Source organism: Equus asinus, chromosome 23 (genome assembly GCF_041296235.1).
Source record: "Equus asinus isolate D_3611 breed Donkey chromosome 23, EquAss-T2T_v2, whole genome shotgun sequence".
Taxonomy (NCBI): domain Eukaryota; kingdom Metazoa; phylum Chordata; class Mammalia; order Perissodactyla; family Equidae; genus Equus; species Equus asinus.
The window spans coordinates 45220784-45292872 of NC_091812.1; the positions used below are offsets into that span (position 1 = coordinate 45220784).

General features: G+C 35.5%; 1 long non-coding RNA gene across 1 annotated transcript; it reads right to left on the reverse strand.

The window, feature by feature from the left end:
• Positions 1-23608: 23608 nt before the first annotated feature.
• Positions 23609-45084, reverse strand: LOC123280260 (uncharacterized). The gene is made up of 3 exons (XR_006519039.2): positions 44960-45084; positions 44468-44559; positions 23609-23686 (listed from the first exon to the last, which is right to left on the reverse strand). It is a non-coding gene; the product is annotated as an uncharacterized lncRNA (long non-coding RNA).
• Positions 45085-72089: the final 27005 nt, after the last annotated feature.

Consider the following 72089-nt stretch of genomic DNA (forward strand, 5'->3'; position numbering starts at 1 on the left):
TTTGGTTTCACTTCACTTATATCTGAAAAGCACATTATAAAAACCTACTTCTCTCTGAGGTGTGAGGTTCTAATGAATGTAAAGACAATATTTTGTAACCACAAATTAGTGTACATTTCCTAGTTATTGGAGTTAACGTTTTCTTGCTTTCGTTCCTAACAAATTGACATTTTTAGGTCTTTCGACGTCTTTCTGTGCACCAAAGTGAGAATGTTAATGCTCGCTTTATGCGTATAAGACATGGATAAAAGTCAAATAATATTTAAATAGTTTCTTCTTCCTTATTCCCTTATGCACCCTCTCACCCCCTTCTACCCCCACCCCCTTGCCACATGCATTGCTTATTGTGGACAATGAAGTGTCCCTGTCACATGAATGACATGTGGAGAAAATATGACAAACACTGCAAATTCTTCACGTGTATTTTAAGGCATTTATATGATTTTCCTGTAATACTGTAGAAGAATGCAACTATTTTTGAAATTTTTTTTTAAAACTTCAACAGACTATGAGCATGATGGCAATCATGAAATAGCACACATCTTTGACTCTCCATGTAACAATATTTACCTATTACCTAATGCTCACTTAAGATTCATTTTAAATGGTATTTTTTGAGCAGTTACAATATGTCTATAAGTCTAACTATGGAATTTTTGTTTTGCAGTTTCTTGACTACTCTCATTTATCTTCTACATGATCTCAATATTTGCATTATCCTCAAGTTTTGACTTAAAAAGACTCAATCTTTCTGAGAGATAAATCTAAATTAAATGTAATAAAATGTATTTCCTGAACTAATCGCTGTAAATAGTTATCATATCTCATTTTTGGCTATAATAAGACTCAGAAAAAGTAAGATAGCTATTTTAATATATCTAATTAATTTCTCACATCCATGTACTTCAATTTTATGTAGTGAATACAGAAAGTCTGCTATGGCAAGAAATTATATTTTATTGGATTAATTTTATATATATAGAAAATACATGTATAAATGAAAATGTAATTTAGGTTTCCTTATTAAAAATCTAAAATTGGAGTTTTATAAGATATTATACTCTATTATGAGTGATACTTTATGTCTAATGTAAGAAAAGTTTCTAAACCTCTACCTTGTTCCCTAAATTAGATGGCTACCATAGAAAGAAGGCAAAGTGGAGAGAGAAAGAATTATCCATCTGGAAATTTTCTTTACAGATATCAATAAACTTGAATCGCAAAGATATGTGAGCAGACATAGAGCTTGTCAATGATGATATAGGAGACAAACCAGACAGCAAACATTTAGATACTTAATTTCAAAAAGAATAACAAGAAAATACTATACAAAATAATTCAAGGTTGAATTTTGTAAAAGGTCAACCAAAACAACGTAACACAAATTAATGAATGCCAAAACATCTTTTCATTAAGATACTGAACTTCAAGCACACAAAAAAGAAATTCTATGAGCATCTAAGAAGAAGATTCAAATTACCTAAATAGAAAAAAGAAATAATAGGTTCATGATAGACTTCTCCTGCTCAATATTTGAGGCAAAAATCACCAAAGCATCACAGATTCTGAAGGCGGATGGTGAAAAACTGTAATCCAAGTTTTGTGATGCCTCAACATGTTGTTCATGAGCAACAGAAAAATCTCAGATGTACTTGGCTCAGTTAACAAACGCATACAAGAACAAAACCCTAATCCTGACTTCACTGATGATCTCAAACCTCAATCCTGTGTCAAAAGGATCACAATGAAGCAGAGTGAAATATAATATTGGGAAGTGAAACAATGGGTAAAGATATAGCAGGAAAATATTCAGAAGGCAGAGAATAGGTAAATTTAGTAATATCGAATACTGTTAAACACAGAGAAAGCAGCATTCAATTACATTACAAACAACAACTATATCAAAAATAAGAACAGTTGACGTTCAATGAAGGAAGCAAAATGCATAATAACTGCATATTTTTCTTAGACAAATAATATAACATATAATATATAAAAATTAGGAAAAATACCAATACAAATTGGCAGATATAAAATAGTAAAGGAAGAGATTAACATCTTGATGCTAAGCTAATACAATTGATTTAAAAACTAAGGATATAGAATATCATCTATCTACTCACCAAAATCCATTTTCTTGGCAAAAATTTGTAAAAGAATATTAATTATAACTTTTCTGTTGCCTTAGAGTATTAGAAGAAACCCTAAGATTGAGAAAGAGTTGTATTCTTCTACAGTTTAATGTGAAAATCATATAACTACCCTAAAACACATATGAAGAATTTGAAGTATACAGTTAAGCTATGCTAAGTTTTTCTGAAACAGGTTTTGGGACTCTTAACTCATCACTCACCTCAACAGTTTTAATTAGGAGAGACCAGATGTCTGAGCTAGGCCGTGAGGAGTCTATACTTTTGGGGAGGGAACTTCAACATCAATTTAATAGAACCATTGTGTCTTCTATTCGAAGCATCTCCCTGAGTATTAAGGCCTCTAAATGAACAATGTCTAGAGATGTAGGAGGAGAAGAAAAAACTGTAGAAATGGATCATTAGATGTAATGGTGAAAAGAGTCATTACTACTTCTACTCCTTAGCTTTCAGGTCTGTGCATACTAGCCATGGAATAAAATGCCCATGTATAGTTTGCTGTTTAAAATATAAACTATAACCTTTAAAAGAATATCCAGACATGTATGGTATATGTTCCTGTCTGTTATTTTATGGAGTCTTTGAAAAAAGCATACCAATATTCTAGTAGGTCAGCCGCCTCTCAGTAATTCAATGACATCAAAAATAAAGGGGAAGAAAAAATCATTGCATCATATCAATAGATGCTGCTAGAACATTTGATAAAATTCAACAGAGTTGCCTAACAAAAAGTCCTAAGTATCACTGGACTAGAAGACAATTAGATAAGTGTAATAAAGACTATCCACCAATATCCAAAAAGAAATCTTACGTAAAATGTGATACCAAAAAATTGCTTAAATTGTTTAAAATAATTATCTAGACAAAGATGCTACTATCATCACTATGGTTTAACATTTCCTTGAAGGATTTGGCAAATACAATAATAGATGAAAACAAAGTTGCTGACATAAACTTCAGAAGAGATAAAAATCCCCTCATTTTGCTAAAAGAAAAGATGAAAACTTAGATAAGCTCTAAGTTAGGGTTGCTAGATTAAAGAAAGTTTTTCTTCATTTTAACTCTAAACATTAGGAGTGAAATGAATAAAAATATTCTGTTGGCAACAGTGAAAGTAATACAATAAAATACTTCAAAATACTTAAGAAGTAATACTCAGGAAAGATACAATATCTATATGAAACAAAATTACAAAGTCTTTAGCAGACATAAAACAATACCTAAAGACAAAGGTAAAGTTACAAAAAGCAAGTACTTGGATATCATGATAAAAATGTCAGTTCTCAATTAATATAAGTATTTAATGGAATCCTAAAAGAGATTTTCATGGAATTAAATACAAAGATCTTAAAAATTATTTTGGTTTATATTCACTTGTACAAAAACCTGAGATCAAGATTTCAGTGCAAGTGGCTTATTTGGGAGATGATCTTAGTAAACACGAGTGAAGGAACAGGGAGAATGAAGACAGCGAGAAGCATCCACAGGAAGATGCAGGATCATGGTTTCTATTGGTGGCACTAGGACTTCAGTTTATAACTGAAGAGTATAAAGAATGTCTCCCAGAATAGGGCACCCCACTGCTGGGATGCTGGAGTGTTTCTCTACCATTTTTATTCCCCTGTTCTTTCAGGATGGATCCAGGGGGCATTAATTCAGGGCTGCTCAAAACCTGAGCCAAACAGAGTGCAGGTCTTGCAGAAGACCTGGAGCTAAAAATGGAAAGACTTTAAATAAGAGCTTGACTTTGTCTAGTCTGACAGTGAGAGGTAAGCCTGAGTTCTCAAGGAATTACCCAATGCAGATGCTTCTGAAATTAGAGTTGGGCCAAGGGGAAGTGATAGAGTGCAGCAGAAGTGCCTGCAACAAAAATCAGATTAGAATAAATGATAACACTATTAAAAATTTTAGTGGAGAATTTTCTTAAAAAGATACTAAAATATAGTAGGTAGACACTGTAATAAAAATTAATTTGCTATTGATTGATAAATATACAAACCAATGGAACAGATTGGAGAAACCAGAATTAAGTTCCCACATATGACATATTAATATATATTAATATAGAGACTTTGATGATGGGCATTTTCATAAACAGTACCAGATTATGATATAAAACAGAAGGAAAAAAATGGATTCCCAGTTTTCATCATATTCAAAACTAAAATCCAGATGAATAAAATACTTCAATGTTTTTAAAAAGCAATAAAATGTTGCATGGAAATTTAGGAAACTATATGAATTATTTGAGTATAGGGAAGTCTTTTCTAACCAAGACTAGAAATCGAGAAGCTACACACAAAGATGATGCTTGATAAGAAAAGATACAAATACCATCGATAAACAAAATAGTGAACCAAAAGACTTGGAAGCAACCTAACCTAAGTGCCCATCAAGGGATGACTGGATAAAGAATATGTGGTGTATATAAATATACACACACACAATGGAATGCTATTCAGCCATAAACAAAGACAAAACCATACCATTTCTGACAACATGGATGGACTTCAAGGGTTTTATGCTAAGTGAAATTATGTCAGACAGAGAAAGACAAATACCATGTGATTTCATTGATATGTGGAAGATAAATAAACAAAAAAACACATAGATAAGGGGGACAGATTGGTGGTCACCCGGGGGAAAGTGGGAAGGGGGAGAGCAAAAGGGGTAAAGGGGTACATTTAAATGGTGACAGATGGAGACTAGACTTTTGATGGTGAACATGATGCAGCCTATACAGAAGCCAAAATATAATAATGTACACCTGAAATTTATATAATGTTATACACCAATGTGACCTCAATAAAAGAAAAAAGGAAAAGGTAGCTAAAACTGAAGAGAATTTCCTATCCAAGTTAGAAATGCGAGTTGAAAAAAGAATATAAAATAATGACATTTTTACAAAATTTATCATTACAATTATGGAGACAATTTTGAGGAAAGAATATATTTGATAATTACCAGGACTTGTCTGTGTGTAGGGATGCAAGACTATGCTGATATGATTGTAGGAGATTTGGCTGGATGACATAACCACAGAGAAAAACATCTATGATATGAATTCAATTAACTAAAGAGTAAGATTAGAATTAATTTATATATAATTGTAGGAATATTTAATATTTTGCCATGTTAAATTTTTCTTGCTAAGAACAAGATATATAGATCATAAAAATTTTAGAACATATACCTTGAAATATCTTATAATAATTGCTGTTATTAGTTTCATTTTTATAATCATATACACAATGTTACTAAAATTAAATACATAATTAGGTAATAATTCTAAATTTTATTTGAAATATTTCACTTATGAGAAGAGCTGAGAAAACTTGGACCAAAAAGAAAAACAATCACTAAAGTCTCCAGATGTATAAATACTACATATTTATATTAAAAAGTATATGACAATCTTTCAGTAACAGAAAAGAAGATCAATGAAACAGAGTAGAAGGCACAAAAGTAAGTCATTGGCATATATAATGTAATATATGATAAAGGTGGCAGTTTAAATCATTTGAGAAAAGATGAAATCTTATACATAATATTAAGATTTTTTTGCTTGTTGTTTGAAGCATAAAGCTCTGCCTCTCGCCTTACACTAAAAGCAGGAAGGAAAGAAGGAGGAAAAGGGGGAGGGGGTAAGAGATGGAATATTTAAGTACAAAAAAGAAATGATAAAAGTATCTAAGTGAATTATATTTTTACAATGGGAAAGTGCCTTTCTTATGATACAAAAATCAATAAATCACAAAATAAGTTATTAATAAACTTGACTACCACAAATACAGTAAACAGCTAAAACATATAAAGAGCCAAAAACATATAAAAACATATATAAAGCTAAAGAAAATGTTTAACAAAAGACAATCTGGACAGACAAATGTTATAGTTTGCTCTGGATTTTGTAATTTCAGGTAACTTTAATTTTCTTCTTAATTATGTTTTGTAGTTTCTATTTCCACAGTATATTAGTTTCCAAGGCAGTATATTAGTTTCTGTAACAATATCGTAAAGACTAGATGGTTTAAGATAACAGAAATCTCTTCTCTCACAGTTCTTGAGGCCAGAAGTTTGAAAGCAGGTGTCGGCTCTGAGGGAGAATCTTTCCATGCCTTTCTCCTGGCACCCAGTAGTTGCTGGCAGTATTTGGCCTTTGACTTGCAGACACATCACTCGAATCTCTGACTTTGTCCCTGTGCATGTCTCGTCTTATAAGGATGCCAGTGATTGGATTTCGGATACACTCTAATCCAGCATGACCTCATCTTAACTTGATTTTATCTGCAAATTCCTATTTCCAAGTAAAGTCATTTTCATGGGATTCAGGGGTTAGGACTTCAACATATCATTTTGAGGGACAATTAAACACACAACATACTGCAAGTATATATATGGTAAACTTATATGGCAATTTATATAGTAACATTATTTTATGTGGGTAAAATTATTTTTTCCCAAAAAGTAACGTTAGCCTTCTGTTTTGTGCAAGCATCAGACTCAGAGCTTATGTAACATTCCCTACACGTAATTAATAAAGGTAAATACTGATACATTAACCCATTAAGCAGCCTTTTGAAATCATTCATCATCATTACCTTTGTCCCTTGATTTATTGTTAGTCTCAGTTCTCAATATATTAGGTACATTAGGAAGGTAAATTATCTCATACAGCCAGATAATGGCAGTACAGTGTGTGCATACATGTGCACATGTGAGAAAAGAGTGTATATAAAATACCTGCCTTGTGTAAGAATTGCTCTGAGGGTGGGAGGAAACTTTCTGAGGTGATGGATGTATTTATGGCATAGATCAGGGTGATGGCTTCACAGATGTGTACTTATCTCCAAACTCATCGGGTTGTGCACATTAAATATGCACAGCTTTTTTTTGTATGTTAATCATACTTTAATAATGTGATTTTAAAACAATTGCTTTGGGCTATTCATTCTTGCAATGTGGTGTTTTTCTTTCAAAAATCATCTAGCGTTTCTGAAAACAACTTGTATTACATTGTTTAGTCTTCATTAATGCAACAATGCCCCCTATATCTCATATAGCACACACGCCTCTACATATTCTCAGTTTCTAAATGTGGTTCACTTATTCTGGGTGCAACTTAAGGAGTTTTTCTATGATATCACAACAAATAAATGTCAATATGCCTTGTAAGAGATTACATCAATGTTTATAATCTTTTCAAACATTACGTGAGTTGCTGATCTCATATTCTAGGGACTTCTCTCACTGATATTTGCCATAACAGCACTATGAGTATTAAAATAAATTGTTCACAGATATGTTATTTTTAAGTTTTCTCATGTACATATATGTGAAAATTCTTAATAAGAAACAGGCAAAATGAAGACTAATCAGAATAATAAGAAGAAATTCTATGAGATGATGGCTGTTTTATGTTGACTTTACATAAATTAATTTCCTAGAATAATGAAGGAGAGTAGTTATTAGCAGTATCATTTTTTACCAAGACTTTTAGCATTAGAGACCAGCTGTGGACCGACTGATGTGTCCCAAATGTCCTTGCTGAGAGACTGTTGCCTGGACAACCTACGAGGGACAGAGAGACTTACACCTGGGTGCACTGGTTGCTGGCGAACAAAGAAGAGGTGGGAACTCCTGTCAATCACCCAGAAGTCTGTGTTTGGTCTGAACAGAGAGCTCTGCTCAGTGAAAGCTTGAGTTCCTTTGTCCCTCGCAGGCGTTCTTTTATCACCAAACCTTTTGACAGAGAGAAGAAAGTGCAGGGAGGCCCCTTTTTAGAATTCAGTTTTTAGTGCCACTGTGCACAGATTTAAAAATCATTCTTTGATTTTTCAATTTACTCTCCTCTAAAGTAGAGAGTGCTTGAGGGTTGTGCTGAAGAGAGATTAGAGGCAGGTAATGGAAATGACAGAAGAAGTGACACTTGTTTTCTGCTATGGTCAAGATGAAAAATTATCCTATTTGATGAATGGAAGCCTGATGTGCTGAGAAACACGGAAATATGGCAAAATGTAAATTAAAAGGCCCTTTTATATTCAAAAGAAAATTCAAGTTATGTTTAGAATTGGGTTCTCTCCAGCTGCAACTGAATGACAAGCCCTGTGTGTCCCAAAAGAAACACTTTCTATAGACAGAAAAACGGAATGAGGCCTATATCTTTATTTCTCTTTTTATGTTGTATGGCAAAACTTTTGGAAGCTAATCATTTTTATGTACCATAACTGCTAGAGTAGCATTTCCCAAACTGTACTCTGAGAAACTTTTCTTTCTGAGAAATATTACAAGAAGCTGATAGCCCCAAATTGCCATTGTTTTTAAATGTGAGGAACATATTTCTTCTAATAATTTGTTTGCAACATATATGTGATTTATTAATTATTTATTTGTCCTTTCTTGTCTGGTAAACAGCCCTCTGGGAATTCCAGAAGGTAAAGGAGAGATGGAGAGACAGGATGGTGCTTTGAGGTCAAATATTTTGCTAGACAAACTAACACATAATGTGTGCCCACTATGTGCTAGCCCCTGAAGGGAATTTCTTTGCATGTATTATTTCTTTTAATTTTCACAATCTGTGAGGTAGGTGTTAAATTAATTTAACAAGGACGTCGTTAGACTGAGGTGGCTCTAATGACATGGTGGCCTACATAAGCAAATCCAAATCTAAGCCTGTAAGTGGTTCTGGGTTACAAAATCAAAATCTAAGGACAACCAATCACACACAGCCAACTAGGCTTTAAGCTATAGTCAGTCAATAATTTCCTTGTTTTGCTTCCACCTCTTCTCTATAAAAGTCTTTCCCTGAGATCCAGTGTGGTGGACCACTCCTAACTACTTCTTGTTTAGAGCTGCCCAATTCCAACTGATTTTGCTTAAATAAACTCTTAAAATTTTTAATATGCCTCAGCTTATCTTTTAACATAGATAATGTAACTATCACCATTTTACATTAGTGAAAGAACTGACATTTAGATAAATGGGTAAGAACAGGGAGGCCAGAACACGCCCACACAAATATAGTCACCTGATTTTTAATGAAGGCACAAAGCAGCTTGATTTATTAGAGAAAGAACACACTTTCCAACAAAAGGGTGTAGAAACAATTGAACCCCCAAATTCAAAACTTGAACCTTGACCCATAAATTAATGAAACTCCTAGAATAGAACATAGTAGAAAATATTTACAACTTTAGATTCAGCAAAGAGTTTTTAAATTACCATCAAAAGCATGAGCCAAGTAAGAAAAAGATGATAATTTGAACCTTGTCAAAATGAAAAACTTTCACATTGCCACACTGTTAAGAGACTAAAGAGAAACTGAAGACTGGGAGGAAATATATACAAATCACATTTATAACTAAAAACATGAATACAGAGTATATAAATAACTGTTAAAATCAACAATAAGAAGACATAAATAGGTAAATTACAAAAACATGAGGAGATTTTGACAGAGGATATACTTTATGGATGGCAAATAAACATATGAAAAGAGGCTCAACATCATTAACCACTGGGGAAATGCAAATTGAAATCAAAATGAGATGCCACTATCCACTCAGCAGAAGAGCTAAAAATAAAATAAAATAAAACTGACAATAACAAGTGCTGACAAGGAGGTGGAGCAACTGAAACTCTCATATGTTATTGGTGAGGTCAAAGATTACAGGTAATTCAGGAGAAATTTTGGCACATTCCCAATTTATTTTTAAGCTTTACTCTTGAATAACTATTTTTAAAAAGTGGAATTACATTTTGACATATTTTTGCACAAATTAATTTATATAAGACTGGTTTTCACTAGGAAATATAAACTAATTATGCTTCATTTCACAAGCTCCTCTTGTAAGTTTATAATGTCATCTTAAAAGTTTCCTTCAAATAATTTTAAGAAAAGCCAGCAAGGAATAATAAGAAGAGAAAGAAATATACTCTGAGTTATGGGCAAGAGGAAATGGCTTCTATATGTAGAATGACAAATACAATAACAGCAATGATGTTTATAATGTGTCACCATAGATTTATGCTAAAATCACTGAGGGACATATTCAGAAGGCTGCTTTCCCTATATCAATTTCCCCACTTGCCAACCAGTATTCTTTCCACTTCTCAAATGCTTCTAGGAGTACGTAAATGAAGACAAACTGAATTCAAGTCATCACTGTTACTACCACATATCTATCTTTTCAAATATCTATCTAGGCAGAAATTCTGAAAAGTTAGTGTACGTATATTTCTCTGATGTATATTGATTATGGAATAAATATACATTCCACTTGAATTTTCATATGTTTTGGTCTAAAATTATATTAATACCCGTATATTCTTATCTTACTTAAGTGCCCTCTCCATGGCTATTCAGAACACCCTAGCATACTGTGTTCTTCAATTTCTTTCCTAAAATACATTGCTATTGCTGATGATCACCAAATCTCTGGAGTTAACAACTAACCCAAGGTCATCTATGTTTTTTCCCATCCTATCTACTAGGAGTTTTATAGTTTTGCATTTTATGTTTAGGTATTTGATACATTTTCAGTTAATTTTTGTGAAGAGTGTAAAGCCTGTGTTTAGAGCATTGAATATACTCTGTATGATAGCACAATAATGGACATATGTCATTTACACTTGTCCAGACCCATAGAATTTTTAGAAGTGAACTCTAAGAAAAATATTGGTCTCTGTGATTATGATGTGTCAATGTAGGTTCATCAACTGTAATAAAGGTACTAATCTTGCGGGGGATGAGGGAAGCTATGTATATGTCAGAGCAGAGGATATACAGGAAACTTTGTACTTTCCCCTCAATTTTGCTGTGAATCTAAAACTGCTTTAGAATCCAGGTTCAAGATGGCAGCATAGGCAGACTCTGAACTCACCTCCTCCCACAGACACAACAAATTTACAACTACTCTTGGAACAATTACCCCAGAGAGAGAACTGAAAACTGGATAAAAAGAACCCCCACAACAAGGGACAGTGCTGACTGAGATCGAAGAGACAGAAATTCCTTTCCAGAGAGAAAAATGCCACCTTCTAGCTTCAGCACTTCATGGTCACCCAGCAGCAATCCCAGGGTACAAAGACTTCCCTGAAGGAGGAGGGGATCAGAGCGGGGCAGCATTAGCACAAGAAGCAGGTTTTGAACTTAGCAGAACCAAAACAAGTGCATAATATCTGGCTTTGCTAGCTATTAACAACAATGAGGAATAGCCCCAAAAAGGCTATTGGACTTAAAGCGATAAAAAGCCTACCCTTAAAGGTCTAGGCACAATTCACCTATACAGAAAGCAACCTAAAATCACCAGAAAGAAAGGTGTATAGTCCTTTGGTGAAAAGAGACTCACTTGATAGGCTCTGGGTGCATCTCAGTGAGAGGTCAGACCTCTCCAGACTGAGTCTACCTCCCAAGGGACTGAGATATTGCCAGCAGCCATTATGTGACATCATCCAGGCATACTGACACAGATGCTGGCAGATGCCATTGAAGTTCTTACCCCGGCCTGGCAGCCGAGGGTCTGCCCCAACCAATAGAACACCGATTTAATCCAATTCATCCAGGGCAGGCAGCCTGCCAAGGGACTGGCCCCACCCAACAGTAAGCCCTTGGGAAACTTGTGGGCTCCCATAGGCAGGGTACCTAGAATCTCTGCAGCCAGGTGACTGGTTCCACCTCAGTGAGCCAGGGCATGTGCAAGGGGAAAGGTTGCACTGGTGGAGTGCATGGGGCCTCTGCAGAGGGTCACCTGGGTCAGATTCAGTGGGTCAGGGTAGGCAAACAGGGCATGAGTGTGTTGACAGGGTGTGTGGCCCTGCAGGAGGTAGGGCTTGTCAGCTGCAGAAGACTTGTGTTTTTCAAACACCCACATAGGGGATTGGCCCATTCTTCCAAAGCCTAAGACAACTGGGTGCTCTCATGCCTGGGGTTGGCTCTGCTTAGCTGCAATCCTGAGAAATCTGACAACAGCATGGCAGGCCAGAGGCCTACAGCAATGCTAAGCCCCTGAGGCCAGCAACCAATCATGCTGGGGTCTACTCACTTAACAGAAACTCTGCAACAGGAATGTGCTTTTAAACCTTGCAGCCAACTGTGCTGGGATTCCACACACATGATAAAGTGACTGAAGGGTCCATAGAAGCCACACACAGCTGAGCATTACAACCAGCCAGTGAGGGGCACAGTCTAGACTCCCTGGGCACTTTGGACAAGAACAGCCATGCCACAACAGAAGGACACACAGAGCCCATACAGGGGACACTCCTGGAACATTTGGAACTGGTGATGAGAGAGAAGCACACTGCTGGGCCTCATAAGCCATCTCTTAGAGAAGGCCACCTCTCCAAGGTCAGGAGAAGTAGGTGACCTACCTAATACATAGATATAAGCACAGAGAAAGAGGCAAAATGAAGAGATAAAAGAATATGTTCCAAGTAAGGGAACAGGACAAAACCCCAGAAAAAGAACTAAATGAAACAGAGATAAATAATCCACCTGACAAAGAGTACAAATGAACAGCCATAACAGTGTTCACTGATCTTGGGAGAGGAATGGATGAACTCAGTGAGATTTTCATCTAAGAATTGGAAAAATATAAAAAAGAACCAATCAGAAATGAAGAATATAATACTGGAAATGAAAAATTCACTAGAGGGACTCAATAGCAGCATAGACGTCACAGACGAACAGATCAGCGAGCTCAGTGAAAGACTAGAGGATATCACCCTAGCTGAAAGATAAAAGAAAAAGCAATCAAAAAGAACAACGACAGTCTAAGGGAACTCTGGGACAAGATAAAGCACACTAACATTCGTCTTATAGGTGTCCCAGAAGGAGAAGAGAGAGACAATTTGAAGAAATAATAGGTGAAAACTTTCTTATCCTAAGGAAGGAAACAAACATCCAGGTACAGGAAGCAAAGAGAGCACCAAACAAGATAAACCCAAACCAAGACATATTATAATTAAAATGTCAAGAATTAAAGATAAAGAGAGAATCCTAAAAGCTGCAAGGGAAAGACAAGTTACATACAAAGGAAACCCCATAAGGCTATCAAGCTGACTTCTCAGTAGAAACCTTACAGGCTAGAAGGGAGTCGCATGATATACTTAAAATGCTGAAAGGAAAAAACCTACAGCCAAGAATACTCTACCTGGCAAAGTTATCATTCAGAACAGAAGGAGAAATAAAGAGTTTTCCAGACAAGCAAAAACTAAAGGAGTTTATCATGAAGAAACCAGCCTTACAAGAAATGCTAAAGGAACTTATTTAAGTGGAAAAGAGAAGACCACAAATACAAATAAGAAAACTATGAAAAAAAAGAGAAATAAAATCACTGGTAAAGGGAACATACAGTAAAAATGGTGATCAACCACCTATGAAGCTAATACAGAGGTCAAAAGACAAAAGTACTAAAATCATCTATTTCCATGATAAGAAGGCAACAGGTACACATGCACAAAAAAGGAGCTTAGATAAGATATCAAAAACATAAAATGTGGGAGGAGGGGAGTAAAAGAATAGAGCTTTTAGCAAGAGGTCAAATTAAGAAACCATCAACTTAATATAGATTGCTATATATGTAGATTATTATATATGAACCTCCTGGCAATCACAACCAGAAACCTATAACAATTACACGAAAAATTAAGAGTTAAGAACCCAAACATAATACTAAAGAAAGCCATCAAACCACATGGAAGCAAGCAAGAGAAGAAGAAAGGAAGAGAGAAAAACTACTAAACCACCTAGCAAAAAAGTAACAAAATATCAATAAGTACATTCTTATCAATAGCTACTTTAAATGTCAATGCACTAAATGCTCCAATCAAAAGGCATAGGGTGGCTGATTGGATAACAAAACACATCCATATATATGCTGCATACAAGAGACACACTTCAGACTTAAAGACACTCACAAACTGAAAGCGAATGGATGGAAAAAGATACTCCATACAAATGGAAATGAAAAGAAAGCTGTGGTAGCAATACTTACATCAGACAAAATAGACTTTAAAACAAAAACTATAACAAGAGACAATGGGATAATGATAAAGGGAACAAACCAACAAGAGGATACAACATTTATAAATATGTATGCACCAAACATAGGAGCATCTAAATATATGAAGCAATTATTAATGGACATAAAAGGAGAAAAAGCAGTAACACAATAATAGTAGGGGTCTTTAACACTCCAATTACACTCACCAGTGGATAGATCAACCAAACAGAATATCAATAAGGAAATACTGGCTTGAATGACACATTAGACCAGATGGACTTAGTAGGTATATATAGAATATCCCATCCAAAAACCACAGAATACGCACTCTTCTCAAACGTGCATGGAACCTTCTCCAAGACAGATGAGATATTAGGCCACAAAACAAGTCTTGATAAATTTAAAAAGATTGAAATAATACCAAGCATATTTTCTGATCTCAACAGTATGAAACTGGAAATCAACTACAGGAAGAAAATCAGAAAAGCCACAAATATGTGGAGATTAATAAAATGCAACAGAACCACAACTGCTTCAACAAAGAAATCAAAGGAGAATTCAAAAAATACCTGGAGACAAATGAAAATAAAATACGACATGCCAAATTTTACGGGATACAGCAAAAGTGGTTCCAAGAGGGAAGTTTATAGCAACACGGGCCTACCTCAACAAACAAGAAAAATCTCTAATAATCTAACAGTGCACCTAAGGGAACGGGAAAAAGAAGGACAAAGACAAAAATCAGCAGAAGGAAGGACATAGTAAAATCAGAGCAGAAATAAATGAAATAGAGACTAAAAAAAAAGTAGAAAAAAAATCAATGAAACTAAGAGATTGTTCTTTGAAAAGTTAAACAAAATTGACAAAACTTTAGCTAGACTCACCAAGAAAAAAGAGAGGAGGCTCAAATAAATAAAATCATAAATGAAAGAGCAGAAATTACAATGGACACCTCAGAAATACAGATTTCAAGAGAATACTACAAAAAGCTATAAGCGAACAAACTGGATAATCTAGAAGAAATGGATAAAGTCTTAGAATCAAAAGCCTTCCAAAGTGAATCAAGAAGAAATAGAGAATTTGACTAGAACAATAACCATTAAGGAGATTGAAACAGTAATCAAAACCCCCCCCAAAAATAAAACTCCAGGATCAGAGGACTTCCCTGATAAATTCTACCAAACATTCAAAGACATAACATATCCTTCTCAAACTCTTCCAAAAAATTGAAAGAGGAGAGGAAGTTCCTAACTCATTCTATGAAGCCAATATAACCCTGATACTAAAACAAGAGGACAAAAATAAATAAAATTACAGGCCAATATCACTAATGAACATCGATGCAAATATCCTCAAAAAAATGAGCAAATGGAAATATCCTCAACAAAATATCAGCACATTAAAAAGATCATACACTGTGATCAAGTGGGATTTACTCTAGGGATGCAGGGATGGTTCAACATCCACAAATCAATCAACGTGTTACACTACGCTAACAAAATGAAGAATAAAAATTACAAGATCATCTCAACAGATGCAGAGAAAGCATTTGACAAGACACAGCATCCATATATGATACAAACTCTGAATAAAATGGGTATAGAAGGAAAATAACTCAACATAATAAAGACCATATATGGCAAACCCATAGCTAACATCATTCTCAATAGAGAAAAACTGAAAGCTATCTCTCTTTAACAGGAATGAGAAAAGCATGCCCACTGTCACCACTCTTATTTAACATAGATTGGAAGTCCTAGCCAGAGAAATTAGGCAAGAAAAAGAAATAAAAGGGATCCAAATTGGTAAAGAAGAAGTGAAACTGTCACTAATCACAGATGACATAACTTTATATATAGAAAACCCTAAAGAATCCACCAAAAACTTTTAGAAATAATAAAAGAATACAGTAAAATTGTAGGTAAAAAAATCAACATACAGACTCAGTTGTGTTTCTGTACACGAATAACAAAGTAGCAGAAAGAGAACTTAAGAATAAAATCCCATTGATAATTGCAACAAAAAGAACAAAATACCTAGGAATGAATTTAACCAAAGAGGTGAAAGATGGGTACACTGAAAACTGTAAAACATTGTTGAAAGAAATTGAAGAAGACACAAAGAAATGGAAAAACATTCCATGTTCCTAGATAGGAGGAATTAACATAGTTATAATGTCCATACTTCGCAAAGAAATCTGCAGAGTCAACTCAATCCCTATCAAAATTCCAACGACATGTTTCACAGAAATAGAACAAAAGATCCTAAAATTTATATGGAATAACAAAAGACCCCAAATAGCCAAAGGAATCCTGAGAAAACAGAACAAAGCTGAAGGTATCACACTCCCTGATTTCAAAATATACTGCAAAGCTATATTAATCAAAACAACATGATACCAGCACAAAAACAGACACACACATCAATGGAACAGAACTGAGAGCCCACACATCTATGGAAAGCTAATTTTCAACAAGGAAGCCAAGAACATACTATGGAGAAAGGAAAGTCTCTTCAATAAATCGTGTTGGGAAATAGGACAGCCACATGCAGAAGAAAGAAAGTACACCATTACCTTATACCATACATAAAAAGTAACTCAAAATGGATTAACAATTTGAAAGTAAGACCTGACACCATGCAACTTCTAGAAGAAAAGTTAGGTAGGTACACTCTTTAACATGGGTCTTAGCATCAAATCTTCAAGTACCATGTCTGATCGGTCAAGAGAAACAATAGAAAAAATAAACAAATGGATCTATATCAAACTACAAAACTTCCACAGAGCCAAGGTATCCATCAACAAAGTGAAAAGACTACCTAACAATTTGGAGAAGATATTTGTAAACCATATATCTCATAAGGGGTTGTTATCCAAAATATATAAAGAACTCATACATCCCAACAACAAAATAACTAACAACCCAATTTAAAAGTGTGCAAAAGATCTGAACAGACATTTCTCCAAAGAAGATATCCAGATGGCTAACAGGCACGTGAAAGGATGTTCAACATCACTAATCAGCAGGGAAATGTAAATCAAAACTAAATGAGGGCCAGCCCAGTGGCGCATTGATTAAGTTTGCACGTTCTGCTTCAGCAGCTCGGGGTTCACTGGTTCGGATCCAGGGTACGGACATGGCACCACTTGGCAAGCCATGCTGTGGTAGGTGTCCCACATATAAAGCAGAGGAAGATGGGCACAGATGCTAGCTCAGAGCGAGTCTTCCTCAAAAACATAACAAAACAAAACAAAAGCTACAATGAGTTATCACCTCATTCCCATCAGAATGGCTATAATTAATAAGAAAGGAAATAACGAGTGTTGGAGAAGATGTGGAGAAAAGGGAACTGTCATTCACTGCTGGTGGGAGTGCTCACTGGTGCAGTCACTATGGAAAATAGTATGGAGATTCCTCAAAAAATTAAGAATAGAACCACCATATGGTCTAGCTATTCCACCACTGGGTATTTATCCAAAGAATGCGAAAACATGAATGTGTAAAGATATGTGCACCCCCAGGTTCATCGCAGCATTATTCATGATAGCCAAGACTTGGAAGCACTCTAGGTGCCCATCAAAGGATGAATGGATAAAGAGGATGTGGTATATATACACAATGGAATACTACTCAGCCATAAAAAAAACTGGAGTCTTGCCATTTGTGGCAATATGGATGGGCCCTGAGGGTATCATGCTAAGTGAAATAAATCCGAGGGAGAAAGCCAAATATTGTATGATCTCACTCATAAATAGGAGATAAAAACAACAACAAACAGACACACAGGAGACAAAGATTGGATTGGTGGTTACCAGAGGGGCTGGGGGAGAGGAGGGCAAAAGGAGTGATTAGGCAAAAGTGTATGGTGATGGATTGTAATTAGTCTTTGGGAGGTAAACATGATATAATCTACACAGAAATTGAAATATAATGATGCAATATGAAATTCATATAATCTTATAAGTCAATATTACTGCAATAAAAAAATAAAATAAAATAAAAAGAACCATAGGATTGTCTTTTTTTACAATAATTACTTTCATCCTGAGGTAACTCCAGAGTAACAAAGGTGAAAGGGGTGTCATGACAAGCCCTTTTTAACCACACTGAGTTTATGTTAATAAAGTGACTTTTGGAAAGCCCCTAAGGGTGGGGACTAGATGCCAAGGGAACCAACTGTGTAATTAGAGGGTTGGAACTTTTAGCCCTTTTGTTGGGTAAATGTTTGGCAAATATCTTCATCCTCCCCATAGCTTGTCTTTAGACTTTATTATTGGTATTTTCTAATAAACCAGATTTCTTAATTTTAACTTACTAATCATTAGTGCTTTGTATGTCTCAAAAATAAATATTCTGTATCCTAAAATAAATAAATAAATATTAAAAACTGCTTTAAAAATGGTTTTAATTAAAAAAACAAGGATTAAATATGGTACTATATGATATGGCTTATTTTCATATTTTGTTACTAAATGGCATATTCTGCAATAGATTTAGAAGTTATTAAAGCTTATATTGCTGCTTTTTGAAACATTATATATTAAATTAACTATTTTTAGATATCCAAATTTATTTCAATATATTGATTTTTAAATTCAAAAGTAATAGAGAATTCATAACCACGTAAATGTAGAAACAAAAAAGTTTTTCTCGGCTTTGAGTATGTGTATCGTATAAAAAATATCATAAGTCAATTTGCAGATGGAGAATGTCAGTAGAATTTAAATATGGTATATATGGTTTACTTGCTTTGCAGGTAATTATGAGAAATTAAGAAGACAATGGTTTTCTGCCAGGAATTTCAAAACAGAGACCTTTTTAAATATATTTTTAAAGCATCCTGCTTTATTTATTCATCCATGTTTTGATTACTTCTCTCTGTTGGAAATATAGAAAAAGTTTGAAAATGTTGATTTTTTATTTTCATAAAGGTAGCAGGGTGCCATTAATAACTCCTCAGTACAGACAATTTATGTAAAATAGCAAATATGAGAGACAAGGCAGCAAATAACTGACCCAAATGCCTCACAAAATCCTTACTTCTGTTGTAAAAAAAAACACAAATAAACCAAGAAGAAAATTCTCTATAGTGTAATATGAGGACCAGTTATTCATGTGATTAGCGTAAACTGGTAGGAATGACTTTATTCGACAGGAAGCTTTTGTGTATATGACTGAAAGAAAATGAAAAAAAGGAACCAAATAACTTGAACAGAAGGCTTTATTTACACAAGAGGCTTATGAAAAACATGCTATGCTCTCAGTAAAAGCAAAGCTCCCATTAATGTACATCTATGGTTGAATTTTCTTTTTCTATGTACATTTCCTGAAAAGGAGACACTCCAGCTTGATGATTCCAAGTAGGTATTTATGGTTGAGATATAAAGGCTTCTGATTCTATTTTTTTCACAAAATATTTCCCGTGTTATGGTGGATACATAGAGACGTGAAATAAAAGCCATAATTATAAAGCAATCCAGAAATCAAACAAAATGAAATACAACAAGGGAAATCTCTTTTGCTTTACCTCATTTTTTTAAAAGAACTTTTTGTGAATAAAATTTTTTACATATTCATGAGAAAATCATAAAAAAGCATAATAAAATTAAATTTACTCATGATATTTCAGGTAATTAGACATTGATTACATTTAGATTTGTAGGTCTAGTCTCTCCCTCTACATAGTCTGACTAAATTGGAAATTCTTTTCTTTCCCTTTCCCCTTCTGTCTTTATCTCTTTCCGTTTCCACTTAAAAACTATGTCCTCACATCATCAAAAGTCCTTATCAAACATTGCTTAATTGACCACATACCATTCCTTCCTATAATTTACCAGTCTATTAAATGTATGTTTATCTCCAAATTTTATAATAGGTTTATAATATGTTTATTTCCAACTTTCATAATACTGTAAAATATTTTACTTATTACTTATTATAAAATGAAATCCTGAAATTAAATTACTGATAAAAACATAAATAGTATCACTTATTTTATATTGGCAGATTAAGCTCAAAAATTTATACCAACTTATAATCACAGCTTTCCTACAATTGTTGATTTCATGATATATGATTAAAAACTATGTAGAGAGAATGATAAATAATCTTTGTTTCATCAGTAGGAAAATATAATTTTATAATTAATTTTCAAACGAAGCCTATGTTTAACTTTGGCTTTTTTTTCTTTATTAGAAAATTGTATCTCTTTCTAAAGAGTTTGTTGATACATTGTTTTTATTAATATTCTCTATTCTTTATGATTTGCAAGCACTTAATTTACAGAATATCACTGTTGTGGGTCATAAATGTTACAAATTTTTTTTTTAGTAAGCCACAATTTTAATTGTACTTTAATTATGTTTTTTATGAAGTACTGAAATATTTATGTGTTCACTGAAATTTTCTTCTTTTTTCTTTTTGCGTTTTTTTTGTTTGTTTTTATTGCTTCAAAAGGCTTACTGCATTACATATCACATAATGGTAAATTATAGTTTGTGTTCTTTTATATGATTTTTCCCCCTTTATCACTGTAATTCATTTGAAATAGTTAGTATTCTCATTGTCCTTAATTCTTTTTTTTTGGTGAGGAAGATTGTCCCTGAGCTAACATCTGTGCCAATCTTCTCCTATGTTGTATGTGGGATGCCACCACAGCATGGCCCAACAAGCAGTATGTAGGTCCACACCTGGAATCTGAACCCTCGAACCCCAGACCATGGAATCAGAGTGTACAAACCTAATCACTATGCCACTGGGCCAGCCCCATTTAATTTTTAAATGATATGTCATTTTGGTTTTGCTTTTCCTTGGGTCTGCGATTCATTTATCTAATTTTTACCTTTTAATAATTTCTAATTTTGCTTCACTGTGCCCAGAGACAGAACTTTTTTTAACAGTAAGGGTTTCCTTTGTAGTTTAGCACATAATCTGCATTGATATAACATTTGGCAAAACTGATACAGATATTCTTTCATGCATGTTAACTATATTCTTTATCTAACACTTCCCTATTTGATCTACCAAAGTTCAAGATTTATTGAAAACTATTAATATTTTTTGTCTATGTCTAAGTTGCTTTTTGCATATTTAGAAGTCATTTAGTTTGACAATAAAAACACGATTCAAAACAACTATAACTCAAAGATACGTTAATTTTAACACTATAATAGAGGCTTGTTTTGCCTATGAACATAATAAAAAATCTTAATCAAATTATAAGTTACAGTTAACTAAATCTTACATGGAAGGTGAAAAATTGATGCTATAGGAATGCATGGTTTAGCATCAGAAAATTCCTCACTGACATTCACTATGTAAATAGAATAAAAATTTTAAAAGTTGTGATCATTCTAACTGGTGGAGGAAAGCAATTCAATGAGGTTTAACAGCTCCTGATTGTAAGTATCTTCATCTGGATCCCTCAGATGCAGAGCCTGATGCAGGAACTTAAGGACTGGATGCTTATTTGGGAGGCAATCCTGGGAAGATAGAATAAGAGAGCAGGGAAAGTAAAACATCAAGGAGGAAAAACTAACAAAGAAGTTGTACCACCAGCAAAACAAAAAGCAAGCCACCAACTGGGAGAAAATATTTGCAAATCATCTACCCAATAAGGGGTTAGTTTCCAAAATATGTAAAGAACTCACACAACTCAGCACCAAAAAAATGAACAAGCTGATCGAGAAATGGGCAGAGGATATGAATAGACATTTTTCCAGAGAAGATATACAGATGATCAACAGGCATATAAAAAGATGTTCGATATCACTAATTATTAGGGAAATTGCAAGTCAAAACAACAATGAGATATCACCTCATACCCATCAGAATGGCTATTATTAAAAAGACAAGAAATAGCAAGCATTGGAGAGGATGTGGAGAAAAGGGAACCCTCATACTCTGCTGGTGGGAGTAGTGCAAACTGATGCAGCCACTATGGAAAACAGTATTGAGATTTCTCAAAAAATTAAAAATAGAATATCATATCATCCAGCTATTCTACTTCTGGGTATTTATCCAAAGAACATGAAAACACTAATTGGAAAAGACGTATGCATCCCCATGTTCTTCACAGCATTATTCACAATAGCCAAGACTTGGAAGCAACCCAAGTGCCCATCAATGGATGAACGGATAAAGAAGATGTTGTATACATATACAAAGGAATACTATTCAGCCATAAAAAAACAAAATCATGCCATTTGCCACAACATGGGTGGACCTTGAGGGTATTATGCTAAGACAGACAGAGAAAGACAAATAGTGTATGATTTCACTCATATGTGAAAGATAAACAAAGAAACACATCCATAAGCGAAACAGATTGGTGGTTATGAGAGGTTAAAGGGGTGGTGGGAAGGCAAAAGGGCATATATAAATGGTGATGGAAGGGAACTAGACTTTTGGTGGTGGACATGATGCAGTCTATACAGAAGCTGAAATACGATGATGTACACCTGAAATGTATACAATGTTATAAACCAGTGTGACCTCTAAAATAATAAAAAAATTTAAAAAATTTAAAAAAAAGAATGTGTAATGGGCCTGAATAATGCCATCTGCAACTGGGAATCCCAGGCCTTTTCTGAGGAATCCTATAAAAATGACTCAGAATAGTTCCTCCAAGAGATGAGAGACTGTGACAGAAGATGAGTTCTTAAGCTTTTAACAATTTCACAAGCTACTAATGTTTGAAAGATATCCTACCATCAAGTTGAGACTAATAAAACTGAAAATAAAATCTACTACTGAAGAATGTAGCATATCACAATATGGTAAATCAACAATTCCACGTGATCTCTGACCATGAGCAGAACCTTTTCCTTGAAAAGGGTCTCATCCTCTCAAGAAAAACATAGGCTTTTTTATATAGTCCCGTGTTTGTTTCAGACTGAATTGATCATAAAATTAAACAAAATACTCTGATGTTTCTAATGAATTAAACCAGTTAGTTATCGCCAAAAGTTAAACTGAGATTTTTACTGTGAAATTAACCTAGCTTTTCCTAAAAAGAAAAGGTTGGCATAACTATCTAAGTGAATAAACGTCCTGTTCTCAGCTTATTTTTGTGATGAAAGAAAAAAGATCATTTAAATATGGCCATAAAATCTAACATAGATTGTTTTTCTTCTCACTAACTGCAGGGTTAGGTTATTTTCTTCATTTTTTCATAGTTTTCATGGTGTTGTAAACCTGCATGTGTCATTCTGTGTAACGTGCCTGAGTAGAGGTTACAATGATGGAAAGACAGAAAAGGAAGAAATGGAGTGACAGTAGTTACAAGAAAAAGTGGTAATCATTGAAGACTGAGAAAGGGAAAGAAGGAGGTACAAGAAAAAGTGAACAGATATTTGTGGTAGGGGAACTTTTTACTTCATCAAAATGTGACATTAAACGTAAAACAACTTCAAAACATTATTATTTACAAAAACAAGTGAAATATGCCATACCTTCTTTGAGACGTTTCCTTAAGACATGCCCATGGTCTCTGAATACTTGTTCATTTGAACTGAAGGTCTTTGACAAACTGAAAGTATAAATGCTTTTTCTGAAAATAATTGAATTTTCCCTGTCCATTTTCAGTCTTTTATCTAGATGATATTATCCACTTGGAATTGTCCTTCTTTCTTATCACTGTAGTCTTGATCCTCTAATCTTGTTAAATCTAATTTAACAAGTTAATAAATTCTAAAATTTTGTGAAAATGAGGGTAATTTCAAAAATAAATTTTTAAAAATGTACAGTTCTAATGTGTACATAGGAAATCCAATAGAATCTACAGACAAACTCTTAGAATTAATAAGCAACTTTGCCAAACAGTTTTTAGGCACAAGGCTAATTTTCAAAAGTCAATTTTACCAGAAAATACAAGTGAAATTTTAAAATACCATTTTATAATAGCATGAAAAATATTTTATACCTTGAACTAGATGTAATGAAAACATTCTATTTTTGTAATGGATTGTTGTTACAGGTTGTATTCACTTTTTGAAAATGTATCGACCTGTGCACATATGAATTGTGCTTCCAATAAAAGTTTCTCTAAAAAAATGAATTTTTTACTGAAAGTTTTTCTCCCAAAGCTTAGCTGGAATTGTCATTTATGATTACAGTATAATTGGCAAATCTTTGTCATAAACCAGAAAGTGGCATGCTATATCAGGTCATTATTGTGAGGCTCAAGAGAATGCAGAATTACAATAAAAATGAAAACTTAAGGCCATATTTCTTATTTATGCTGTTCCAAATATTCTCATTTTTATTTTTACAATGTCAACAGGCATACCAGCCTGTTGACAATGCTATATTTGCATATATACATATTTCAAAAACTAAGTGAAAAATATTTTCGTATTTCAAAAACTAAAGTTGAATAATTGATTTTATACATGCATTTTGTACTACATATTTTGAGGCATTTGGTAGTAATTGTTTTGATCACAAATGTTACCCATTTAGCATTACTAAGACCTGAATAATTTAATTATTTTTGTAATATATAGCATTTTAAATGTCTATATGAAGAAGCTTTCTGTTGCATAATATTCTACCATAGGCTTTATATTTCTGTAAATTGAAAATTAAATTTAAATAGACATGTTCTTCTAGTTTTTATTCAAGAGCATGTCAAGTTTACTAAATAATTCCAAGGCCATTCTTTTGTCTATTTGTGAGATGACTAATAGAGAGAAGATAGAAGTTTTGTTTTGTTTGCCCTGGCTAGTGGTTGGCCAATTAAAACTTAGTAATAAATTTCTGTAATGTCTATCACCTTGATAGAAGCTTTGAAAACATCTTACAATTCCAGAATGCATATCTTTCTATACTACTTCTCTGACAAAGATATTTGAAGAAAATTCTAAATTCAGACTAGATGTCAACAGAATTATTTCAATTTATTGTAATTCCACAGTTTAGCTTTAACCTTTAACCACATTGGATTTTCACTATAGATACCCATACCACTTATTTTCTCTCTCGATCATTACGGAAAATACGTGCATATACTGTTGTATTAGTTTCCTAGGGCTCCCATAATAAAGTACCACAAACTGAGTGTTTTTAAACATCAGAAATTTATTCTCTCACAGTTTCAGAGTCTAGAAGTCCAAAATCAAGGTACCTGCAGGGCCATGTCCCTCTGGAAACTGTAGAAGAGAGTCCTTTCTTGCCTCTTCCTAACTTCTGGTGGTGGCCATCAATCCTAGCCTCTCCTTGGTTTGGGACAGTATAACTCCAGTCTCTGCCTTGTCTTGGCATCCTCCTTTTGTCTCTTTCCTCACATGGCCATCTCCTTATATGCACACCAGTCATATTTGAATTAGTGGTGCACGCTACTGCAATATGGCCTCATCTTAACTTAATTAATTACATCTGCAACAATCTTATTCCCAAATAGGTTCACATTCTAGGGTACTAGGGGTTAGAACTTCAACATATAATTTTTTGGGGGATGCAACTCAGTCAAAAACAACTGAAATACGTTTTAGAAGAAGATATGGATACTCAGTGGGACATCAAAATTGACAGTGAGTAGCACTGTATTTCTACAGGAAACCAGGAATTTGCTCTGCAGGCTCCTCCTTCTCTGCCTGAACTCTAAATGTTAGAGTGCCTCAGAGGGATTCCATCCTTAGTCCTCATTTCATTCCTATCTATCCTCTGCCTAATTAATCTCATCATTGCTGATGACCATTGGCCTGAACTCATTCTGTCGCATATGTCTAATTGTTCTTATCATTAAATGAGTGAACATCTGTGGAGCTTGTGCTGGTACATTTCGAGTGCTGGATGAGGTTGGGTGATTATTGCTACTCTTCACTATGAACGAGCATTAACTTCAGTAACATTTTAAAAATGAAATTTAAAGGACCTGTTCAATGAATTCTAAATCAATTGAGATTTCTCACTCTTTAATATGTTCTCTTCCAAATAAACTCAGTGCAAAAAAGCATTCTGTGAAGTAGATAGGTGTCACCTGATGTGATAAAATAAACACTAACAGAAGTGATATTCACCAATAAAAGCAGACTGTGAGTCATCCATTTGAGGAGACAGAAATTAGGGCATGTAAACTGATATAGCATGCTTTATAAAAGCAGTAATAGATAAGAAGAACAAAACAGACCAATTTTCTCCAGAAAATTCTTGAACACCTTACAACACATGAACTTTCTAAATCAGTAAGACTATTGGTGAGGGAAGAGCTTTTGTCTCTCCTTGGGGTTGGAAATTTTTAATCAATTAACACTTAGTGCCTGTATAAATGAACCCAGGTGAAATCAGCAAAGAAACCATTCAAGCAACATAAAAAATGGTAGAAAATAACAAATCATTGTTGTTTATAGCCACTATGTTTTGGGCTCCTTTGATATGCAGCAAATGAAAACCAACATACTGACTGAGCTAGGCATGGTATGAGAATAATGTAATCTATGAAGATTTATCCTTTAACAACAATATAGAAGACAGAGTGTTGCTGCCCTCATAGAACTACCATATGTTCCACCAATTCCACTTCTGGGTATATACACAAAAGAAAACTAAACACTGCCTCAAAGAGATACCTGCACTCCCATGTTCATTGAAGCATTATTTACAATAGCCAAGACATGGAAGCAACCCAAGTGTCCATCGATGGATGAATGAATACAGAAGTTGTGATATGTATATACAATGGGATATCATTCAGCCATAAAAAAGAAGGAAATCTTGCCATTTGCAATAACATGGATGGACCTTGAGGCATTATGCTAAGTGAAATAAATCAAATAGACAAAGACAAATACAGGATGACCTCATGTATGTACATGGGGAATCTAAAAAACACACAAACTCATGGAAAAAGAGATTAGATTTGTGGTTACTAGAGGCAGGGGAGTGGGAGGTGGGAGGATTGGATGAAGGTGGTCAAAAGATACTGACTTCCGGTTATAAGATGAATAAGTACTGGGGCTGTAATGTACAACAAGATGACTATAGTTAACACTGCTCTATAGTATATTTGAAAACTAAAAGAGTAGATCGTAAGAGTTCTCATCTCAAGGAAAAAGACATTTTTTGTGTCTATATGAGATGATGGATATTAACTAAACTTATTATGGTAAACATTTCACAATACATATGAGCCAAGTCACTATGTTGTACACCTTCAACTTATACAGTGCCTGCATGTCAATTAAATCTCAGTAGAACTGAGGGGGAAAAAAAGACTGAACAAAATCTAATGGCTAATGAAGAAAAGGTCCTGCCGGAGCTTTACACCAGTTACCTTTCTGACAGATGGTGCAGGAAGACACCTCTTTTTCCACACGGGAGTGAAATTCCCCCACCAATGTGGGTAGAGGAGTGGATTTAGTTTCTCCCTTCCTTGCTGAGTGATATTATAGAACCCGAGAATAAATTTGGGGTCAGGCAGCTAAATGGCCATCTGAGTGTCTCCAAAGTACATCTGAGTGGATAAAACATCCAACTTGTTTCCAACTGACCTTTCCACACTGAGGAGCTTTAAATTGGGAGATTTTAAGTTCCTCAATGAGGGGGTCCGTTGGCAAGTAGAGCAGTAGATTTAAGATCTTGTCTCATTGTGGTGAGATTGGAACAGATTTATGAACTCCCAGCTTAGCATATTTGTCAGACGGTCAATTTCCTTTTGCTTTGGGAGTTCCTACCCTAAGTATAGCAACCTCCTTTGACAATAATAAAGTTTTTAAGAGGACAGACCCCTGTGGGAGGAGACAAGCTTGACCAAAGTTTAGTAAAGACAAGGCGAAGGGTAAGAAATGAGTAACTGTGAACACTTGGTCAGGGGTCTTAAAGGGGACCAAGGCTGTGGTGATGGGTAATTCCTTTATACTGGTAAAATTACACCTCAGGGAAAGGAGAGAAGGGGTGTGACTGTCCCATCCAAATTTGGTTTACTCAAAACAGCTTTCTCAAATCAAGAAAGGGAGAGAGATGGGAGGAGAGATGAGAGAGCAAAGAACCATAGAAATCTAAGAAGTAGTCTGGAAAGGAATTGTGACTATTATTACATATTATGTCCATCCTGACTTCTTTTTACCTGTCAAAATTCCCATTTAGAATTCAAAACGGGGTGCATATTTCGTTTCATCTGGAAACCATTCCCAGAATGCAAGGTTTAGCTATTTTTACTTCCTCAGAATATTTGTAGCTCTGTAAAGAAGTCCATCAAAGCACTTAAAAAATATATTGGATTCACTGGTTTAGATTTTTTTCTTTCTCTCAATAGACTGGGTTCCTCGAAATCACAAACCATTATTTTCTTAACTTTATACCTGCTGGCTGGTACATTGACATTCAATATATGTCCACTTTTTGCTGTTGTTATTGACATGCCTGACATTGTTGTCTTCATGAAGTTCTGAGAGAAACATATTTTTATTGAAAAACATCTTTACAAGGGAGCACTACCTACACTGCAGTTTCTTATATATATTGCTACATAAGAAATACACCTCTTAGAATGAGACTTTAACAAGGAAGATCTCTGTCTGGGTTTTTCACATATTAAAAATCCACTTAGCAATGATGTCTTACTTTCTACTATGATCAAACTAAATGCAGAAGAGTAATCAAGGAATTATTTTCGTTACCAAAAGTCAAAGCCATTTTTTTGCAGAAATAATACATTCTCTGCTCTAGTCTAGCCTGATGACCTTTGTGGATGCTCGGTTATCTGCAGGTGGATGCACTGGAAGACTGCGAGAGTATGCTGGTTTAGCAGTTCTGCTGTGGTCATTCCCCACCTAAGACTTTCTCCCTTTATAGAGAGTTTCAAGGATTCTGGATCCCATGCCTGTGATTCAAGCAATGAGCACAAGGCTGAGCACAGATATAACTCCAATGAATAGGTTTTGAACCACAGAAATGATTGCAATTTTATTACATATACCTAAGAAAGTCTATTCCCAAGTATTCATATTTCACATAGGGCATGAATTACTTTAAATGGTGTTTTGATAAATTAAAGCCAAGTGAGCTCTCAAGAATTTTATATATTTTTCCTTTTATCCTTATAGTATGCTGAAATCACAGACATATCAATACTTATTAATATTATTAATTTCAGGTAAAAATAAAATAAAACCCCTTATACTATATTGCATAAATGTAGAATGTGGGACCGTGTCTTTAAATGCTATTTTCCTGTTAGCCCATTGCTATAAGTTTTGCTTCTCTAAGCTTTTCTTTCTACCTATTATTCTTCCTCAAAGGAACGCTTTGAAAATTAGTTGCACTTCTGTAAATATGATTTAGATTCCTTATGGAGAAAGCACTCGGAAAATGGAATACGTAATACATGTATTCAGTAAATTGTTACATCAAATCATAATCTAGAGAGATGTTTATTGAGTTTGCAAAGTGCAGAAACCATAAATATACCATCTTAAAATGAAATCTTACAAAAACAATTTAGGAGGAAATCGGCCTCCATTAATAGTACCTTTTTAAAGGTTCTGCTTTACACCATCTTTAGCAGCTAGAGTCCTTTTCTATTTGCAGTTCCAGCTACATAATTTAGATTAAATTGATTACATCTTAACTTTGTAATATTAGTGAATTTCCATAGAATGGCATATAGTGGTAATCCCTTCCTTCACAAACATAAGTATTACAACTTTCTCTAGCTTTATAAATACTTCCAATTTATGGTGCCTGACTAGAGAACTCGCTTCTTCCTCAAATTGAAATTATAGAAGAAACTTAAGCATTCACTCTAGTATTAAATAATTGTAAATTATCATGAGCAAACCATAGGCACGAGAATTTCTCTATACATAAAACTCTTGAAATCAGACTGAATGTAAAACTCAACAAAACTAATTAATTAACAGCCCTATGTCAGCCAAAGAAACGACCTCAGAATAAACTAGCTTGTAGCATGAGCAATGGCCACAACAACTCAGGGTGTGAGGTAGGAAATGGACACTGGAGTAGTAGTGCAATTGCTTGGTCAATTAATTAAAAGGCTGTGGAGTAAATGATTCTGTCCCTCCTCTCAGAGCTGCCGGCCCCCAATGTTTTCTAAAGGGCTAAAACTGCAAGTCACTTCCTAAAGGGTCAATTTGGAAATGGGAAAAGAAGTGCAATGCCTCGAATCGCCCAAACCACTGTCAAAGCAAAGAAACTCCACACGCAGAATATTATCTCACTCATAGAAAACTTACTTAGCCACACATGTAGCCATGGATATCTAGTAAGTTCTCACAAGAATCTATATTTTTCCTCAGGGAAACAGAGATTATCATCTGTGGATGAACAGACACAATTAAATTATCAATACTAGTCAAACTAGATGGTTACTTATAAATATGAATAACCAATGCAGCTGGAAAACATAAAAATATATAAAATACACATATACATATTTACATATGATTCATTTAAATGAGACTGGACTATCAAATTATCTGTTAAATACAAAAAATACATACTTTATTGTTTTTGCCTCTTTCCATGAAGAACAAAAAAAAAATGTGTCAATGATCTACTTCTGACTTAAAAATAAATCTCATAATGCTTAACCTTTTCAGAAAATTGAGATTTTAATTTAATTTTAATAGGCAACATATTATTAAGATAACCAATACAAATTACAGACTTCTTGTTAGAGCTAAAAATTACCCACAAAATAAAGATATAATCTTTATAATTGGGTGTGTGACAGGAATGTTGTTAGAAATGACTTGCAAGAATAGCTTTAAATGTTGAATAGCATACATCTTTCTGCAGCTGCATGGGGAAAAAGAACAATTTCTCATTTTTATCTTGTGAGATTTCTTTGACAAGGAGGTAGGAAAACCTATGACTTTCAAAACTTCAAAGCGCTAGGATTCCGTTAATTAGCAATGAGAGTCAAATAAAATATGACTAAGAAACTCAAACCCTAAAATATGGAGACAAAAGGGGCAAACTCAGTCTGTGAGCAAATGGATTACAGAAAATGCAATGTTTTACACATATAGCCTTTGAAAGTCTTGCTAAAAACTTAAATAGGTAAATGGTATTCTTACGAGGAGTAATTTTAAACTTCATCCTAGTCATTGAACATTCAAACAGAGGCTTGTAAAAGTTTAAAAGATTGGCACAGATGATAGTTCAGGGACAATCTTCCTCACAAAAAAAAATAAAAATAAAAAAAATTGGGACATATAGCCATGCTGGAAAATAGTTTTGCAGGTTCTTGTACGGTTAAGTGCACATTTACCATAAAATTCAGCAACTGAATGCTCAGATATTTATCCTGAAGAAATGAAAACTTATGTCCACATAGAAACCTGTACGTAATTATTCATAGAAATTTTGTTTGTAATACTCAAAAACTGGAAACACAGTCAGCGGTGAGCAGATGAACAAACAATAGTTCATTGATACAATGGAATACTACCCAGTAATAAAAAGAAGCAAATTATGGCTATATGTAACAATTTGGACAGATCTCAAGGGCATTATGCTAAGTTAAAAAAACAAAAGACAAATATGGAAAGGTTACACATTGTATGATTCCATTTATATATATAATGTTCTTGAGACGACACAAGTAATGGTGATGGAGAACACACACATCAGTGGTTTCTAGGGGTTAAGTTTGGAGGGAGCTCGTGACTACAGAACTGCAACATGAAGGAGTTGCTTTATGACCAAATCTGTATCCCGATTGTCGTGATGGTTATATGAATCAATATATGTGATAAAATTTTATGTAAATATACATCTCTCCCCCCCAAAATGAGTGCCTGTAAAAACTGTCAAATCCAAATAAAGTTTGTAGTTGAGTTAATAGCAGTGTACTGATGTAAATTTCCTGCTTTTGATAAAATATTATGGTAACATAAGATCATTCTGTAATACAGTCACTCCGTAAGGTGACTCTTGTGAAGATAAACTATTTCAAAATGAAAAATCTAAATATTTAGAATGTATCTACCAAAAATATCTTTATTTTAATCGGTCTGAATTCTTGTTTCTGTCTCTAATTAGATTTTAGCATCAGTTGGTTATTGATCGAATTTCTCGTTTATGGCAATAAAACCAGGTCATAAGCATATGAGCATTACCTGTGTGTTTTTCTCTGTTTTCTATTAAAAACAAAACCACTTGCAAAAGTAGGATGGAAAACCCCAAATATTGCATAATGGATGATATTTAACCTCTTTAATTCTATTTCTTCACTTTCTATCACAAGGAAAATAGTGTCTATTTTATTGGATTGTTTTGAGAATTAAATGAGATAATATATTTAAAGCATTTTTGCATATATAAATATTTATTACGTATTATAATTATTAATGAACAAATAGATACATACTACCCAAAACAGTGCATAATAAGGCAATTTTAATCTTTTGAAATAGTTCATCTCTGGAAAATAACAAGCAGGTTCTAGAGAAAACCACATGTTCACTAAGAGAAGTCACATTTAATTAATCAGTTTTCTTTATATTTGGTAGGCTTCTCTTTTCACTTCATCCGTTTTCTGAAAAACCTGGAAACAGCACTCTGGCTCACTGAATCTTTGAGGAAATACATAGAAAAATAAAATCAACTGCCAGCAAAAGAAAATATATCCCACTCATGGGGGAGAAATGACAGGAGTTGTAAACTGTGCCTTCACTCATTCAACGTACATTGTTGAGCTCCTAATACTTGCTGGCAACTGATCTAAACCCTGGCCCTCAAGGGACTTACATTCTTGTAGGGCATACAAACAAAAACCAAAATCAGTAAGTAAAATACATGATGCATTTGATAATGATAGGTGCTAAGGAGAAAAGCAATGCAAGGGAAGGGAATAGGAAAGTAGTAAGAGTAGCAATTTTAAATATGTAGTCAGGGAACGCTTCATTGAGAATGTTATAATTGAGTAAAAGTCTGAAGGAAACGAACAAAAAGAGCAAGTACAAAGCCCCAGATCCAGGGACATTGCTTTCCAGGCTTGTGGTCCAGGAACTGCTAGGAGACCAGGATGACTGGAATGGAGTAGATAAGGGGAGGATGAAAAGAGATGAGAGCATAGAGGTAACAGTGGACCAGACCCTGTGGAGCCTTGTACCTGTTGGTTGAAAACAGGCAGGCAATAACTACTTGGACGGATGCTAGAGAGTCCTGAAACACAGGGAATGTCACACAGACAGCTAAGTACCCTGTCCATGGGCCATGGTTGTTTGAATGATAAAAAGCACTTGAGAATGGCTAATAAATGGCCATTATTTTGCTGAAGATTGTTAGGGGAAAGCAAGTGAGGAGTTGCTGGAACATAGCAATTATTGCCTGGAAATAGAAGATGAAGATAAGAAGAGATATAAACAAGGATTCCTTAACTTTGTGTCCAAGGGCCATGAATTGCCAAGGGGGAAAAAGAAAGTTATCAAATCTACTGGCATTTTATTTTTATACTTGTAAGTTGATATTCCATTATAAGATGACTGAAAAAAATGAGGAGAGATTTTCTTTAGAGAAAGGATACAAGTCTCTCTCCCATGGGTGCTATTCTTTATGGATATAAAGATAAATATGACAAGATTCATAGCCCAAAAGAATTTGCAATCTAATGGACTAATGTTTTTTGGTCAAATAGGCACTAAATATGGAAACACTTTATGGAGAATTTTAGTTGCCACAGTTTAGAAATCAGGAATACTTTATATATGGTCATTAATTCAAAGAGTACTTTATCTCATCTTATTATTTTATTTTCTCAAGAAGGCCTTAGCACATTAGTAATTTACACAGCCAACAAGTGGCATAGACAGGATCTGAATTTAGTTCAGCAGGACACTCCAATCCTTGCTCTTGCTCTACACCAAAAATCTCTTCAGGCCACAGATGTGAAAAGGATCAAGCTTTAACCACTCTCATCCCCATTAAGAGCCACATTTAACTTAGCTGACTTACTGCATGGCCAATATCCTCTTCTCACCTAACGTCTGCATAGTATTTCTACCGACATCCTAAAAAGAGGTTGATATTTCCAGTTGATAGGAAATAGGAACTGCGAAGTTAATGGCATCTGGGTAGCTCCAATGGACGGAGACAGAGAGACACAGTAGAAAGAATGGGTGGGTCATTTTCCTGACATTATCTAGAGATTCTCATCAGGCATCTGAACCAAAAAATTGGGACACGTATTTTAACAAATAAGAGTATATTTTTTAGTGCAAAAACTGTGAGCATTATAAATGACAACTGCCGATGCCTCTAGTAAAATTTAAGTTGTATGATATATATACACATATGTCATATTTTAACGTGGAAATGATCTTAAGAATCAAAAATGTACATTGGTCCTTTGGGTCACCTGCCAGGCTAAAAAGAGAAGAACCAAACTAATGGCTTTCCTAATTGAAGAGTCATAAGGGTAAGATAAACTATCTGCCACCTTGTAGATAAAGAGCTCAGTACATGCACAGGCAGGTCTACAAGATGAAATGATGGCAGATTTGTAGCTATGATAATTCCCAAGGTTATAAGCTAGCAATATTTTGGTGTATCTTACATTATATCTATGAACTTCACAGTGATATAATTTAACTCCAGTACCACAGCTTATAACTTACTTTACACATCATGTGTTATTTGAAGACCTTTAATTTTGTTAATATGTTGGCTTTTATTTTAAAACATATCTTCTTTTGACAGCTAAAATGGAATGAACTTTTTTCTCCATAAACAAAATCTGTGATAGCAGATCATTCAATACCAAATTTCATCAAATCAAATTTTATCTCCTGCTGTGGATCAGAAATTCATGAATATACCCTGTTTCAAACATTTATGGCTAAATGCTTAATACAGAAGTTTAAGTGTATAATAAAATCTAATTGTTTGCCATATTGAAAACTTTCTAATGACAATGATTAAAGGTCCTTATAGAGTTGAAAATTAGAGTTTAACTTTGTTTTACCTGCATTTGAGAATACACTGAAAATTTACTTGTCTGTGAAATAAAAATTTAAACCCCCAGCGAAAATAGTCTTAAAGACTATACTAATTAGTTTTTGTGTAATTACATTTATAGCAATCAGTGTTCGCTCTTAGTGTTCTTTGGTAGTATTTGGTAACATCCATTGTATTCTACATTCTTTCAAAAACAAATAGAACAAATTGCCTGATATTCTTCCTACAACTTCAAGCTCATGATGTCATATTTTTGACCTTTAGGTAAGCAAATTCAAGCTTTATGTGATCCAAAGAAAAAGTAGAATGTTATAAAACGAGTGCTTTGAAATTATTTTTATTGCATTAAAAGTAAATATTTAGCATGATTTTCTTATAATAGTCAAATGAAAGTGATCCATCTCTGAAACTATGCACACAATAAAATAGCCTACTATATTCCATATATCCTTAGATCATCCTCTTCTGTTTTACATATACACAGTACACTCAGTTCCCCAATTAGATTCTAGGGTCTTAAGACATACACTGCCTTCCCTTCTTCTATTGTATTTTTGTTATTCCTCAGCAAAGTTGATGGATGCACTGCTGATCCATAAGCATTGTTTTTTAGATGGCAGAAGCTAGTACTATATTAAATACTATTTCTAGGAAACATACATTTTCAAATTATATTTGATCATATGGTCCCAAATTTATTGCTTTCTTGGGCTTTAGTCAGCAAAAATAACTCAAGTCATCAATTCTATGTGTGTAATCCATTGTGAAGAACAGCTAAAATTTCTTCTACTTTTTATCATTTGTTTATGAAGCAATATAATTTTTACATAATCACTTATGTACAGATGTTCTAATAACTCCCATTTTATAGAATAGGAAACAAATTCAAAAAGGTTAAATTATTGTCCAAACAAAGATGTTCCTCATCTCTAGTCATCAATACCACTACATGAATACATACTAGAAAGGCTAAAATAAAAATTATATATATGTAAGTATATGTGTGTGTATTTATATATTTTTTTATATACCTACACAGACAATATATATATACACACACAAACACACTGACAATACAAAGTGCAGACAAGGATATAGAGCAACCAGAATTCCAATACATTGTTGCTGGGAATACAAAATTGTATACCACTCTAGAAATTTGCTTGGCAGTTTCTAGAAAATTAAACTAACACAATATTTGCCGCAGCTGTTTAATATTTAACCTAGGTATTTACCCCACAGAAATAAAAGTTTATGTTCACACAAATATCTGTATACAAATGTTTACAGCATCCTTATTCATTTGGGAAATTTGGATTTTATTCATCTGGCAAATAAACCAAATGTCCTTCACTGAGTAAAGAGATTTTAAAAACTGTGGTACATCATACAATGAAATATTGTTAGCAATAAAAAGGAATGAACTCTTGATACACACAACTTGGATGACCCTCAAGAAATGTTGCTGAATGAAGGGAACTAGTCGCAAAGGGTTACCTACCAGATAGTTCCAGCGATATGACATTCTCTGAGAGACAAACTACAGTGGTGGGGTGCAAAGCTGCGATAGCTAGGGTCTGGGTGTTGGGGGAGAGTATGACTATAAAGGTTTTTAATTTTGGAGAGATGGAACTGTTCTGTATATTGAACTATTCTGTATACTGAGGTGATTACACGAACTTGAATGTGTGTTAAAATTAATAGAACTGTATACCTAAAGAAAAACTAGTAAAAATTACTATATAATATAAAAAATAAAATTAAATAGATATACACATGTATATGTACACACGTATATAGATATGTGCAATTGAACGAAGGTTATAGTACTAGGAAGTAGTGGACCCAAGATTAAATATTGCTTTTTGATTATGTGTAGAGCCCAAACTTCATGTGGAAAATTATTTGCAGACACATTCTATCTGTATGTAATGTAGACTATGTATACAATAAACCTCTAAAGAGAAGAAGAATATGCCAAGGGTATTGTAATATATTGGGTTCATAAATAGGAATGTGAAATTTGTCACTTAAGCTAAAAGGAAAAGACAGGAACCCAGAAATAAGAAAAACACAATGAAACTCCAAGACAGTAAGGAAAGCGTTCTATTATTTTTCCACTAGTTTCTCTCTCCAAAGAAGCTAGACAAGATGAGGAGGACGTAGAGCATCTCAGCCACTGCCACGACAATTGGATGAATTAGAACATTGTCTTGTATGAACAAACAACAACTCTATAGTACAGATCAAAGAAAGGAGAACGGGTCAGAAGAACCACAGTTAAAATTAATATTTCAGTGTATGTTACAGAGATATTTTGCTATTATTTAAAATTTTTTTTCTCTTCTTCTCCCTGCGTCTGTGAGTATGTAAGCAACTAAATGGATCCTGAACAACTCTCCAACCATTTCTAAAATATAATGATTTCTAAAGAAGCTGTCTAAAGGCTGCCAGATAAACAAATTTCCCAAGATATTATTATTTTGTTTTCTATTAATGTGACTTTAAGTGTGGCTAAGAATTTTATCTACGTGCAGCATTAATAAGAAATATCTATTTAAGAGGGTTAATTGGATAAAAATATTTGTTTAAGAAACCTGATTATTAGGCTTCCTGTTTAATACAGAATTACACTTGGCTGTTGGAATTGACTTAAACGTCCAGGAAAAAAAAAAGTTGTTTCTGATTGTACTGACTTCTCCACTGCATTCTACCTTTATTCAAATCAAAAGAACCTTGTGAATTGAGGGAAAAAAATGATAATGATGTAGGCCCAACTATTACTGCAGTCTATTTACTATTGAATTTGCGTCACAGCATTAACATCAACTACTGAGGCCACATTAGGTGAGTGACTCAGTTTTGTAGCTCAGTTTGTCATCTGTACCAGGGGACATACAGGGTCAATTACCCTGTCAGGGCCTCCTGTGTGCTGGCTGCCTGTTAGGCAGTTCTAGAGTTTGAAAAGGTGGTAGGATATGAGCACACAAGTGACCCAGCGACAGAGGCCAGGAGAGTTTGACGCAGGATTCATGGATATTTATGTACACAATGTGCCTGCCACTTAGTGACTCTGCCATCTTAGATAAATCACAGGCTCTCTCAAAATGCCATTTCTTCTCTTAACAGGGACGAATACTTGTAATTCTTACCTCAAAATGTTAAGAGGATCAGAGATTAACGGAAAAGCATTGTCAATTTTGAATAAAATGTATCTTTCATTTGTCTTTTTTTTAGGCGACCCCATTGTTTAAAGAGACATGGATACTGTATACATTCAGTTGGAGTTCTGATTATAATATAATAAAGAAGACAAAATGACACAATAATAGAGAATAAAGAAACTTACACTACTTCATTATATTTCAGTGCAGGTAATCTATATTAAACAAAGAGTTGTAATTAGGCAGTGCTTTAATGAAAATAATTAACATTATATGGATTTCACTTAAATCTTCAGGATTTCCAAGTAGTTAGCTTATTCCAAAGACAAAATGGTAAAGTAACATCTCTTTCAAAAACTGACCCTAACCAATGAGACAGTTAAGAAAGTATTCATGAAGACTATGATTTACCTCCCTACATTTTATTAAATGCCAAGTAAACAAATGCAAGTGAGAAAAACATTTTAGAAATAGCTAACTTGGACTCACCTTCTGATATTATTCACAGAAGCTTTTAGTCTGTTTTTTTTTCCCCCAAATTCTATGTGGTAATGATTAAGATTTAGTTCCTTATCTTAGCTCACTTGATAATGACTCCAAGTTCCCAATCAGACATACTTTTCCAATTAAAAATGTTAATCAAATTAGGTACTATCTTTCATTAGCAGCAGAGTGAAATAAACTAGTATTTATTAAGCACTCATATTTAAGGTGAACTAGGTTTCCAGGGGGATTAATATAAAGAATAAATTATAAATGTTTGTTTCAAAGGGCAATCTATGAGGGTGGACTGTAACCCCAGAATAAGCTAAGAAAGTCTTATAAAGGAAAGTTGCTAAGCTCAGTATTTAGAAAATAGATAGGCAGAGACTATGGTGAACACCTTTTCAACTTGACTGAATGATACAAACATATCTCAAAGGCAGAAAAATACAGAATTTACTGAGAATGAGTTAGGCTGGTTTAACAACTTTGCGAAAAGCAGTGATGGGAGGTTTATCACAGTAGGTTGCTTGGGACAAGACTGTTTAGACTGTGGAATGCTAGGTTTAGGTGTTTTAACTTGATACTGTTCTCAAAACGGGAAGTCATTCAAAATTTCTGCAAAAGGTTAAAGATTTATCAGAGTAATAATGAAAAAAATAGAGATGGAAATGTCAGTTAAATTGAGGGGTTTTTTTCTCTTTCTTTTTTTAATGTGAACAAGAGATACCTAATGCTGTGACTCTAGTGGTATTAAAAGAAAACAAAGGAACATGCATATGAGAAATCCTGTGGAAGTACAGTAATTAGGACTTAGGAACCCAGGAGAGAAAAGAGAAGACAGAACTAGTCATCAAGGAAGGACAGCTTTCAACTCCAGGGAGCTTTGAGAATTGGGATATTGAGAAGAGGAAGTCTGAGTGTGTGTGGGGAAGTATTTTAAAAGCCTGTTGAATTTGAAGTATTAAGAAATTTAAGTGGAAATATCTGGAGAATCATTGCAAGTTGGGAAATGCAGACTAAAACTACAGAAAGAAGTCAGACTGGAAAGAATAATTTAAGGGTCCAGGGCACAGAAGTAAGAGTTGAGGCTGTGGACCTGAGTGAGATCTCTGATGGAAAGCTCATGAAGAAAATGCTCCCCAAGAAAAACCTGGGGAATGTCTATACATTATGCATGAGAGTTGAGAAAAAGCATCAAGGAGAGTTGCATACTATGAAATTTAGGGGAAGCAATATTTTTAACAAAAAAGAAATGACCAATTGTATTGTCCCCTACAATGAGGTCAAAGAAGGTAACAAGAAGGAGACAGCTGGATTGACAATTAGAAAGACTCTGTTAAGAGATTAAGTTCGGAGAAGCAGGGATGAAAATAAGATTAAAAGGAGTTAAGAAATTAGTATTCATCAAACACTCACGAAGCAAGAGGCAGAAAATAATGTACTATGATTTCCATAATGTTTGCAATTCAAGCTTTTAATTCATCAGCTAATTTGTGAATGAGTTATATCTAGCCAGAAAATGGAATTGTCATTGAAACCTAGATTACACACAGCCAACAATAAGGACTGTAGACTCTGGCTGCTGGAGTGGGGATAAGGAGGGGGCACAGAGAGCAATGAGTGCCATGAGAGCCAATGGAGAACCCGCCTTGTCTGTGAAGGGTAGGTCAGGCCTCTCAGGGGAAGCAGCCTGGTAACCAAAATGCTGCTTCCAAAAGGATAAATAGGTATTTGCCTGGAGAAAAGCAGATGGATATGGAAAAGGAGGAGCACTTGGTGTCAGGCAGGTATCTCAGGGGAGAGACACCAAGTACCCAATAGCTGGGAAACTGCACACATCAGGGTAACCTGAGAGTAAAATATTGAGGGATTGGTGAGAAATTATGAGAGCAGTGCAAAGCGAGGCTGAAATGGAAATCATGACCTTGTGAGTATTGCTAAGAAACTCTAACTTTCCCTTGAGTACAAGAAATGACAGGATTCTAAGCAGGGGAGTGATATTTATCTCAGTTAATCACAAGATTACCCTTGCTGCTTCCTTAGTTCATGAAAAAGGAGAAAGGCAGAGAAAACGAGCACAATCAACTGTCAACCATGGGACAACAATTTATGTGTGTTTCTTCTAGTTTCGAAATTTCTGAAGCCTCTGAGCACGGATATTATGAAACTTACAAGTATGCTGAATTTTAGGTTTATGTTATGGCTTACCTCTAATTTAAAAAAAAAAAAAGTTTGCGTATTCCCTGAAATTAAAATATGAACGACTTTAAAAACCCCAGGAATCACTATTCATTGTACAATGGACTTTATTTGGATCTGAGGCCCAAACCAGTATGACTCTGAGAAGCCAATGGGAACAAAAAGGAGGGGTGCTCAACAGAGAAGTTAGCACCTAATGATTGCGTCCAAGCGCATAGATGCTCAAGTGAACTCTTCCCTGTATTTGAAGACATCTAACCATTTCTCCAGAGCAGTAGAAAACATTCCTATCACTGGAATAGACCACAAATAACAATTGACTGACTGTGGTGAAAAGTAACCAGTCATTCTGGAATCACTTGCCTACACAACTAGCTTCCAAAAATAGAAGAAATAAAATACAAATTTCCACCCAATTATTTCATTTGTTCAGGGTTCAGAGTTCTCACAAAGCATCTTTAAATCTTGATGAGTACCAAGAATAGATATATCAATGTAGCTGTGCAATATATTTTCTTGAATCCTAGGTGAGGTACCATACCCATAATTTTCAAGAACTACTGCCCAGGGGAAGAAAATCATCAGTTGGAAAAACAAACTAACAATTTTTAAAATTACTGAGGGCTGGTTACTAGGAAGTTGATTTCCTGAAATGAATTATCACATTTAAAATTCGTGACCCAAAACTGTTGCTCTTCTCAGCTGTGAGGCTGGAATCTACCAGCAGCGTGTGTTGGAGGAAAAATACTTTTTTTAAGATCTGTTAATTTAACTTATGTAAATTAATTGGCTGAAACATGAAGTAAGAGTGCAGAATTTTACCATTTGGATGGCTTTATTAACTGAAAAGTCAGGTGTTGAAATACTTTTAAAGCTCTGTTATTCTGTTCTCTGCTGGTGTAATGTGGGCAGATTCTCACTTTTAATTATATTGTGTATAAAAAAAGGAGAAAAACTAAATGGAAAAAAATAAAATATCCTGTATCAGTACTTTTTTGCATGGAAGCTTATGCCTACAAAGAAATATGGCACTTGCTGTCACAAAACCAGCTTTGTCCTAATGACAATCCCACAGTCACAAATTATTATGACAGAATTATTTCCTTTTTCAAGATATTGCTTTCTCTTGCAAATAAAATTGCTTATTACTCTACCATCAGCATTCACCATTATGCAATAGTTACTCCTACCCAGAAACTCTCTAGAAAAATCATAACAAACTTTGACTCTTGTCGTTTCAGAGAGCAACTTTTGAAAATAAAGTACTGACACTATTTGATGAGTAATTCAGAATTGCTGGTTTTTCAGATTATACATGGTCACTAATTCAGGTGTTACAACTCTTCCCTCCTCCCCTCTTTAATCCCACTGCTAGAAAGTTAAATTAAAAGACTGGATTTCAACTCACTAGTTATTCCTCAAATTTATAATAATGTTTTCTTGTGAGAAACTATGCTATCACAACTAGTGTTTCATTGACCTGATTCCTCAAACGTTGTAGACATATAGCAGTTTGCACCCCTTTTAAATAAATTATGGACCTATATCTTTGACATGGATTTTAAACACCAAAAGATACTTCTAAAATTCCTGTTTTGCTTTAAATTTAGCAAGCTAAATGTTGAATGAACATACATATAACATATACATAAAATAGTTATCAAACGATGCATCTTTTTATACCTATTTCCAGATTCTAATGTTCTTGAGACTCCTTTGGACATATATAAAAATGAATGTAAAGTTTTCTTGGAAATGTAGTTAATAATGTGCAATTGAAATAATATGAGATGATGTTTATGAAGTAAATAACTATGATTCAGTGTTTTAACAGAAAATGTGAACGAGGATGAGAAAACATAGCATCATTATAAAGTAGAGAACATATTCTGATTTAAATTGATATGAAGCATCTTCAGAAAATATTTAAGAATTTCAAGAAGGAAATTCAGTGCAAATGTAAAAAGCAGCCTTTTAGGAATGAAGCGAGGGAGGTGTGGCAGGGGAGTAAAAGCTGGCGACCAGTCTGCAGCTGAGCTATGTCTGCCGAGTGTTAGTGACTTGAGTCTCAAGCATCAATAAGGCAGACTATTCAGTGCATGCCTGAAACAGAGGCCCGGTAGAATCAAGACAAACACGACATCCATCATGCTCTCAATACCCAGAGACTGCGCTGTAAGTTACCTCTGTCTCAAACTGCAACGATAAAAGGCTTAACCGCTTTAGGAGAAAATATTGCCACATGTGAAAATGGTTCAAGCAAAAGGGTTCACTTGCTAGAGGCATTGGAAAAATGCTTGCAACTCATGCAGATGAGGAATGGGGAAAAAGCAGAGGAGTCTTAAAAACAGAAACTGTAGGAAAGAATTCAGGATAATGTACTGGAAAATAAAGAGAGGTTGGCTTTTGATGAAAAGCGCGAACTCTACACACAAAAGGAGGCTTGTAGTACCTTGCAAATGAGCCCAGGGACCCCTGTGCCTGGCAAGCCTGACTAGCTAACAATGCCTGTCCACCAAACCAAGCATTATGGGTGAGTTCATTATTATGAGTTAGTGTCAATGAAGTGGAACATAAGGAGTGATTTTCCTGAGATTTCTTTTATATGCCACGTTAACATATCAAAAAGCTCCATAGATGGGGGTAGCATTGCAAGTTCAGGATTACTTACTGAGTTATGCTATAACTTATATTTGTTTTTTCCTTATAAAAAATGTCTTCACATTCCCAGGTTGTTTAACTCTCATCTCTCAAGACCTATTTTAGAGATCAAGAAATTTTGTAGAAAAGCTTATTTTTTTGAACAAACAGTGATTTCTATGAGTCAGACACTGTACAAGACCTAGGACAAAAATTGAGTCAAAGAAATGTGGGGCCTCTTTTGTTGAAGTTTAATAAGCATGACAGATATTGGCTGTCAATGTCAAATATTTATTACAACAAATACAGAATAATACAATTAGAAATCTCAATTTCTTTGAAGCAATGGCTGGGGAGCTATGACTATGAGGGCTAAAGCAGAGGGATCTGATGGTGTCTCAGGGCGTGTGGCATTTAACTGGAGAAACGATATTTGAGTAGGAGTTAAAATGATAAAGGGATGAAGTGGGGTGAAATTCTAGGCAGAAGGAAGAGCAGGCAAAATACACTGAGGCTGGAAGGAACACGCCGGGTGCTATCTAGAGCAGGTAGTACAGGTAGTAAGGAGAAGAATAGGAGACCAGGACATCACACAGAGGCTTGTAGGTCAAGAAGGCGAAGACATCTGCTTTCTTTTCTCTTCTCAAAACCCTCTAGTATCTTTGAAATATATTCCAAATAAAATCCAATATCCTTACTGTGGCAGATTCTATTTTCCAAATGTGGCCTCAGCAATTACCAATCCCCATGCTCTTCGGCAATGTGATCTTGCTACCTCCCCACTAAGAGGGGAGATCTTGCATCTCTCCTCCCCCTTGACTCTGGATGCTTTGGTGACTGTTTTGGCCAATAGAATATGACAGAAATGATACTGTGCCGGTTCTAGAAACAGCACTTACCTAACTTGGCATCTTCCTCTTCTGCTTCTTGAAATTCTTGATTTTGAAACTCTTACTCTTGGAATACCCCTTCTTAAAACTCAGACTTCATCCTAGAATAGGCTCAAGACACATAAATAAGCCACACATAGGCTCTTTGTTTGCAAATCCTAGATAAGCTTCCAACCAATAAGCAACATCAACCCAGCCAAGTGGCATCTACATACAGCCCAGTTGAATCTTCAAATGACTACTGGCCCTCCTGACATCCGAGTATACTCACCTAGAGAACTGTAAGCAAGAATCCTGCCCCCATCTCCCCGCAAAATGGTAACATAGGAGAACCCAGCTTCCCTGTCCCTAACAAAGATCAAAGATGAGACATCTATCCGTGAACAGAAACAGCTTCGGGCAACCTCCAGAGTCCACTCAGGAGGTTCTAGCAACACCGTGGAGCAAGAAAAATACTGAGAATAACTGCACATGAAGAGAAGGAAAACAATTTCATTTTACCTGCATCATCCCATCCCCCAAGCCAGCATTGTTTAGCGCCAAGAAGGAACTTCCAGCTAGAAAGAGTTCCTCTCACAAGAAAAGGAAGAGCAGGATGAGCAGGAATCAGCCTCTCTAGCCTTGCAAGGGACTGTTGAAAAGTTCCACTTCAGTTTTACTCCTCCCAGATTGGCAAAGACAAGACACAATGAGCCAGCTAGGAACAAGGAAGAAAAGCAGAGGCTATTATTAGCAGACATGCAGTAGAACTATCATGGGTCACAGAGACCTTCTTTGCAGACAAACTTAGCAGATTTAGCCACTGATGAAGGCCATGGCCTCCACAGCCTCCACAGACCTGCTGCAGATCTGATCACATTTTGCCTCACAGGTATCTGCTTTTGCTGACACCAGCTGTCTGAGTCCCTCCACATTCCCTCCCCCTACCACCCCTGGCACAGCCCAGGACTCACACCAGCAGCCAACCCAGGTTTCTGCGGCTGCACAAGTGTAAGACACCAGCCACTTGAATTCCTCCTCCTTGGAGCTGGGGAGCCAACTTTACAGCCAGTTCAGGTTTCTGCAACTGTGATGTGTAAGATACCAGCCTAGGCACCCCGGCTGACCACCACCACTATGCCTGTGCTTGGTGCTAGCCCCTCTAACTGTGCATCTGCATGCCCTTAGCCAGACACCTGTCATTGGCCTGTACTGCAAGGGGAGAGTGTTCAGCCACAGGAGAGCAACCTGACAGCCAGAGCCACACAGCTGCTTGTGGGTCTATATCAATCACAGCCTTCTGTCACTGGCTGGCACCCCTGCACCCACCTGTAGTTAGCCCCTCCAGCTGTGTACCTGCCTACTCCCATACTGATCCCCATTACTGGACTCTACTGGAGTGTGCATGGCCAGGGGGAGAATGCAGCCATGGAGAGTATGCTGACATCTAGGGTTCCTACAGATGTTTGCAGGTCTGGATCAGGCCTTACCTTCTGATACTGGCTGGCACCACTGCACCCACCTGTAGCTAGTCCCACCAGCTGTGCACTTTCACACTACCAGTCCAACCCCATCACCAGCCTCCACTGTGGTATGCATACCTGGGGTAGGAGGGGTAGTGTGCAGCCATTGGAGAGCACACTGACAGCCAGGGCCCCTGCAGCTACCAGTATGCCCATAATTGGCCCTGGCCCTTGGTACCTTGCCTATAGCCCCTATCACTATGAGTGTGTCTAAAACTAGCTGCTGCCACTACATAGGTGTCTGCAGCTGGCCCCCACAGGTGAGTGTGTGCACACCATCAGCTCCAGCTATCACTACTGCCTGTCCTGATCTCTTGGTACCAGCCCTGGAGGGGCCACTTAAGATTCCAACAGCCCCTGCAGCCACTGGGGACCTCCCACAGAGCTGGCCAAAGACCACACAATTGTTGATGCTGTGGACCACTGTGGCCTGAGCTGAAGAGACACCATGCCCCCCTGGACTCAGTGCTTCCACTTACCCCTACCCCTGTACATGACACGCTGCACCACCAGGCCCAGGGCCACAGCATGATCCAGCATGCTCCCCCCCACAGTGAAAAGCTTCCCTTACCAAATTCAGTCCATACGGTCTGGAAGAGGTGACTTCTTCCTCAAATGCACAGATACCCATGTGAGGCTACAGGGATCAGAAAGAATTAGGGAAACAGGTCTCCACCAAATGAATATAGTAAACCTGCAGGAACTGGCCCCAAAGAAATGGAGATCCAGGAATTGCCTGACAAAGAATTCAAAATAATTGCTCTACAGATGCTTACAGAGCTACAAGAGAACGTAGATAAACAATTTAACAATGTCAGGAAAACAACACAAGAACAAATTGAGAAGTTCAACAAAGAAGGAAACAGAAAAATGAACCAAACAGAAATTTTGGAGTTGAAAAATATGAGAGAATTGAAGAATTTAATAGAGAGCTTCAACAGCAGATTTGAACAAGCAGAAGAGAGAATCAGTAAGCTTGAAAACAGATCAATTTAGATTATCCAGTCAGAGGAGCAAAAGAAAAAATAATGAAAAGGAATGAAGAAAGCCTACATATTTATGAGACACCATCAAAAGAAATAACATATGCATCATTGGAGTCCCAGAAGGAGAAGAGAAGAGAAAGAGGTATTTATTATTTAAAAAAACTTAAAAAATAGCAGCTGATGGAGCCGGCCTGGTGGCACAGCATTTAGATTTGCATGTTCCACTTCTTGGCAGCCTGGGGTTTGCCAGTTTGGACCCCAGGTGCGGACATGGCACGTTTGGCAAAAGCCATGCTGTGCTAGGCATCCCATATATAAAGTGGAGGAAGATGGGCATGGAGGTTAGCTCAGGGCCAGTCTTCCTCAGCAAAAACAGGAGGATTGGCAGCAGTTAGCTCAGGGCTAATCTTCCTCAAAAAAATAAATAAATAAATAAATAACAGCTGAGAACTTTCCAAACCTGGGGAGAGATTTGGACATCCAAGTGTATGAAGCTAATTGGTGACCTCAAAATTTTAATTCAATACAATCTTCATCAGAACACATAATAACAAAACTGTCTAAAACAAAGACAAAAAGAATTTTAAAAGCAGCAAGAGGAAAAAGATAACCCTATCTCATAAAAGGGAACCCCCATAAAGTGATCAGCAGATTTCTCAGTAGACTGCAGGCCAGGAGAGAGTGGGATGATATAATTAAAGTGCTAAAACATGGAAACTGTCAACCTAATATACTTTACCCAGTAAAGTTGTCCTTCAGAATCAAAGGTGAAATAAAGACTTTCCCTAATAAACAAAAGCTGAGGGAATTCAATATAATTAAACCTGTCTTACAAGGAAAGCTGAAAGGTATTCTTCAAGTTGAAACAAAAATGCCCTAATTATTTACATGGAAACATATGAAAATATATAACACACTAGTAAAGGTAAGCCTATTGTCAAATTCAGAATGCTCTCATAACCGTAAAATGGTGATATGTTAACTACTTCACTCGGTATACAGGTTAAAGGACAAAAGTATTAAAAATAGCTATAGCTCTTATAACTTGTTAATGAATACACAATGTGTTAAAATGTTAGCATTTTAAGATATTTTAAAGCAGTATTTCATGCTGATAATTTAATTCTAGCTATATCTAGCTATATCTATCTATATACATGTATGAATGATGTTTTATGTAAGCCTCATGGGAAACACGAAGCAAAAGTCTACAACAGATACACCCATAAAGAAAAGGGAATCAAAGCATATCATGATGGAAAATCATCAATTTGCAAAGAAAGGCAGCAAGCAAAAAAGAAAAGATAAATGAAACTATAAAACAGCTAGAAAACAATAAGATGGCATAGTAAGCCCTCACCTATCAATAATTACTCAAAATATTAATGGACTGAATTCTCCAATCCTAAGGCATAAAGTGGCTGAGTAGATTAAAAAGAAAAAAAAAAGACCCAACTATCTGCTGGCTGCAAGAGACTCACTTCAGCTTTAAAGACACACATAGTCTCAAAGGGAAGGGATGGCAATAGATATTCCATGCAAGTTGAAAGTAAGAGAGCAGGGCTATCTATACTTATATAAGACAACATAGACTTTAAGCCAAAAATGGTAATAAGAGACAAAAATGGTCATTATATAATGAGAAGGGGGTCAATTCACCAAGAGGATATAACAGTCATAAATACACATGCACCAAACATCAGAGCACCTACATATACTAAGCAAATATTAACAGTTTTGAAAGGAGAAATAGACAACAATAATAGTAGGGGACTTTAGTACGCTGCTTTCATCCATGGATACATCATTCAGACAGAAAATCAACAAAGAAACCTCGGACTTGAACCATACTTTAGACCAAATGGAACTAACGGACATATACAGAACATTCCATCAAACAAAATACACATGCTTCTCAAGTGCAAATGGAACATTCTCCAGGATAAATCACATGATAGGTCACAAATGAAGTCTTAGCAAATTCAAGAAGATTGAAAATATACCAAGTATCTCTTCTGATCACAATGTTATGAAACTAAAAGTCAGTAACAGGAGGAAAACCGGAAAATTTACAAATATATGGAGATTAAACAGCGTGCTCCTGAAGAACACATGGGTCAAAGAAGAAACAAAAAGTCTAAAGGCAAAGGAAAATGGAAACATAACATACCAAATTCTATGAGATGCAGCAAAAGCAGTTCTAGGAGAGAAGTTTATAGCAATAAACACCTACATTAAGAAGTAAGGAAGATCTCAAATAAACAACCTCTCTTCATACCAAAAGGAACCGGAAAAAAAAAACTAAGCCCAAAGTTAGCAGAAAGAAGGATATAACAAAGATCAGAATACAAATATGTGAAGTAGAGACCAGAAAAATACAGAAAAGATCAACAAAACTAATAGTTGGTTTTTTGAAAAAATAAACAAAGGTGACAAACTTTTAGCTAGACTAACTCAGAAAAAAAGAGAGAGCTCAAATAAATAAAATCAGAGATGAAAGAGAAGATATTCCAAGTGATAACACAGAATACAAAGGATGAGGAATTACTATGAACAATTATACTCCAACAAATTAAACAACCCTGGAGAAATCACTAAGTTACTAGAAACGTACAACTTACCAAGACTGAGTCAGAGAACGAATCACTAATCAAAAAGCTCTCAACACAGAAAAGCCCAGGAGCAGATGGTTTCAATGGTGAATTCTACCAAATATTTAAAGACGAATTAATATCAATCCTTTCCAACTCTTCTAAAAATTTGAAAAGTAGAGAACACTCAAATTAATTTTATTAGGCCAGCATTACCCTGATATTATAGCCACATAAGGACACTAGAAGAAAAGAAAATTACAGACCAATATGCCTGATGAGGAACAATGCAACGCTTCTCAACATAATATTAGCTAACTGATTTCAACAGCACATTAAAGGATCATTCATCACAATGAAGTGTGATTTATCTCTAAGATTCAAGAATGGTTCAATATCCACAAATCAATAAATGTGACACAATACATTAATGAGATAAAAAATAAAAATCACATGAACATTCTAAAAACAGTCAACAGTTCGGGTATAGAAGGGACATACCTCCACACAGTAAGTGTCGTGTATGACAAACCTACAGTCTCATCATACTTTAATAGTGAAAGGTTCAAAGCTTTTCCTCTACGATCAGGAGCAAGACAATGGTGCCCATTCTCACCATTCCTATTCAACATAATACTGGGAGTCCTAGCCATAGCAATCAGGCAAGATAAAGAAAGAAAAGGCATCAAAATAGGAAAGGACAAAGTGAAATTAACTTTGTTTGCAGATAATATAATATCCTATATAGAAAATCCTGAACAATCCACCAAAAAACTGCTGGAACTAATCAACAAATTCAGTAAGGTTGCAGGATACAAAATCAACATAGAGAAAATGGTTGCATTTCTTTTTTTTTTTTTTTTAAAAGATTGGCACCTGAGCTAACATCTGTGGCCAATCTTCTTTTTTTGTTGTTGTTGTTTTTCTTCTTCTCCCCAAAGTCCCCCAGTACATACTTGTTTGTTTTAGTTGTGGGTCCTTCTAGTTGTGGCATGTGGGATGCTGCCTCAGCATGGCCTGATGAGTGGTGCCACGTCCAAGCCCAGGATCCAAACCGGTGAAACCGTGGGCCGCTGAAGACTAGCACGCGAACTTAACCATTCGGCCACGGGGCCAGCCCCACAATAATATTATTGCTATATTAATAATTATATATATAGTACTGTTACATTCTATTATATATATAATAGAATATTACTCAGCCACGAGAAAGGTGGAAATCCTGCAATTTACAACAAATCAAATGAAACTTGAAGGCATAATGCTACATGATAAGTCAGAGGAAGACAAATATTGTATGATATCACTTATATGTGGAATCTAAAAAAGCCAAACTCAGAGAAACAGAGAGTAGAGTGATGGTTACTAGAGGCTGAGGATGGGGAGAAATGGGAAGATATTGTCAAAGAGTACAAATTTGTATTTATAAGATTAGCAAGTTCTAGGATCTAATGCACAGCATTGTGATTATAGCTAACAAGGCTATATTATATACTTGAATGTTGCTGAGAGAGTAGATCTTAAATGTTCTCACCACAAAAAAGAAATGGTAATTATGTGATAGGGTGGAAGTGTTAGGCAGTGCTATGGTGGTAATGATTTTGCAATATATTAATATATCAAATCAAAGCGTTGTACATCTTAAACTTACACAATGTTACATGTCAATTATATCTTAATAAAACTGAGAAAAAAAAGAATCTCACCCTAGATGAGTCAGCCCACAGAATAAAAGGAATTAATAATAAATTATTTTTGAGTGAATTATAAACAATATTTACCATGAGCTATGAAACCTTACTTGATGTGGCCCTTCCACACCTCCAGGATTTCATCTCCTACCACTGTTCTGCCTCCTCACCCTATTCCAACGAGGCCAAATCTGTGACATTCCTTGGACATGCCAAGCATACCGCTATCACAGGACCTTTGGAATTCTCTTCTAACTATAACGCTCTTGCTTCACACAGTTACCTGTATGGCTGGCTTCCTCATTCTCTTTACTGCTCGGTTCAGATATCATCTTATTAAAGAATTCTTCCATGATTATCCTAAAAAAAAAAAATAGGCCCACTTCTCCCCAGCATTAATTCTGCTTCTTAATTAGGTTTATCCTTCTTTATAGCATTTTTTATTGTATTTAACACTATGCTTTTATTGGTTTGTTTTCATTAATTATTTATCTTTCTGCATTAAGATGCAAGTGCTATTAAGGCAGGACTATTTTCTTTTGAAGTTTTTACTGCTGTGGCTCCAGCACCTAAAACAGCAGCTGGCATATCAATACTTGTCTTTGAATGAGCGAATTGCTAAATCAATGGATGACAGATGAATAAATGAATGAATATGAAAGCCATAAGAAAGGAAAATACCCAAGTTTCTGCTTTTCCCTCACTGTATGTATAAAAGCATAAATTATTAATATAGAGAACACAAGAGAACAACTCCAGATGTGAGAAAAGGATGAACTTTATTTCCATAAATGTTGCATATACAGATCCTTTAGGCCATCTAATAGTAAGTTGGCAATTGGAAATGAGTGCGTCAGAGGAGACCTCTTCTAAGGGGTAAAGTCTAGGCTTTTATATACATTTAAAGTATACAGATACGACAATTTAAGGTATTAGTATGGATGATTTTGCCGAGGGAGGTATCTTAGTCCTTCCAGGCCGATATAACAAAAATACCATAGACTGAGTAGCTTATAAACAACAGAAATTTATTTCTCAGTTCTAGAGGTTGGGAAGTACAAGACCAAGGCGCCAGCTGATCTAGTGTCTGGTGAAGGCCCATTGTCATGGACAGCCATCTTCTAGCTGCGTCCTCACAGCGAGGAAGAGGGTGAGTGAGCTCTCCAGAGTCTTCCTTTTTTTTTTTTGAGGAAGATTGGTCCTTGAGCTAACATCTGTGCCCATCTTCCTCTACTTTATATGTGGGCCGCCTGCTACAGCACAGCTTGATATGCGGTGAGTAAGTCCCTGCCCAGGATCCAAATCGGCAAACCCCAGGCCACTGAAGTGGAGGGCGCAAACTTAACTGCTGCACCACGAGGCTGGCCCCTAGAGTCTCTTTTTTAAGGGCACTAATTCCATTTCTGAGGACTCTGCCCTCACGACCTAATTTTCTCCCAAAAACCCCAAACACCACCACACTGGGAATTAGGTTTCAATATATGAATTTTGGGGGGACACAAATATTCAGTCTACTTCAGGAGGAAAACAAAGTGTTACAAGAAGAAGGCCCAGAATGGAATATGGGGACAAAAAATGTTTAAATTGTGCTAGACCATAAAGAGCCAGAAATAAAGAAATGAGAAAAAGAAGCCTTGAAGGTAGAAGTAAAACCAGAAGTTACATGGTTTAACCACAAAATCAAATAACAAACGATGGCATTTTGAAGTGCGGGGGTCCTCACTCCATGCCTGATATCTTTTTTATAAGCAGGAAATTGTTTCTCTGGTCAAATATATAACCACAGTGGCATTTGATAAAGTAACATCATGACGCCTGTAAATATCAAAGATTGGCACAGTTTATGATTTAGAAAAGGTATATGTTCATAAAAGAGAGTGAAGGAATGTTGGTACAATGAGCCATTAGCTTTCCAGGAAGCCTATCTCAAACTATTCGGTGGGCAAGGAAAAAGACTAGGTGACTAGGAAGCAAAATGAAGCAATTCCATATTGAGTGGAGATACCTGATGCTTTCAAATAGATTGGGAGGGGTGCCCAAAACGTTAAAAATATATTTTTGAATGGGTAAACCGTTACATCCAGAAAGGCGAACTGAGACAGTGGATCATTTCTAGGTATAGAATTAGACCCACATCCAGAGCTCAAGAGGCTTGATTTACTTTCATGTGCCTCCAATGCCAGGCAATTAGTTGAAACCAAAATCAATTTGCTAAGAGCTGGGCTTTGACTCAAAAAAACCCACAAGTTCTGCCTTGGCAATTGTAGCTGCATTCACTCTGTTGCTGGGAAAATCAGGGAAACAAAAAATGATGCGAAATGCTTCCAAGGTTCTGTCTCTTACAATTTTGTTTACAAAAACAAATAGTCCTCATTCATTCGTCGTTATTGTTTTTTGTTCAGTAAGCATTGTGTTCTTAAGCTTAGGGTACCCTTCCTTCTCTTGAGAAGCCAAAACAAATGTCTCTGAAAGGTGTTATTTTAGACTTTTTTTTCTATTTCATGTCATAATGGTGTATTTTGTCATATTTTTTTTTCTTACTGTGCCTTTTGACTTTTAGTATTCCAGGGATTTTAAGAAAGAAGCAAAATACAAAGTATAAAATGATGTTACTAAGGATAAAATATTACCAAGGATAGTTCTTATTGTCAAGTTTCATAAAGGGTTTATTGACTACCATAAGCTTTTAAGGTTGGCATGATTTCTGTGGACTTCACTTCAAAACTGTCAGGTAAGGCTCAAAGAGTGAGAAAAAATGTCTATAATTGTAGAGCCCTTGATCGTATTCCTTTAAGACAAAGTTCGTCGCTCTCTTCAGTGACATTGATACTTAATCTTTAGATGCTGAAAGTGATTCTAGTATCAGTTACAGTGTGTGTGCAGGTGTGCGTTTCCCCTCACCAAGCAATGCTCAGACACCAGCTGGGTGTCCTACAATTCAAATCAATTCTGACACTATCTACCCTGAGATGGCATCAGATTCCACAGAGAAAGGGCTCAGTCCCACAAGACCACCTTCCACTTCAGAAGGTTATTATCTGTACTTCTCACTGACTCGCTATGAATCAGAGATTCCTATGACTCTCTCCTTGGGTTCAATTAATTTGCTAGAGTGGCTTCCAGAACTCTTCTGCGTTACTCACTAGATGACCACTTTGTTACAAAGGATATTAAAGGATACAAATCAACAGCCAGACGACGAGATACGTAGGCCAATGTCCTGAATAAAGGAGCCTCTGTCATGAAACCTGGAGCCCAGCCCAGCAGCACATGGAAGCGTTCTGGTTCCCCAACCTGGAAGCTTCTGAACCCTCTATGTAACTCAGAAACAGCCAGATTTAAGAGATGTATAGGACTAAGTATGGGGAAAGGGCATGGAGCTTCCACGCCCCCTCCAGGTACACCACTCTCCCTGCATCTCCACCAGTTCACTAACCCAAGCTCTGCACACAGTCCTTTGGGGTTTTCATGGAGGCTTCACTACCTAGGCATAGCTGATTAAATCATTGGCCCTTGGCTATGGATGCAACCTCCAGCCTCTCTCTCCTCCCCAGAGATCAAGGGGTAGGGCTGAAAGTTCCAACCCTCTAATCACATAGTTGGTTCTCCTGACCACTAGCCTTCATCTTCAAGTTCCATATGAAACCCACCTCATTAACATAACAAAAGATATCACCTTTATCACCCTCTCACTTAGGAAATTCCAAGCATTTTAGGAGCTGTGAGTCAGGAACTGTGGCGGAAAACCAAACATATAGGAGAAATATATTTTGGTCATCTGAATGATCAAATATATATTTCTTATAAATCACAGATTTCAAATGATTTCTATTGCTTTGTGCAGTAAGATAACAAAATATAGTAAAGATAATATGGATTCGGGAATTAGGTAGATCTGAATGAGCATCCCCACATCCACCCTATACTAGCTATATTCCCTTGGGAATGTAACTTAACTTCTGGTTTTCTCATTTGTAAAATGGAGATAATATTGTATACCCCATAATCCTTAAGATTAATGAAAACATGCGAAATGCTTAGCACAGCACATGGCACATAGTGCTCAGTTATTAGTCAAAAAAATCAATTATGTTCCTGTATACTATTTATGTTTATGATTCCTAATAAATAACCATGCATACTTATATTTGACTGCAATGCTTTGTTTGTTTTTTAAAGCTTTCAAAGCATTGCTTTTATATGCAAGGGCACAGAAATCTGCACTAAAATGAAAATCAGTGAGGCATAAGACGTTTTCTGAGAAATGAAGGTCATGGCTTTTTCTTCTAGGGCAGATTCAGGAGAAACAGCTCTAAGCCAGAAAGGACTCCACTGACTTCCCCTCTGCTTTGAGCTTTGAGGAAGGCGGATCTGCCATACCAAGCATGTGCACCACAGGATTGTTTTGGCAGGTGAGTCGTTTGCTATTTCTGAAGCGTATATGTTGCTTTCTGTTTCTAACACGCCAGAGGCTCTTCTCATTCACTGCCAAAATTTCTCCTTTATCAAGCTCCATAGGAAGCTGACATAGTCCATGCTTAAAGATATCCAACAAAAAGCTATAAAGCTGCCATTGACTTTACATCTCCACTGGAGGAAAAAAAATAATAGTTACAGGATGTCAGGACAGTCTTAAAAAGTTATGCTTAGGCTATTACAAAGGGCTAGGAATTCAGCTTTTAAAAAATCCCTCTAGGTATGGTTGCTCTCTGAGAGAATGGAAGATACCATTGAAGAAAGGCCACTAGCTCTTTCTGGTTTTTCTAATCCTTTTATGCTTTTCCTAAAATGTAGTATCATGCTGTCTTGAGATCTTCTGGCTGGGTGTGGATTTTATTTAGTAGTTTCCCATCAACTATCTCATTCCCAAGAAATAAGAGCAGGTGGGCTTCCATTGAAAAAAGATAAAAAACAGAAGCATTAATTTTTGCTACTCTATCTATAAAGCCTGGAAAGCAACAGAAACTCTAGGAAATCATTAGAGCGTTACTCTGTAGAAATTTTAGTACTCATGAGCCAGATCTTATGAAAGCACTATGCAAAAGTTTATGAATCGTTCACTGTGGCCTTTTTCTTTCAATTACCAGTACGCTGTGTAGAGGTATTTTGTATTAGTTAGAGGACAGGAAGAGATACTACAGTAAAAATGCTCCCAAAATTTTGAACTTTGAATGAGATTGAAATTTCTTTCTTTCTTATAAAAGAGTCCATGGGTGAGTCGGCTGGCTACAGGGGAGGAGGGGCTTAGATATTTGAGGTCACGTAGGGACCCACAGCCTTTCCATCTTCCTCTTCTGTCATTGTCCAGGGTGTTAGATATGTCTGTGTGGTAGAAGCTGGAAACCTCTAGGATTGCTTCCAATAACATAGGGTGGGGAAAAGAAATAATAAATCAAATATGTAAATACATAAAGCTATGGGGTTACCTTCATCACTTTTGCTCACATCCCACGAGCCCTAATTTATTCACATTTCCTCAGCAAGATGCAATGGAGTATGAGAAATGAAGTCTCTGGTGCACAGCCACATTCTCAACTAAGCCTTGATCAGAGGATAGGGAGGAAATGTTGTACTGCTAAAAGGAAAAGGTGAGAATGCATACTGGGAATATTTGACAATCTTTGCTGTGATTATGGTCTAAGAATTTCCGCGAGGAAATTTACTTGTAGTCCTAGGAATTTTTAGTTGTGGAATATCAAGTTGTAGTAGTCTAGAATGTTTAAAGAAGCAAACTTTTGGATTAGTGGGCTGACAGACTACATAGGCTTGATATGTTCCTTACAAAGTTTCCTCTTAAACACTCACACACAAACACACTCACAGAAAGAGTTTATGCTAGTATAATTAAAGAAAAATGAAAAACTTGTGAAATTTCATTCAGAATTTAAAGAAATAGCATTGTTGATGGAGATGCATTCAAAAGTATGTCTTTGAACCACACATCACATGCAACTGCAGTCTTATGAAGCAGAATAGACATCCAAAAATGGAACAGAAAAAGTTTGATACTCATAATATACCACTTCAACTGCAATCTTAATAAACCAGAACAGTTGCCAAGAAAAAAAAAGGAAAAAACTATGATAATACATCTGACTTTGCCAAACTGTGAGAACTAGATGCTAAAATGAAGAGAAAAAACAGGCAACTTTCCCTCAAGTTCACAGAAATTATCTTTTTACCCTGTCAGAGCTAAAATTTCTGCCCCCAGCCTTTGTTAACAGTTCTTTCTCACCGGCACTGGGAGACTGCCAATATGCTTGAGGCAGGACACAGGCACATTCAGAGCTTCCTTCTTCCCTGGAATGCTCACGTATCTGAGGGAAAGCACCCTGAAATGTGCCGAGACTAGGCTTGGCATGCTGGGAGTGGAGGTGCTCATGAACTGTAGTGTTGAAATGACAACTTCAAACTGCATCTGACTCTTTCGTTCAATTAAAAGTCTGAAAACATGGGAGAAAATGAGACCTAACTTCAGGCCAGTAAAACACATCAAACGACTCTGAACATAATTTAGAAACTGACCTACAAGACCGTATACATCAACCTGAACATCTTACTGAAATCTGGAAGGAGGAGGTTGCCAGCACATGGGTGGTGGTGACCATGGACATGAGCTATTTCTGGACTGGACCGATCTCCTGAACTCAAAAGTGAAAACAGAAACAACAACAGGCCTGTGAACAGAAACTATAGAAAAATGGACAACGCCTTGAGGATTTTGAGAATGTTCATATCTTGGCAAAAATTCTCTGTAAATATGACTAGGGAACTACAAAGAAAGAACAACTTGAAATAAAAGCAGAGAGGTAATGGAAGCTGGCCACTGGAAGGGAGGGAAGGAAGGAAGGAAATAGAGGGAGAAGGAAAACTCAAAATACAAAATAAACATGATAGACTTCTTTGGAGGTAATAAAAGCTTGAGGTAAATAAAATGACTGGAGAATACATTGAATAATTTGATTCGTAATGCACAGGAAAATTAAAAAAGAGAAGAAAGTAATAAATGAATGATAACAAAGGTGATAGACATTCTAAGACGACGACAATGGAAATTCTAAGAATTATATTTTTCAGTGGAAGAAACCATGAATAACAGGAATAAAGCCAATAATAAATAATAACTACTAATATGTATGAATCATTTACAATTTACATCTACCATTATCTCTTTTAATCCCCAGGAAACTTCTATAACACATATTCTTACATCTATTTAACAGCTGATGAGGGGAAGCTAGCAGAGAATTTTAAATAATCTGCCACAGAGTCAGCTAGGAGCAGATGCCGTAAATTCAGCTTGCCCACTTCCAGAGGTGATGTACTTTCTATTTACTTTCATGGAGCTGGAGAAACATCTGAGTCTAAAATTTGAAAGGTTTGGCTGTTTTACAGGGGAAAAAATTACAAAAGCAGTTCCCCCTCTGGATATATCCTAGGGAGGAAAAATGTTTGAATTGCAACAAGTTAAAAAAAAAAAAGATCCTGAAGGCATCTATAAAGCAAAAATGGTATAGCTACAAAGAAAAAAGAAGAGACTAGTTTCAGAATTCTGTTTCCTGACAAGGAACACAAGAAGACAGAGACTGGAATTTTGAGAGGAAAGTTTAGGATGCGAGGTCCATGCTTGACAATTTGTCATTCACATGTAAAGACCTCAGGGAAAAATGCTCAGTGTCGCAAGAATCCTGGAAATGCCTTTGTAAGAAGATTATTTAAAGACCTAATCTAACCAACCAAATGTCAATCAAAATAAAGTATCTGAGTGGGAAAGCTGTTGTGATAGAGCAGGCTTAAAACAATGGATTAAGAACATGAATTAATGTGAGTTCTCTTTTCCAGTTTAAAGGGCAGTGACATGCAGTTAACCTACTTTGGATTGTAAGCCTGTTTCTGGTTCTCCCTGATTAGTTTTTCACAGTTTTTGCTTATTCTATGATGTTAGTTCAGCAACAGGCTCAAAGTAACAGTTTGATAAATATATATTTGATAGATTATTATTAATGCATTGTATTTCCCTAACTGAATACAAGGGTCTCAAATAACAATGTGAATTCCCCTTTCCCTTTGAATATTTCTAAAGAAAACTCTGGAATTCTCCTATGTATGCATCATTTAGTAACTACGGTTTCAAATCATCAGGACGCCTTGATTCACATTGGGGCTTTTCAATGCTGTTTCTTTATACCTATCAAGGCCTTGAAATCAATGGATGTCACTCCTGAAAACCATTCTCCTTAAAACAATTATTTTTGACTTGGATTCAGAAGTTTTATGAAACTACAGATTCTCTCCATTAGTCTTTCCTTATCATGTTCATCACACCTGCCTTGAAATGTGTGTTTTTGTCTGGTGACACATGGTAATTGATGGAAGGAAGCTGAAATGGAGGAAGATTGAGCAATGTATCTACAGTGTAAGGTAAAAATGTGTGTGTGTGTGAAAAACTGTGCTCCTTGGTAAAGACCACGAGAATGGTAATGGCCTCAGGTCATTGACAGAGACCACAAGAACAATTAAGTTTCCTAAGGTTTGTACCCATATTAATTTCTGTGCTTCTATCATTTACCAGAAAGCAGAAGATCATAACTATTAACATAGTTGTGAATGGCTTGGCATTGGATATGGGTGAGAGGAGGTCACAACTTACTGGGTATGGGTGAGAGGAAGTAAATAACACAAAAAGTCTATCAATGAACGCTGAAGTTAAATACTAAAACAATTCTGCAGTTATGCGTAAAACGCTGTTATATATACGGGTTATTAACTGATGGAAAATCATTTTAAAGATTTTATATAGTAAATAAAATGAGCACAAATTAATAAAATTTTTATTGTCTAGGCCTATGATTGAACGTTACATTAACTTAGAAATAAGGAAGGGAGTAGCAGAAGAAAGTAGGCTAAGTACATTACCTTGAAAGGGATAACCTTACATTATCTATATTCATTAGAGACGTATAGATATGTTGGTATTTCATATATTGAAAGGCAGCTATAGCTAGTTTTCAAAATAACATAACTTCCACACTACCTACAGAAAACACAAGAAAATGAAACATAGTTTCTGTAACGAAAGCCAAAAGAGAAAGAAGCATGAAGAATAGAGTACAATGAATAAGATTGCCAAACAATTATCAAATATTAAACAATAAATACACATGCATTGACAATGTTAAACTTTACCTCAGCTCTGTACTCCTGGAAAATAGCCACACTGAAGAAATCTTCCACCATTTTACATTCCAGGAAACGGTTTATAGCAAAGAACTACCTTTCCTTACATGACTTAGCTAACATTCATGTAGGAGCCCTTGTTTATCTATGACAATGCAAGGCACAGACTTGAAAATTCCCATTCTCTGTCTCATAAATGATTAGCTGAACTATTTGTCCCGTCAAAGCTAGCCAGACACAGAGACAAACATGTACTGTTTGGCTTACTTAGACTCCCTGATTACAAAACAATGCCAGTTGTAAAATCATCCCACATATAAGTTTTCTATTCCTCCTTATAAAAGTCTCAGGCAAAACCACCCTCTGACACTCTCTAATCTTCAGATCTGGGGTTCTATTCCTATTGCAGGAACCAGAATTACATTGATTTCCCAAGCTGTTTGTTTTTCGTCTTTGACAGCTTGGAGCCATAATCATACCATAACTTGCATGGACAGTCAGCCCACCTGTGTACCCACGTCTTCTCCACTCTGAGAAGGTACTGAGGCCTCTGGAGTCCCTTGAGCTCTACAATTTGGGCATCCTCCAATGAGTCCAGCTCCTGACCCTGTTTTCCAGACATTTGTCCATAGCAACACAGTAAAGATTTAATTTCTATTCTTTTTCTTAGTGTTCTTTTGACTTGGTTTTATTGCTAATTTTTGTTTAACCTTGTTACTAAGAGAAACTCCAATCTCCAATTCACTTTTCAACACCCTTCAACATTTCTGTGAATTATGTACTTGACCACTGCAGCAAAAATTCAATTCATTACCTTCATTTGGCAGAATTTTATTCAGAATTGTCTCTTTCACCCCCAGTGGACTCCTTCTGCTTCTCCTTCAGCTCCAGCAAACTCACACTCTTTCCTCACTCAAAACTCCACACATACTATCCCCAGCCCTTTTTCTTACCAACTATTCTTCCTTATTCCACAGTTTCCCTGGTTGCTTTCAGCCACTATTCCTCCTCATTACCTTTTCCTGTCTCCATTAAATCCTCCTGCTTCCCAATTTCCGTCTTACTACGTTACTGGCTTTTCCCCACCTGTGATGAAAGGTCAATGACCTGAGCACCCACCTGAACAGTTTAAGGCTTGGTCTCACTCAGATTTGCATGATACTGTCAAAGGCTTTTCAGAACCCTTTAAAAATAGGAAAGAATTTAGTAACAAATTCAGGCTGGTCCTCTGGTTATATTTTCCTGGGCTCCCTGGTTTATATACACTTGTGCAGCTGGTAGTGGGGCTGGGAGATAGAATATCAAAAAAATTAGAATGCCCCTGAAGCTTACATACAGGCTAAAACCAGAGGGAAGATCAAAAATTTACTGGACAAAGATATAAGATTGCAGACAACAAAAGACAACAACAAAGAGATGAATCCAACTCTAGTTATAACTATAGATTAGAATATGTTTGAAAGAACTACTGTGGTTTTGCTCTCCATAATTGAATCACTTTCAAATTAGAGATATTACCCCCCAAAAAATTAAATTGGTGGAATATTCCTGTCTTTGATATATGTACACTAGCTTAGCACTATGAGGACTTTTTTGCAGAAAAAGCTAAATCAACACAGTGCAAACTCATGGCTTCACAGCTTCAACAATTAGAAGGAAACAAGCCATGGAAATCTGCTCCCTATAAAATCCCTACAGGTGGAGACAGTTGGAGACGTTATAAAGAATAGGGTCATAGGACTTGGCCTTAAAATGCAAAAGGAAATTAGAATCCAAAAATCTGTCTCTCCACTGATTTTCCTTTCAGCTACCATCTGCCTTGTGCTCACAACTAGTTCTCAATGGACAAGGGGAAATAATCATCCCCATAAGGATACCTCTCCGTCTTCCTGGAGGACACAGGGCAACACATTCTTCTTGTTCTCCCACCACCCTCCTTTGGAATAGGCAAACCAGATCCATGGTGAAACTTGATAGTCAATCTACCTCATGGCTTGATTTTATTCTAAATATTTTTTGGTCAGACTAGGACATCTCACTACCCTGAATAGATTTCTGCTTAACTCTACTACTCCAGTAAACCTTCTAGGAAAATATGTACCTTCCTATTGGAATATCTGTATTCTTCATGTTCCTCAATGTCTCTAACTCCACACCTAAACATATTCTCACTTTATGGGCTCTCATTGACCATAAGACAATTCTTGCTCCCGGCAACCTTCTTCCCATCGCTTTAATGGAAGGGAAACAGAGGGGTTAATAAGAGCTGTAGGGACAGCCATCAAAAAAGAAACTGGAGTCACCAATCTACTGGGGGCTTTACCCAAGGAGTTAGCAATGATCCCCCAAACCTAAAGGAAACTCTTTGGCTGACAAATGTACTAAGACAACCACTTCCCAAGAACACTCGTCTTCAATCACCTGCATACATTCCTTTATTCAATCTCCTTTAGAGCCAGAAACTTTACTTAAGAAATTTAAGAAATAACAAGTGCTAGCACCTGAGGCTGAAAACCATAATTGAAAATAGGCTGATTTTTTTTTTCCAGTCAAATAATCTTTGGAGATACCCAGACAGCCCCCAATCTCTTCTTGGAGACTCATCTGAAACAGAGTCCATGGTCTCCATAATATTATACAATATGGTACAGAAAATCTTAAAGGTCTCCTTCACAAACATTGGTGCGGATACTTCAGCTGTCATTTTGAAATGGTAATCTCAATTTGCCCCATCTTCCAGAAACATAATCTTACTAAAAATATATAAGTGGAGAAGGGACAAGAGCTAGCTCTTTTCCATGAATCAGTGAACTGAAATTTTAGAATTGGAGCTACAAGTTATTTGTGTCTGCCTATAGTTTACGTATGTGCATGTATGTATGTTAAGTATAATATTATCCTACTACCAATGATATTATCAAATTAGATTATTAAATCCCTTAAAGGAGACCTGTTCTGATTGGCTTAGAGATAAATATACACTTATAAATTGAATATTACTAAAATTTCAAGAAATTAAGAAAATTGAATTAATACTTTCAAGGTACAAAAAAAAGTGTTCTTATATAAATCACTAGCCAAAATGTCTTAAGACTTCAAGTTCACAAAATTTTAGGTTATGTCTTTGACAAACAAGACTCACTTAATATTACTTTAATAAAAATAGCTGTGTCTTCTGAGTTATCAATGTTAAGTATAATACAAGTATACATTTTTATTCTACTTGGGCACATTCTCCCAACAAAAACAAGTAAATTAGTACAGGCTTACTGACTGAATTAACTAGGATTACATATAATAGATGTCAAAGATGATGAAGAGTGGAAATTTATGTCTGATCAAATTGAATCATTATTCCGAGAAACTGAAATCAACAGTTATTATGTTTTATAGTATGTTAGCTTGAAGACAGTTTCCAAGATATTTAGGTAACTTAAAACCTTGGACTTATGCTAAATTAAGTTAATTAGTGAGTCATCATTAAATAACTAGATCATTTCTAGTAAGATAGAATACTGAAACAGAATTTGAAGTATATATACTGTTTTCTCTTATTTTTATGGCACATAGAGTCTGTGTATATTGGATCTGAAAGAAGTGTATGACTATAAAAAGTTGTGAGATGTATATATTCATGGGCTTTGCTAGTCTGCTACAAAATTCTGGTGTATGAAAGAAGTTCATAATTACCCACTTCATAGTTTTTCTGGGAAATAGAAATTACTGTGGTTACAAATTATAATCAATATATGTCAAAGAGACTCTACTAGGAGCAATAGCGGCAGATAGGAACAATTTTGTATGCAGGGTATACAGGATGTGTTTTTGTTAAGGAAAAAAAATAATAGGTTTCTTCTAAAGTAAAATGACTACTTTTCCCCATATGAGAAAGAGGAAAATCTATGACAAGACCTGCATGGATATACAAAGTTGTAGAAGGTTCATAGGAAGGGAATTTCATTTGCCATGGTCAAAGCTGGCTTAAGTTTGATGGATTTATTTTTAAGATCATTTAAAAAGAGCTTAGTATTAAAAATTATACTGAGAAAAATTAGAATTTAGTTTTCTCTATGTAAAAATGACAAAATTTTCTTCAGTTATTGATTTTCTCTTCATTGAAAGGTTAAAAAGGATTTTTCCTTACCTTCTGAGTAATGGGCCTAAAAGGCAAAAATACTGTGTCTTATCGGAATAATTAACTGTGCTTTATGTTGACTTTATAAGGTTCTTTATAATCATGTTACCTCCTGTTTACCTTTTCAATTTTTTAGTGTCACATTGATTAAATAGGTGGCTGAGGATTGTTACTCAATAAACTATGACCCTATTTAATCAACTGTTCAAACTTTCTGAGAACTTTTGACATTTTGCCACACCGAAATCAAACCCCAGATGATATATTTTGTACCTAAACTGTCTATGGGATCTCTCAAGGCCTCTGTAAAATCACAAGCATTTGTTCTTTCACCTTGTAAAAAGAGAAGGGCTAAAAATAATTATGTTTATTTCATGCGTTGTGAGTTGCATAGGAATCAATCCCAAATCAGAAGAGATGCGTAGCCTTCCCTATGTCAAATCTATACGGTTGAAAATATTATTAATATGAAAATCCCAGAAATTATATGCTGAATGGAAGTTCTTAGGGAATCATTAACGTCCTTGCTGTCCATGATGTTTCCATTTATGAGAGTCCTGCTTTGCCAGATTTCATTTTAAAAAAATAGTATTTTGGGTCATAATTTCAGTTTTTTAAAATATTAACTTGGTTGCAATTTTACTTCTTTAATTCAAATCCAGTAGATTCCAGGGTAATGGTTTTCAGTTAGAGATTTACATCATTTACCTACGAGGTTTTATTAATAGACCGATATTTAGGACTTCCTCCAGAATTACCTAATCTCTTTACTTGATAATCTTGATATATTCTAAGTATAAATGCTCGGTATATTCATGGCATATTATTACTCAAGACTGCTAGATATTATACCCGAAGATTGTTTCCCTGTAAAGATTATGTTCATCCATTTCCATAAGTCAGATACAGTATTCATTGTTCTTTGAAATGGCTTCATCATTACGTTTATAGACATTTTGTCTAAAACTTTTTTGCATTAACTGTTTTGTTTTCCATGCCATAGAAAACCAAATTTCCTTGCCAGCTGAATGATTTGTGTGAAATGAACTGGCATCACATCTTTCACTTCTAAAATTATGAATAATAGGTTGACCACAACCATTTTAAGTCTTTTGTCACCTACAAATAGATTTCTGTTTTAGTCTGAGGCTTCCCTGAAAGTGCTTGCAAATCGGCCATAGACACCCAGAGAAAAGGACTGTGCCAGGCACTCTTAGTCTTTCCCCTCTATTACAATAGCCTTGAATAAAGTCATTCTTACCTAATTAACTTTGATGCAATTTTTGCTTCGATAGGAGCTAAGCTTGATTATGGAGCCAAAGTTTACGAGGCCCTCTTGGGAAAACTTGGGAACCTCATGGTTCCTTGAGTACCAGTGTCCCCAGCCTTACAGGTAAGTAAGGAAGGTTATTTCTTGGAAGGCCCAGGAAATTTAGGATATTTAGGGGACCTTGAGAGGAGAGGAATTCTCCAGGTATTGCAGGTGCAATACTATAGGCAGTTCTAGGCTTGGCTTTCTAGACTTAAGAGATTTTAAAAGTCCAATCTGAGATTTCTTATGAAAACTTATATAGCAAAGCAAACTTAAAAAGATATATGTCGTAAATCACCATACTTGCTCCATCTATGTAAATAATCAGGCCAAATCTAATGAGATCATTCTTATTTTATGATCAAGAATAATATTTCTTTGAGCTTATCTTTGACCAAAAGGAAGGACAATTGTAGAGAGAAATTTTATTTTTCAATTAAAAACTATAGCACATTCTTTTAGGTTATCAGATTCTGATCCTGCTCATTGTCTTTGCACTATTTTGTACTTCATTGTAAATTTCAGGGAACTGACGGATATGAAAATTCTGTCTCGTCCGTTAAATTTGATTCACTTTCTCTCTCACTGCGGAAAATCCAGGTTTTTAAAAATATTTACCTTTTTATTTTTTTTATGAGAACACATATCCTACTCTCTTAGTATATTTCAATCATACAAATCATACAATTCAGTATTGCTTTACACTTGCATGAAATATCTTTTTCCATCCCTTCACTTTGAGCCTATGTGTATCCTTAAAGCTTACGTGAGTCGCCTGTAGGCAGCATACAGTTTTTTTTTAATTATTCATTTATCTACTCTAGGTATTTAGATTGGAGAATTTAATCCATTTACATTTAAGTAATATTGATAAGTTGGACTTGCTATTGCTATTTTGTTCATTGTTTTCTAGATGTTTTGTAGTTCCCTTGCTTATTTCTTCCTTTCCTCTCTCTCCCTATGATTCTGTAGTGATATGCTTTGATTCCTTTCTCCTTACTTTGTGTGTTATCTACTATAGGTTTTGCTTTGTGGTTACCATGAGGTTTACATAAAACATATTTATAATAGTCTATTTCAAGCTGATGACAACTTAACTTCAAAAGCATACAAAAATCTCTACATTTTTACACTACCCCACACATTTTATGTTTTTAGTATCACAATTTACATCTTTTTATATTATGTATTCATTAATGAATTATTGTAGTAATAGTTAATTTTGACACTTTTGGCCTGTAACCTTTACATTAGAGTTACGTGATTTGCCCACCACCAGCATGAGATGTCTTTTGGTCTTTGCAATCTCTTTAATGGATTGCCCATGATATGCATCACAGTCTGGCTTAAGGATTATTCGATAATAAAAGTTTCCTTTCTTTTCTATATTTGTTTAAAGGAATTCTGGATTGGAAGGAGATTTTATTTTTATTTATTTCTCCAACAATATATACCTTGAAAAATTCATCCCACAGTAGGCCCTGTATAGGCCAAATTGCTCCCTGAACAAGTCACTGTCTGGGGCACAAAGGAAGTGCCGTGAAATGCTCAGGTCATACATTTCCTTATATGAGAGGTAACCGAAACCGAGCATCAACACCTTAGCTTCAAGAGGCTCAATGATCAGTACTACAAAATCAAACGATTTTCATCCACTGGCCTCTTAGAATCTAATGGCTTGCATATACTCAAGGTTAAACTCTTAGCTCTTTACTTTAATACCACCATTTCTATTCATATTTCTCTTTTTTCATTATAGGCATCCATCTTTTAAGATGCCTGATCTGTGGGATCCTAAAAACAGTGACCTTTCCTTCCACTTCTCAAAAGATAGTTCATCTAATTTTGCAGGAACAATGCCAATAAGAGTCCTCAGAAGACTATTTCTCAAACTCTACTTCACCTACTGAGGAGGTTTTTGATGGCCTCTGAGTTGATCGTCCTTCATCTTGAACAATAAAGGGCACTGACGATGTTGAACTTTTACCTGAGCCCTGTGCTCCTGAAAAAAAACAGAGTTAAGAAATCCTTGCACCCTTTTGTCTTCTGGGAAACAGCTCACTAAAAAGGACACCCTTCCCCATATGATTTAGTAAGACTCACGGATGACGTCCTTTGTTTATCAATGACAGGCTAGACAAAGACCCTCCAAATTCTCATTCTTTGTCTCATAAATTACTATCTGTACTCTTGGTACCCTAAAACTAGCTAGAGAGAAAGATAAACATTTCTTTTTGACTGACTGGCTGAAATTTCTCTTGATTACAAAAACAATCTCAACTGTAAGATCACTCCAACTATAATTTGTCTACTTCTTCCTATAAATGTCTAAGGTGAAACCACCCTATCAAGACACTCCGATCTTCAAATCTGGGATCTTCTCCCTAGTGCAATAGACTCAATAAAATCAATTTCCCTACTTGTTTGGTTTGTGTCTTTGATGGAGTTAACTCAATCATTAAAGACAAAGTTTCAGATTGAGAGATTGTTTTTACTCCAAGCACAGGATATTGTCTAAAAAAACCTTAAAAACCAATTGAAATGGAAAGGGCAAAACCATGATATTACAAAGAAATATTAAAAGATGAAAAAGTAAAAATCATGAATTTCAATATTAATATTAGACAAAAAATCAAAGCAAGAGGTACTAATATGATAAAGTTAGACAATGATAAAAAATTATCTGGTGAATATCTCTGAAAATATTTTGCTACATTTTTGTTAGAAAATCACACTCAAGGCTCATATTAACCTATAATAATATTTTCTAATTTTGGACACTACATTTACAAATACAAGAGTTTGAATATATTCTGGTTAAAGTTTTTTGTCAGACATATGTAATGCAAATATTCTCTCCTAGTTTGTGGTTTGCCTTTCTATTTACTTAATGTTTTTGATGAGCAATTTTTTTTGTAGTTTGATGATGTCTACTTTATCAATATATGTTTATGGTTATTTTCTGTGTCTTTTTAAGGAATACTTGTCTACTCAAGGTAATAAAGATACTCTCCTATGCTTTATTTTAGGACCTTAATAGCTTTGGACTCTGTGTTTAACAATATGGCTCATCAGGAATTAATTTTCAGAGCCAGCCCTGACGGCCTAGTGGTTAAAGTTCGGCATTCATAGCTTCAGCGGCCCAGGTTTGCATCCTGATTGCAGAACCACACCACCTGTCTGTCATGTGCCATACTGTAGTGGCAGCTCACATAGCTTCTACCTACTGTGAGTTTTCCATAGTTTTTAATCGTGAATAGTGTTTAATATTGTCCAGTGCTTTTCTTGCCTTCATTAAGATGATCATGTTCATTTTCAAATGTTAAACCAAGCTTGCAATATGAGGATTAATGCCTCATTCAAATGAAATATAACCTTTTCAAAACTTATTGCTAGACATTTGCATTAATATTCATGAGGGATATTGGTCTTTGTTTATCTTTGCTTGTAATACCTTTGTGAGGTTTTGATGCAAGAATAATGCTGACCTCAAAAATTAGTTGGGAGCATTCCCTCCTATTCCATTTTTTTTAAAGAATTTTGTGAGTTTGGTATCTTTTCTTTTTTAAATGTTTGATAGAATTCACCAGTGTAGTCATTTCAACCTGAGTTTCCTTTGTGGGAAAGTTTTTAGTGACAAATTACTAAAATGTTTAACAGATATAGGGTTGTTCATATTTCTCATTTCAATTTTGGTGATTTGTATCTTCAAGGAATATATCTATTCTACTTGTGATTTAAAAGAAAATTATTGGGAGCTAGCACTGTGGCTGAGTGGTTAAAGTTCCATGTGCTCCGCTTTGGCAGCCCAGGGTTCACAAGTTTGGATCCTAGGTGCAGACCTGCTCCACTGATCAGCCATGCTGTGTAGACATCTCACATACAAAGTAGAGGAGGATTGGCACAGATGTTAGCTCAGGACTAATCTTCCTCACAAAAAAAATATTGGCATAAAATTGTTGTATTGCTACCTTTAACATCCATTTAGCATCTGGAGGATTTGAGGTAATATCCCTCCTTTAATTCCCAATATTATAATTTGTGTGTTTGTGTTCTTTCTTTCTGTCCTTCTGTCTCATCATTCCATTTAGGTGTTTATTAATTTCATTAACTTTTAAAATAGTAATTTTGGTTTCATTGATTTTTCCAATTAACTTTATTATTTTCTTCCTTCTAAATTACTTTGTTCTTTTTGGTAGCTTCATTTTTTTCCTCTTTCTTTTTTTTTTCTTTGCTGAGGATGATTCGCCCTGAGCTAACATCCATGCCAATCTTTCTCTGTTTTGTATATGAGTCACCACCACAGCATGGCAGCTGACAAGTGGTATAGTTCCATGCCCGGGAAGTGAACCCAGGCCACAGAAGTGGAATGCACTGAACTGAACCACTAGGGCACAGGGCTGGTCCCCCCTTTGGTAGCTTCTTGAAGTGGAAGCTCACATAATGAACTTTAACCTTTCTTCTTTTCTAATGTAAGCATTTAAAGTTTCTCAGCACTACTTTAGCTACATTCTGTAAATTATTACCTTGTATTTTCATTATAATTACTTTGAAACATTTTCAAATTTTCATTTTGATTTCTTCAACTTAGTCATTTGTAAGTGTGTTGTTTAATTTCTAAATCTTTGGGGGATATTCCAGATAACTATTTGTTACTAATTTCTGATTTCATTCAACTGTGGTCAGAGAAAATGCTCTTAAGACTTATTTGAACCTATTTGAAAAGACAGCATTTGGTAGTTGTTGGATATGATATAATATTAATATTAGTGATGTTAAGTGTTCAATTCTTCTTATTTATTTACTTTTTTTAGTGAGGAAGATTGGCCCTGAGTTAACATTTGTTGCCAATCTTGCTCTATTTTGGATGTGGGACACCATCTAGGCATGGCTTGATGAGCAGTGTGTAGGTTTTAGCCCAGGATCTGAACCCACGAACCCCAGGCCCCCAAAGCAAAGTGTGAAACTTAACCACTATGCCACCAGGCCAGCCCCCCCATATCTTCTGATTCTTAGTGATTTTTGTCAAATAATGAAAGAGGATTCTTAAAATCTCTAACTCTAATTATGATTTGTCTTCTTTCTCTCTTTAGATCTGGCAGTTTTTGCCTTATATATTTTGACATGTTATTAGATGCATAAACATTTGAGATTATTTTAAATTCTTTAATGAATTGGTGCTTTATGAGTAGGAAATGATTCTTTGTACCTCTTATAATAATGTTTTTCTTGAAATCTACTTTTTCGAGCATTATTATAGCCATTCTCAAACCCTAATGCTTAGTGTGTGATCCTACGTATTTTCCTATTCCTTTACCCTTAATCTAGTTTATGTTTATAGGGCATTTCCAATTGGCAGAATATATTTGCATCTTGTTTCTGCACTCAACCTGACAATAACTGGTTTTTAATTAGATTATATTGTTCATTTTTAATATAATTGATATGCTTTATTTTTTGAAGAAGAAGAAGATTAGCTCTGAGCTAACATCTGCTGCCAATCCTCTTCTTTTTCCTGAGGAAAAGTGGCCCTGAGCTAACATCCATGCCCATCTTTCTCTACTTTATACGTGGGATGCCTGCCACAACATGGCTTGACAAGTGGTTTGTAGGTCCACACCCAGGATCTGAACCTGTGAACCCTGAGCCGCCAAAGCAGAATATGCAAACTTAACCACTGTGCCACTGGGCCAGCCCCACTATGCTTGATTTTTAAGTCCACTACCAGCTGTCTATTTTCTATTTGACCTGCCTGTTCTTTATGTCTTCTTTCCTTATTTCCACTTTATTTTGGAAACAGTAAATATATTTTGGATTCTACTTTCTCTCTGCTTTTATCTTTTTAGCTATATGTCACTGCTTTAGTTTATTTTATGTATGTGTTTAGTTATTTCATTTCTTCCTCTGAGATTTCAATGTTCATCCTGAATTTATCACAATCTCCCTTACATTAATATCATATAACTTTACACATAGGGTAAAAATCCTACAACAATATACAACATATACACCATAGCCAAAATGTAGAATACAAAATTAAATTTGTTTCAGAAAATAATACATTCATGACAAAATGATGAGTTCTAAATTGTCATGAGAAACAATGAAAGAAAGAAAAGAAAAGGTGGACATCATTAATGTGCTGAAAGAAAACATCTAAAAAAATGCAAACCTATCAATCTCTAATTTCATAGCTTTTTGAAAAATCTTTTAAAAATGAAGTCAACAAAGAAGCAT